Below are 68,803 nucleotides of genomic sequence, written 5' to 3' on the forward strand. Positions count from 1 at the left end.
TTTAATAAGCAAAATACAACTGATGAAAAAACAATGCTGAATATGGACACTGAAGAAGCTATAAACACTAACAACTTCATACTAGTTTATCATGTTAGTGGCCATTTTGACTTAGTAGTTCACTGGATAACGCATTGACGTTTAAAATTTGAAAAAAATGTCTTGGATTCAGGTCTCAATATAAATATCAATGTTGAAATACTGGTACATTCAGCTAAAGAGTCTTAAACAAGATAAAACCTACGTTATAAATTCTACCGCTTCAGTTACAGACTAAATAAACCAAAGTCTTTATTTATTTTAATCATTCATAGAGTATTTTTTTATTCGTAAGCTTACGTAAAATCGTTTCTATATAATTTGAATTTCATTCAAATTATCATATTAGGCTTTTCTCATTAATTCATTTCATGTATAAGCCTTAATTCGAGTTCTTCTTATAAGAATAAATTGTCACAGTGATAATGACAATAATTTCATATGTCTTTTTAAAAAAAGCCTTAACCTTTTTATAAGATTTGTTCGTATCTTTAATAGACATTTAAAATGAAAGTAATGTATTATTGATTGACATTGTGAATCGATTGATGTTAGACTACCATTGAAAACCTGGAATCACTAAACGGTCAGCCCGTCCTAGTATGAAACTCCTCAACAGTGCGAATTCACGATCTCATATACAGAATTCAAATCCAGGACCTTCGGTATCACGCACAAACGCTTAACCTGTAGACCATCGGACCGGCAAGCAACGGTAAATAATGTCTAACTTGAATCAATCCTAGATACTGAACAATCATCTTGTGCTCATTAATGACTAGCTTCGAGAGGTAATTCTTGGATTTCTAATGCAAAACCATGATTAGTAGAGCTAATCCGTGTCAGATTTGAAACAGTTACCCACCGAAAATGATGGAATATGATCGCACAATTTCATGGATTGATTAAAGTTAAACTGATAATTAATTAATTCATTCATATATACAGTAAATTCAATAAACAAGTATATCTTCTTTAAAAAAAATAATAAATAAACTTACCATTTATATCATTTGAGCCAGACGATAGTCTTTGTTCATCATCTATCTGTTTATCATTAATCAGTTTATCATAATTAATAAATTTAGGAATAGTCAAATTCGATACAGATTGATTCATTGAAAGATGTTTAAAATGATTGTTTCTATAATGATCACTTTTCAATAATAATTTATCCGGTGTTAATACATCATATTTTGTATACTGTTCCAGTTTATTCTCAATATTATTGTTTTCATGAGAGTTTTTATTTGGTCTAAAAGAATTGGATGGAAACAATGAATAAGGATCTGATTTATTATTACTATTACAATTACTATTATTATTATCACTATTATTAATTGTATTGTAACTATCATATTGTTTCATTGTTTCAATATCAAATTGATGTGATAATTCTGGCCAGGTTGTCATCGAATTATTATACGCCATTAAATGATTTGAATTCAATTTCTAGGAGAAAAAAAATAATTACAATGAATGAAAACATTATTTTTTGTCCAAAACAAAACAAACACAATTTTATTGATGAAGTTAATAGAACTAAAAGTTCCATACTCAATCACCCCCCCCAATAAAGTCATGAATGTGTAATGTTGAAGAGTTCCATATAAAGAAGAAATAGTTGATTAGTGTAACCTAGTTTTTAATGATTGTTCATACAAGATTAACCTTTATTCATCGTTACATAATTTCATATCAGTAAAATGATGACGGTTATTTTGAAATATTTATTAGTCTCGTGATATCGAAGATCTATAATTTGATTATTGAATGTTTTAAAAATCTAATTATCACGTATTATAATAATCATTGGTAAGAATGATAACAGCCGAGTGGTGATATATTCAAACACACTAACAACCTTCATATTTATCCGAATGTTTTTTTATAGATTGACACGTTTTCCGGGTACAGGTTCAAGCTACACTCTAAGTATGAGGGTTAATGATACTATACGGTTACTTAAAACCAAACAATAAGAGTAGGACTCGAACATGCAACTTAATGGATAAAGTTTGAACATTCTAACCAATGAACCAATGCTCTACTTCATACATTATTGAAAATACTTGTATACAATGTTTCTCAAAAAAAATATGAATTCTCATAGAAGACTACTTTAAACTAGAACTAGTCTCTATAGATCTTCCACTTGAATAACATACCAGACTTTACTTTTGTTTTGAAATTTTTTTCACATCGTTTTTTAAAAAAAATGCTCGACAACTAGATAGTAACTATAAAATGATTTCATTGATATTGAATATTTAATTACTTAACGATTCAATTCAAAGACCGTATTAGGATTAATTCTTTTTTGTACTATCAAAATTTAATTTCCAATTAAACTTTCAACTTCAATTTGATTCTCTTTTTTTCATTTCATTTGGATTGTTTTAACTTAATAATTGAATTCATTAGTCTATCAAAGCTAGACCACTGAGGAGTCCCATACTAGGACGAAACAACCGTCAAATGCTTCTAGGTTTCCCATAATGCTCAAGCTTTAGTCGACTCATAAATTCAACTATTAAAATAGATATTATGTAAAATAAACAAACTAGTTTGATTTACTTCTTAAAAACAAAATATCAATACCCTTTAAGTGTTAAAAACATCATTGTCATGTTATTTACCTGTTATTATCTGTTGATCGTAATTATATTAACCCTAATAAACTCAAAATAGAATTTTAAATTTCAACACAACTAGGTTTTATGTTATCTTACCTGTAAGGATAAACAAAGTTGATGACAATAAACAAGAGTTAATTCCTAAGAGAATCTAACAATCCATATTCTATTAAAGTTCAAAGGAGATGTCCTAAGGATTAGTTATTTGTGAATATTAGACAAAGTTTCATAGTTAACTTAATTCAGTTATGAGTTTAATTGTCCAATTATCGATTGCTAGTGTTATAACTGACTTATTATAATAGTTTAAATGAAGTGAATTTAAACTTTCAACTAAGCTTCGAATTTCGTGAGGTGGGATCGTGGATGCGCATTGCTGAGGAGTCCCACAATAGGATGAAACAGCCATCCAGTGCTTCCAGGTTTTCCATGGTGGTCTAGTTTCAATTGACTTATGATCTCAACTATTAAAGTTACTATAATATCCACAAAATCCCGTCTGATACTAAGTTTAAAAAGTCAAGTTGTCCAATGCTCAATATAATATAAATCCTCAAAATCGTCTATAATAAAAGTAAATTACAAACAACACCAGGTTACAATCACTAACTAAACCTAAAGTCTTACTATGTTTTTAGCTCTAGGTAAGAAAATTTACATTTTAAATGTGAAACATCGAAATTTGATGACAGAAATTACTCAAAACATATAAATGACTACAAAGCATAAACAATTCAAATTTTGTGATTTAAAAGTGAAACCAATTAATTTTATGGTTTCCAGTTAAACTATTGAGATAGGATGGCGGTTGGAAGTAGTCGACAGAAAACCCTTGACCTAGGTTTCGTGCTATTTGACATTCGTCAGTTAGGTGTACGTGTAATATTGAGGGGACTGATGCTCTCTGACGGATTCGATCCAGTGTCACCCAGCTTCACAGTCAGAGACGTTATCATCGTTATCTCCACCATCTCAAAACCATAACTTATGAGAAGCATTCCATTGGATTGTAATGAAATGATTTTATTTATTTGAGATATAGTTATTGTGACAGATGTTTCCAAACCCATACTAGTATTATTAATTGACTATATTATAGATTTGTAATATTGAAAGGTAAAGAATACGTTCAGTATTAGAGATACATAGTGTAATGAGTACATACAGCTATTTGTTATTTCATTCTTAAGTAAATAATAAGTAGTATAAGATAATTGAAAATTATAAATATCATTCCGAAGTAAATGAAATTATATGATTCATTGTATGAAACACATTGTAATAACCCAAGTTGAACCTAGTAAATAGTTAAATCTCTCATCTTATTTGGTAGAATAAATGAATCAACATTCTGAAGATTGCTATTATTATTATTGGCTTTATTCAATATTATATTTTTGATACAATATAGAATTCTCAGCACACAGTATTTCAACAAGTTCCATTTTCTTATTGCTTGATCGATCCTGATGATAAATATTGAATGATCTCCAATTAAATGTTAACAGTTTAGAAATAGACATCTGAATAATATTCATTCTTTTCAATCCATATTGCCAGCCACCACGATGTCTATTAATGTACTTTTTTTGTAATTTGTACGACAAAAGGTTGTAAATTTTTTTCATGAACGTACTTGAATATGTTATGCCATTAATAGACATAATAATGTATTAAAACAAACAATAAGATTTGTTGTAATATCTAGATGGTAGGAATAGGTAGTCCAGTTATTTAAGCAGACCACCAGACTAGCAATCATTCGTCTGCTGTCCTAGTTTTATTACAACTATAGTTATGGTGTATACATGAATCTAAAAGTCCATCAAGTAAGAGTGTTCTAAGAAGTTAGTTCAACTAATTCTAAATATCAGTCAGAAAATAATTATAATTCATATATAGTATCAATTTCTCAGTATCATCAAACAGAAAATAATTCAATAATCAGAGTATTGTAAACCGAGTTTTATGATTCAATTTATTTAAAATACTCTACAGAAATATTTGTCAAATATCTTCTACAGTGATATTACTGTTAAACCTCTTGAAATACAATAGTGTAAAACTGTTTTCTATTGGATTTACCCATATTCATTGTGAAAACCAATCTATTATCTAGATGAACTAACTGGAAGATAACCAACATCAATTAACCTGTACATATTTATTATACTGTTGAATATTATCTGTTTATTGTTTGATGTTGAACAATTTAGATTCTATCATAAAACGCTTAGAAAGTAAACAAAATACTTAAGTTAGGAAAGTTATATCATAGAAAAATGCTTTATTATATCAAATAAACTATCAAGATAAGAAGAGTTAAGAAATTACAAAAAATTACGTCACACTTCAATCCATAACATTATTAATGATACTAATTTCAACGATAATATTGTTTACCTTTAATGTAGAATTATTTCATAATTATTCAACTCAATCCTTCATTATCAGAATGAGGTTTTGTGGAGATTTTAGTAATTTAATAGTTGAATTCATTAGTTAACTAAAGCTAAACTATCATGGAAAACCTGGAAGCATTGGACAGCTGTTTCGTCTTATCATGAGACTCCTCAACAGTGCTGATACACAATAGGTCCTCAGTTCGAACCCCGTGAGCAGGATCGTGGGTGAGCACTGATGATGAGTCCTGTACTGGGACGAAATGTTCGTCTGGTGTTTTCAGATTTTCCATGGTAGTCTAGCTTTAGCTGACTTATGAATGTAACTATCAAATTCTTTATTTTATCTGTGCATCACTTCATTATTGATTAAAACTAAACAATTGAGAATAAGACAACACTAAAACACAGTAAACATTGCAATAATCTATATATAAAATATAATTTTTAACAAAAAAACAACTCGAAAATAACGAATGAATGGGTTTTTTTAAAGTTTTACTTACTAGGAATGTTATATCATAGAAATTTTTTATAGTCCTTATAGTAATGGTTAACAGTCAAAGAAAGAATATGAGATTTGAAATAATCCGTCCACTGAATTTCCAACTTCAATATCCTCTTATTGTCGTATGCTTTCTTTTATTAACTACGATTGTGGTCACAAAGTATAAATACAATTGTGAAAGACAATTAGATGAATATGGGTTTATGGTGTGAGATCTTATTTTAACAAAAAAAGAGTTAAAAGGGAGTTGTAAAATCTATACATACATATGTTTATATGTATATATATGTATATAAACATTGTACCAAAGGGAGTAGGAAGTAAATTTTAAAAAATGGCTGGAATCTGCAAATGAGAAAAATCTGTTCTCAGTTTTCTTTCTCTGAGTTTACTTTTTTTTATGAGGAGGGGGAGATGTTCCCAAATTTGTTGTTGTTCATCTACACATTTCGCTCACAATAATTGTTCCCTCAATATCTTTCTGCATTTGTTTATGCATAGAAGCACAATAAGAGTTGTGGTAGTATTAGTATTAAAAATAGAGATTGAAATTAACTTATGGAATTTGTTTACTAGTAGAAGAAACCATACTCAATCCTTGACTTAGTTTCTCTCCCTCTCATATTGTTTCAACAAACTTGTGTGTGTATGTGTGGTTACTTTAATTATTTCGCTTCATATACACATATGCACATTAATAACTGTTCACTCATTTACTCAATCTCATCCTTTCTTTCTCTCCGTCTGTTTGACTCTAGTTGTTGAATGTGTTCTCATTGATTCATTCTCTTTTCTCAATCATTGTCCAATTGATGATAAATCCCCCTTTAAACATTGAAATCTTTTCACTATTATTCAAAATCAAGGCGATACATATTGTGTGATTAACTTGTAAGTACATACATACAGAACTCTCGTATGTATGTAGACATAAACATGTAACTACTTGAATCTACGCAAATTACGCTTAAAGTAAACACATTCCAACTGTTATTTAAGATTCTGTTTCATTCATTACAGCATAATCATTACTATTTATGTAGAAGAGTAGAATTTGTATGTAAGTAGTAGAGATAGTAACAATAGCAATAATTTTAAGGGTGACATCTATTCATTTAAAATAAATATATGTCTAATGGGATTATCACCTATTAAATGTTGCCAACCAAACGATAGATAACAAGTAATTGATTAATTTCTCTTTATCTGCAAATTATAAAATAAACTCAATTCTATATTAATAATGGATAATGACATATAGTAAATATGTATATATCACTAATTAATGGATTGGTTAACTTATTTATTATATAAGTTTCTATGGTTAGTTCATTAGTGAACAAAATCGTTGGTAACTTGATTATAATTGTCATTTAATAATAATAATACTACGAAGAAGAAGACGAAGTAAAGGAGTAGAAGAAGAAGAAGACAGAAATCTTCTGTTACTTGTTGTTGAACACTAAGAGAGATAATTAGTAAAGAAAAACGACAGACAACATTTAATTACAAAAGATTATGACAAGACTTAAACAGATAGATACGTAGAAAATTTTTAATATAAAATTTCATTTCAAACTGTGTTGAGTTGCCATAATGTTCCTGTAATGGATAAATATAAGATATCATATGTGTATATTTTCCCCTTTTACATACACATATACTTTCGTTATATATTTGAGTACAGCATAGAAATATCTGATTACGTATGGAATTATATTTCATAGAGTTATCTATAGGGAATAACAATAAAAATAATAGTAATGGTAAGCGTAATTATGATACTTATAATGAAGATAATTTTGATGCTGGGGTATATTCTTAGGTAGAAAACCAAATGTGATTTCTTAATGAAATTGAATATACCAAAAAAAAGTTTTTTTTCTTTTTTTTTCCTTTAAATTTGATATCATTAAGTCATTTTTAGTTTTAATATAAAATGACATTTTTGATTAACCCATAAGTATAGGAATAGTAAACAGATAAGATAGAGGTAACATTTATGCTATGATGATCTAACTTCAATTGACTCATGATTTTAACCATTAAAATTACTAATAATATTTACAAAACCCCCTTCTGTTATTAAAAATTGCTTAGTTCATTGTAAGAATTGAAGGTTAAAGGATTTCCTTTCCTACGAAGAATAATTATTGTTAATAACTAACGTAATGTAAATAACCAATGGATTGGGTCTTAAGATGTTAAAAATGTACTTATTCACTGAACACTTTTAATTTTTAGGTCTTATTTCGAAAATTGAAAATATGAAGGATTATACAGTGAAATTAGTAGTTGAGAACATTTTCTGATTTGAAGCGATTCTCACCATAGTGAACTATTTTAAAGGTGTATACACAAAAAATCTATCCAAGTCATTTATTATGATGTCATAATAATAAGATGGTTGATTTGAAATTACATTTGAAATTAAACTTATTAAATCGTCTCATCAAATTAATGCTTGTCTATGAAGTTCTTTCTTCCTGTACTATGTCCTTATATGTAATCTTTTTTATATATGACCATCGCTAAATTAACCATTTCTATGAATTTGGTATTCATCTTGTTGTGCTAATGAGGTATGTCAACTTAGACCGATACACATATGTGTCTGGTCCTACGTTGTAGCTGACTGACTGAAATAAAAGTATTAAGTGTGCATTAAAAACCGAATTCTCAACTACTTACTTAACATTTATGTGTACATTGGTTAAACGATTGCAGGAGAGTACTGCAAAAACTCCGGGGAATAAAAAGTGAACAATTATTTATCGTTTTTTAAGTTTACGTCTCGTTTCTCGGTTATTTGCTTTTATATTCATTTGTTTTGACTAATTATTAAGAACAGGAAAATTACGAGTTTTTAAAATCTTATTGATATCACCAACCGACTCAAATTAGACATGAGTAAAAAAAATCAGGAAGCGCCGACACGTTTTGTTTTGTCCTTAGATGATATTATTCAGCAGTGGGCATATGTGATCTCATCACCAGGGGTGAAATCCAAGAACTCCGGTCTCGCGCATAAACAATTAGAGTTTAGATCATCAAGGCGGTATTGAATAGTGTATATATCTAACTTTGGTCTGTTCACGATATTACTGGACTACCTTTCATTGTCTTCGATAGGTAATTACCTCACAACCTACTCGAGTGAAATTCACTAACCACAACTTCGTATTATAATTCCAGAACTACCCATCGAAATTATTCACTAGCGAGCACATAATATTTACACGTAAAGAGGTTTGTAGAGATTGACCTAAGATTAAAGTTACACATAAGCACAACTAGGTTTCAACTCAGAAGTCTGGAGGTTGAACGTTCATGTGTTAGATCGAAAGTTCTGGGTTCAATCCCCGGTTGCGGGGTCGCGTATATGCAAAAAACTTTACCAAACATTTTTTGAGATTATTTAACAACATATATCTGTAGCCTAGCTGAAATTTGTATCTCTTGAGAAATTTATACCCTAATTATTGAATGATATATAAAACAGTTTACTTCTTGTCTATTAAGAGGAAATTCTCTAATCGTTCATGTGTGTGTTATTTAACCATTTACAAACAAGTTTCCATGCATGATTCCCTATGGAATAGATATAAATGTCAGAGAAGTAATCATTAGTGAAAGCACATATGTTTAATCATTATAAATAAAATCAATTAGACTGAACAGTTATGATGAACTGATAATAATCTACATCAAAATGAATAAAGTACCTAACTTATGTTCAAACCACATAATTTTATGTGTTGAGTTCTACTAATTATAGTGAGTGGTCCCAAAGTTTATAAAAAGAGGTTGTATAATTAGAATTACAATAAGCTTGGTTGAAAAGGACGCATTTTGGGATCACATACAGATACTATCCAGTATGTTAAAGGGTGGTTATTCAGTTCACAGATCTCTTATTATTTCAATTCTGAATACTTCCTTACAGAATTTTCACTTGTTAAGATGATATAAAACAATAGTATCGTACCATTGATCTGTTGACGCTAGAAAGAATAGCCGAAATGACGCAATCATAACTGTCTGTTTTAAACTAGAGCTGACGAATTTAAACAAGGACAAAACGCGTCCTTTGGCTTGCACTTCTAGCTTCAATTAATCTAGTTTAAATGTTATGTATATGACATAATTAAAAAAAGAATTGATTTTGTCAAAAAAGAACTTGTTAAAGGACTTCTGGTAGAATATTTTTTTCAGTACAGCAAAGTTCCAAACTTTGACTAACTGAGCTGATAAAAGAAATCCTTACATTATCTATTAGAAAAACTAAAAACTTGACTGTGCATTTGAAGAAGATGATGATATTTATTTACAAAATAATATTTAATAAGTTCTTAAAACTTTTTTTACTTACAGTTGATTTCATGAGTCCATTAAAGCTGGACCACCATGGAAAACCTAGAAGCACTGAACGGTCATTTCGTTCTAATATGGGACTCCTCAGCAATGCGCATCTACGATAAAATTACTAGAATCAACACAAAACCTACGTTTTACTTATAGTTAAAATTATAGAAATATTCTCTGTACAGTATTTTTTTAAACTAATGAAATGATCATTCAAAACGATCTACTTTTTTGGGCCTCTAATTGTAAATTGTTAGTCAACTTAAATAACTTATATATAAATTATACAATATAGATATTTTTTCAAGAAAAATTTAACATTATACCACCTCACCATGGTAACAAATCTATTATCGTTACTATTTGAAACTAGGTCAAATTAACATTACTGCTATTGCCTTTACTCCCTATAAAAGTGAGTTGAATACGAAACAAGGTCAATTAAGTAGGACGCGTGGTATTTTTATTTAATGTACATGTATATATATAACAAATGAAATTAGCCTGAGGATATCAGACAAGAAAACATTTCTCACTCATTATTTTTTACGGTTTAATTTTTCAATAAGTGTACAGTAAAGATGAAGTGTAAAACAATACAAAACAATCAGCGATAAATTATGGAAACAAAAAAAACAAAAAAAAGAAAGTGTAAAGAAAGTTGAAGGGGAAAATTTTTTGGTGGAATAAAAAAAGGACAACTAGATTCTTCTCTGTTAAGAGGAGTTGATTCGTCGTTGTTGTTTTGTCTTACGTTCTGTTTCTGTTTATTTATTTGTGAAATGGGATTTTTTTTAAAAAAAAAGAAGCAAATGATTGACTTTAACTTGGGACAGAAAAATTAACATTTTACAAACAAGTGAACATTGGAGAGAAAGTAACGCAATATGGTGAATGAAATACAATTTTACATTCATGCCTACTCATATTACCTCTGTCTTTTCTACTACAACTACTACTTCTTTTTCTTCATCTCCTCTTTGTTATCCTCTCTTCTTGTCTTTACTTCGTTTACCCATTTTGATTATGTATTGATACAAAGAGAGCTATACAGTAAAGAAAACTAAAACACAATGTATATGGTCAATTCTGTTATACCTTTGAACATTGAATAAATTAGCTTCAGGCTATAATGTTTTTTTATTCTTCAACTTAGCAGGTTTCAAAAATTGAAATACAATTACATCATAAGATAAATATAGAATTAACCGACATTTATTATTTATTGTAAGCTCACTATTATTACTATCACAACTACTACTATAACCACTAATCATACTACTGATGATACTACTACTTATTTCAAATCAAAATATCAGTTTTATAACTGACGGATCGAACCCCAGTGCTTTAAGGCTTTCAATGGTAGTCTAGCTAAGATCAGTTCATGATTTAAGCTGTGAAAATTTTACAGTTTCCACAAATCTCCTATACTTACAGTTATTTTGGAGTTAATAAATACCAGCATTTAACATAGTTCTATTTAGTAAGATAAAGCCAATTGCACATTTAGAACATTTCTTCCAATCCACTGACAATATTAAACCAAAAGATTAGAAATGAATGATCGTTTGTCAGTTTAACACATTACAGATTCGTGAAATTCGTCGATTTTTGACGAGAATACTTTGTACATACTAACTAAAATATGTAAGTTCTTACTTCAAGATTATATACTCCATTTTACGGACCAATTGTTAGGTTTCGACACTTTCAAAGCTTTATTTCAGTGTATATTTAAATCTGTCATTACCAACCATAAACACTGGAGATACATTCTAGAAGCTACATTCTAAGTTTCTAACATCTAAAAATATAATGTTATCTTTATTATTAATAATACTTTTTTACCACAGACCAAATGTGTCATGTTCACTACAAGTCCTAGTAGTCATGACTTTAATTCCATACGACACTGTGGATGTGTATAGCGAGAACAATCCCCAAAATGATATTAAAAAAACCCATTTGTTCTTCATTATATTTTCGATAATTCTCCAATTAATATCAATCTCTGATGAAATATAACTTCACAACCAATATAACTTTAAAAATGAATAAACAGAAATAATCTCTTTACTGAATAACATAGAATATGACTATATTATCTAATCAAAACATTTTCAACTATATTCTCTGTAGTTATTTACCATGTCTGATTATTAATACAAGTAAAAGTCAATCACATTGAAAAAAGAAAAAAATTCTTATCAATACTATACATTACATGTTTTTTCCTATCCATTCATCCATGTTTGTTGTCAAATGAACTTTATCGACAATAAATTGGAAAGTTCAATTTGATTTCATCGAGCATAATATAAGATTTGGATCATGAATCGATTAATGTAAGACCGCCATTGAAAACCTGGAAGTACTAAATGATTGTTTCGTCCTGGTATGGAACCCCTCAGGGATCTAGAGGTTAAGCGTTCGGGCGCGACGTCAAAGATCCTGGGTTCGAATCCTGCGTGCGAAATCATGGATGCGCAATACTGAGGGAGTCATATCGTAGTGAACGAGAACACAAGCTGGGGATAACCATTCACAGAATATCTTGATAAAATCTGAGGACCATACGGTAAATACTTCATTTGAAAAATATTCATCGATTGTCTCAGACTTTGTTTCTCCTTCGTTTTCATACCAATCACTCTCTGTTACCGTTCTTTTCTCTTCGCTTTTCTCAACCTTATGCCGCCAAGCATCCCACTTTCGATTAGTGATACATATTACTTATATCTGTCAACATCATTACCATGCACCATACACTATACTAGGACGAAACGGACATCCAGTGCTTCCAGGTTTTCAATGGTCGTCTAACATTGATCGATTCATGATTACAATAAAAACTCAACAATCTCCATAACCCTATACTCATAATATATAACTTTTGGACAAAAACCAGTGGAGCTAATCCCTGTCGGGTAGAGATAGGTATCTGTCTCAGTACAACGTAAGATGGTTGCGCAATTTCGTAGATTGATTGAGGTTAGCCATTAACACCGCTGGATGCCAGCCAGCTCATTGGTCTAGAGGTTAGGCGTTCGCGCACAAGACTAAAAAAACTGAATTCGAATCCCGAGAGTGGGATCGTGGATGCACACTACTGAGGAGTCCTACAATGGGACGAAACAGCCCTCCAGTGCTCTAATGATGATTTAACATCAATCGGTTTATGACTGAAACAAATCATGCACATGAATATTAAATCTCATTTAAATAGTGAGAATAATTTTATTTCGTCTTTTCTGTTTTGATATTGCCAGTTTAGAAATTTTATGAATTTGATTTGTGAACTTAGTACAGATATTTTTTTGATTGAGATCATGAACTGATTGATGTTAGACCACCATTGTTAAATTTTAAGTGAAATAACAATGAAATTGATTGACAATTACTGAAAAAATAGTTGACAAATTAATAAAATTACTTTGCTTACACTTACAATGAAGATTAATTTAATTACCACCTGGTATTTGTCTGATTTTACATAAAGTCAATGTTTAACCTGTTGAGATCTGTGTATTCATAATTCTTTTGATATGCGACCAATTAGTTTAATAGGATATATTTGACTTTTTTTTAATAAAGTATAATTATCCTAAATGACTATTATTTTCAGAAATACCAAGCAATATATATGTGAAAACATGACTGTACTATTTTTAATAGTTGGATTCATGAATCAATTAAAGCTGGACCATCATGGAAAACCCGGAAGCGCTGGATGGCCACTTCGTCCTAGTGTGGGACTCCTCAACAGTGTACATCTACGATCCTGGTTCACGAAATTCGAACGACTGTCCAGTGATTCCAGGTTTTCCATGGTGGTCTAGTTTCAACTGACTCATGAATTCAACTATTAAATTTCTATAATGTCCACAAAACCCCTCTCTGACTGTACTATTTTTATCTAGTTTAAACATTGTTTACACCAAGAGCTAACTTCAGCCAGATAATAGTTGAATCCTAAGTAGCATTAAACTACTGTTTTGATATTGTTCAAAACTTTGATTGAGTTGTATAGACTAGCAAAAAAATAGTTTACATTTAAACCATGAATCAATCTAAGTAAGACCACCACTGAAAACCCAAAAATCACTGGATGGTAGTTTCTTCCTAGTGCGAGACTCCTTGGCAATGCACATCTACGACAGTGTAAACGGGAATCGAACCCAGGACCTTTGGTCAAGTGCACAGACACTTAATCACCAGACCATTGAGCTGGCATCCAATGATGTTGACGTTTAACCTTAATCAATCCACAGTATTTCACAATCGCTTTCCATTTTCTTTGATGAATAACTACCTTGTACTCGACACGGATTAGTTCGACTGATCACAGATTCTGACTAGAACTCCAGAAATTTCCCCTCAAAGCTAGTCAATAGTGAACTCATAATAATTTTCAGTATGGGATTGTAGTTGTAGTTTATTTTCATTCAAATCCTGAACCGATCAATGCTAAACCACCATTGAAAACATGGAAGCACTGGACACCAGTTTTACCTTAGTGTGAAACTTTTCAGAATTGGTCATCCAAAACTCCATACTGAAAGATAGTTTCATTTTTCATTTAGTTTAATATATCAACTAACATTTCATGTAATCAGTTTATACCGAAGTCTAAATAGTTAATTTATACAGACTATAATTATTTCTATTCATTACAAATTTTCTCCTACCTCTCTCTCTCTCTTGCTTTTTGAAACTTCCGTCTTGTAATACAAGAACATTTAACAATGTTGGTCATAAACAAAAGTATTAAAACAAGCGATGATAGTGTAAATGATCATTTTTATATACAAAATGAATTTTTATGTTGTTTAATAGTTTACTGATAAATTTAAAGGACATCTTTAACTTCACAGATTGAAATCATGAGTCAGTTAAAGCTGGACCATTATGGAAAACCTGGGAGCACTGGACGGCTGTTTCGTACTAGTGTGGGACTCAGCAGCAACACGCATCCACGACTCCGCCCCCGGCGAGATTCGAACCCAGGACATATCAGTCTCGCGCCAGGCGCTCAACCAACTAGACCACTGAGCCGGCATCCAACGGTGTTAATGTCTAACTTCAACCAATCCACGAAGTTGCGCCACCGTATACCATTGTCTTCAGTGGGCTGATATCTCACAACAGACCTGGTTGAACTATACTGGTAATGGCTTCTCACTAGAACTCCAGGAGTGTCTCTTGAAGTCAGTCACTAGTGAGCAGATGATTATTATGAGAAGGGGTTTGTGGAGATTTTAGAAATTCCACAGATTGAAATCATGAGTCAATTGAAGCTAGACCACCATGGAAAACCTGGCAGGTCCTGGGTTCGAATCTCACGGGGTGCGGGATCGTGGATGCGCACTGCTGATGAGTCCCATACTAGGACGAGACGGCCATCCAGTGCTTCCAGGTTTTCCACAATGGTCTAGCTTCAGTTGACTCATGATTTCAACCTGTGAAATTTCTAAAATCTCCGCAAACCCCTTCTGACATCTTTAACTGTTTTATTTTAACATTGTTGTTTAAATCTTCTATAACTTAGCATCAAATTAAACTTTACTTCAATGCAATAAATTGAGTAGGCTGTAGAAAAAAACACAAAGAATTCTCTATTTGACAATGATCATGATATGAGTTTGATGAAAGGTCATAATTTAAAACAAAATAGACTATGTTCTTTTTCATCATGATCATGATCATCATCTTCTTTTCTTTCTACTTCAATGATAATTCTATCCAGTTTTTTTCAGTTTCTGTCTCGTGTGGTTAAAAAGTTATTCGCTAGATAATAATAAACTTTTTTCAAAAAAAAATACACGCAAACTTCATCCAGTTGTCGTTATATTAGTATAAATTGATTGTCATCGTTATTGTTGTTAGGTTTTTAGAAACACATGGATAAATATGATATAGATTCCCATGGATATTTACCGTAGTAACTAAAACATTAAAAAAATATTTTTTTTTTCAAATACGGGGTTCACTTGTGAAAATGATCTTTGATAATAATCTGTTGAAGTAGTAATATGTTTAAGATACTGATATTGATGTATATCCATGTATTTGGTTGGTATTCATAAATCTTAAAAGCGGAAAATTGTAAAATAAAGATAAACTAATGAAAATTGATAGACATATCTGACCTAACTTTGATTATAATTCTGAACAGATGTGTTGACCATATTTCTGATAAATAAACAGAGATCTAACCACTTATATATATAGTCCGATATAACTATTATTCTCTATAATCACTAATGCATATAACTTGAGGAAAGATGTCAAAAATATTAAGGATTAGTGATTAGATCAAATTTTATTTTGTCAACATTTGACAACTAAACGTAAACACAGTAAAAAACAAAGAAGCAAATTTTGAAACAATACTATAGAAACAAACATGTGTAACAAATACTATCATTATTATTATTACCATTGGTTAAACATCATTATTAATCTTCCCAATACATGATTCATTTACTGCTCATTCATCCCACCTTATTGTGTCTTACTAATAATTTTTCACACAATATAGTCTTTCACTAAACATTTGATTGCACTATTATTTCTCTCATCCTATTTGACCCATAATTATTCGGATCATGGATCTTAAAATTTCACTTTACATATATGCAGATTCAAGTTAACACTCTATATGAATCATATCAACATTAACAATTTTATTATATTTTGTTTAACAATCCTAAATTCACATGCTTTAACTTTAAACGATATAATTTGCCGTAATTTATTTATTTATTTAAACACATAAACATTGATGCAAGGAGGCACCAAAGAGATGTGCACCACATAAATCATTTGATTTATGTGAGGACTGGGATACTGCTCGAGTGCCCAAACCGAAGCAAGTGGTTTTCTTAGAGGACTACACCCGGAGTCTTTGACCCAAAGGTCTGAACCACAAGGCAACGGAGCAACATAAGGAAATGCAATTCCATGCTAGCCGGTAACCAACAATAGGTTCAAACGCCATTTGTTTTCTTAGGATCCTGAAGTCCATGTACACCATTGGTTTGGAATCAGAGTATTCCAACTCCCCAATGTAGATCCTCCATATCTACCCTAAACCTGGACATTTTTCGGATTTTTATTTGGATATATAATTGTAGAACCTCAAGAGAATTTATCGAAAAGAATATTCTTTGTTCATCTATCAATCTGTTAAATACTAAAGTACCTGATGGCTGTTTGCAATTTATAAAATGATGAAGGATGAAGATTTATAAGTGTCCAAGAAAAAAAGGTTGGTATTTTTGTTTATGGACTTTTAATCATTTACCTTCCAAATACATTAATATTCATTATTAACTAGCTTTTATGTTGATGTAAGAATAAATGTTAATGAAATGATGATTACATGACCAGTGTAAATAAAATATTCTTAGTATCCTACCGTGTCGTTGAAAGTAAAGAGATTTTCTCGTTTAGTTATTTAGAGCGCATGAGATGGTGGGGGAAGTCGTAGTGATCTAATACGAGTATTGATTAACTCGCCTAGACTATCTGGTACCAATGTCTGACTGACCAATGACATATTAAATGTGAGAAAACAGTGGATAATAACACTGAATGACTATTGGTCTGAAGTGCAGTTTCTCGCGCTCTCTTGCTGGATAGACAGAATAGCGAACAATTCAGCGAGCAAATGACTTCTAATTGTACAGTTGGAATTTATGAATCCGTTATACAATTATATAGAGCGAAATTCTAACCACCCATCAATAGGATTAAAAAATCATAATATGGGCCCCAATATATGCTCCAAAAGTGGAAGATGATTGAGTGATAGGTCCGTAATAAATTAGCAATAATTTGAGAAAGGTAAAACACACAACAACAATTTCTGTGACCAACAAAGGCCTACAAATAAGCGGAATACAAAAATATAGAGTAATAAACATGAACTCAGGTAATGTAAAACAATTTATTGTACTACGTAAAACCACACACTATTGATGAACCACACGGTTTGCCCATCTTCCTTGAGTTGTCGCTCACAAACCCCATAATTCCTTCATTCCTGTTTTTATTTTGATTATTTTCTGTTTTCCTTTATCTTCTCTTTATTTTCCCCTGCTTTCCATTAGAATTTCACTCCAATTCCTCATACATACTACTTATATTAGTCCGTATAAGTAGTAAACACCACAATAGTAGTTTAAGTATTTAATGATAACTTCAGAAAGAAAAGTTCCAAGACACTCCTCTTGCTTTATATTTATCCCTAAACAACACTTACAAAATGCTAGCACTTTATCATTTTTTTTATATGTAATGAAATTTAAAGATTACTTTAAATCATTTTGTTATAAGACAAAATTTTGATTATTCTCAATTCATTCTAATCGCTTACAATTATCATCCCAATAAACACTTTGAAGTTTATTTTAATAGATACCTACAAATTCCGTTTTTGTCATGCATTAACTGAACTTCAAATAAAATCAGTCATTAATTTCCCAAAAAGCTCAATTTCAAATTCCACTTTAGCATGAATTAATTTTGTAACATTTTTACGTTTTTCAGAGATCCATATGTTATCCATCAGAAGTTTTTCAACGAAGAATTGTAACTGATGTATGATCTTATTCACTGTCTAAGTGATTCCAATATCAAAATTTAATAATAATGTTCTATCTTAAAACGAACTGATCATCTTGAAAGTTTTTATTTTTTGAGCATTTAATTGAGGATCTTTAGGTCCATCTTTAAGTCATACCGTAATAACATTAGTAGTAATTGTGGAATACCGAAAAATAATGATGAACATCATCGGTAGAGTATTCATTCAGAAATATAGACAAGAAATAACGTTTTTAGAATAACACTAATGAGACAGAGTTAGATCATATAGAAATGCATACAGTACATTGTTTTATCTACTAACAAACATTATTTAGTAAGTAAAGCTGAACTACTTACAAGTAGTCAAATTTTATTTTTTTATTTTTACATGTATAACGAATTCATGTTTTTCTTGATTGTGTGAAAAACAAGGTGGCGAACCATGGTTGATATAACGACCACTGACATGTTCGATAACATGCATTTGCTATTTCCGCGAGTTACTGTTTTCACCAAAAGTTAAAGATAGTTATTTTATTAATGGATTCATCTACGGTTGTTTGGGGGTTATTTTCATCATTTTGTTGCGACAAATTTTTCCGTCAAAGTCAGAAAAAGTAGCACACACTTGAAAAAAATGACACTGCACTTTTTTGGTGCAAAATTTCATGAATAATATTTTCTACCCTTAGATAGAAAGATTTGATAACTGAGGTCACACTCATAGTAATATCCATTGTAAAGTAAGCTATAAGGTAAAGATAAGTGTTGTTTACACCACAGTAATTGTTAACATATATCCTCTGAACATTTATTCACTTGCTTGATTGATTAGTATTAGTATTCCTTATGAAATCAACATATATGGAAGTGATTTCATGCGATGATATTGGACAAATATTTAGAAATTTCATCAGGTCAAATTACAGTTCAATGTCACTGGGATGGAGGATTTCTTACTGGTGACTAGTGTTCATTTAATTACACATGTCACGATATGAATAGCTAAGAAAGTGGCTACTTACTAAGGAATAAGTAGTTAACTAGTCAAAACTATTTTTTAACGGTAGGTAACATGGGAACAGTTTAAGTAGTATGACATGTATTACAGCAATGCAGCGGCCAGGAACTTTTAATTCTTCTTAAGTGGACGTCCTGTTGATTTATGAATGGTGCATTTAAGGTCATTTCCTGTGCTATTAACTATAATCATTTACAACTAAAGAAAGTAAAATGGAAACAGATAGCACGGAACAACAAAGCAATAATTATATTAAATATACAATTAATTATATAATTAAATTAAAATTAAAAATATCAGTCAGGTCTACCAATAATGCATGTGTCATGTGACTCAGTGATATACTTTTCATGTTGGATATTAGTCAAATTAGTTTGAGTTGCCAGGGACGGTGTTGACGTAAAGTAACAGCAGGTAGGTGGTTTTACCTAGTGAATTTAGCATCAATTATGGCTAAAAATTTAAAGTTCCTATAATCTCACTTGTGGAATAAGATAAAATTACAAGTGCTAGAACATTTAATACATATTCAATGGAGCAGTATGCATCAATGCAGCGAACAAAGGATGAGAATGTTTTTATCTTACAAATAGATTGTGGTAGATTATTCCAGAGTCTGGAAAATTTACAGGTAAAGTAATTAATACAGAGAGATGATTTAGAATGGGTTTGTTTCACTGGTGACAAGGAGTTACGAATGTCATGATTAGAAGTTTCTGCATATTGAATTACTTGACTGGATGTAAATGATAGTTTATCAAGTATTTTGAAGAAAAAGATAAGATCTAGTTCGAGTCTCCTCTTCCATAAAGAGACGAGCCCAAGTTTATTACATCTGGGATTATAACTCAGGGTACAATTAGTTCCAAGAATTCGAAGTGCGAATCGTCTCTGTACTGATTGCAACCCTAATTTATCCTTTATGCATACACTACTAAGAATAGACGTGCAGTATTCTAGGAGTGGTCGAACACAAACTTTGTGCATCAAGGTAAGTGATTCATTGTCATAAAGGTCTCGAGTTATGTAACCTATAAGACGTTGAGACTTGGAGGTCTGTTCCAATACCTGTTCTTTGAACGACAAATTGTAAGAGTATCTAAATCCTAATGTGTATACTATTATTAGTAAGGTTCGAAATATTGCTTTGTTAGTACTGAAAAGTGAGATTTTGATGGGTAATCGTAGGTATATGTGCATTCCGTATGTGATTTCCCTGATATACTCATACCTTGATGGGTTTTTATAGAACAGATGGACAAAACGTGTCTCTTAGATCCCACTGCTAGCCATAATCAATCTATTCAATAAAATTTGTGACAATATGGTTTACATTGGTGTATTCCACATAGAATGCACATATATCACCATGGTCAAACAAAAATTCAACCCTTGATGTTAACAACAGGATAATTCAAACCATACTAACAATGGTGATCAAATAACTTTCAAGTCATACTGTTATAACTTGTCAATTGAATCCTGATTGTCTTGGCTCTTTCAATGCTACTTGTTATACTTGGTCATCGCTGATTGTTATGTCGGAAACGATTATCACTTATAATTTAAACGATAGATCTCTGCAATTCCTACCACGAGAAAGTAAGAACACAAAGACTGGTATAATCGATGATTTATTAACCCCCAAAACACGACCACGATCACCCTAATCAAAAATACACTCATTTATATATTGATTCGTATACCCATTTCTCATTAATAATTAGGATGAAATCACATATATGAAAAATACTTACAGTTATAACAAATTACATACTGAGTATAGTTCATGTTAATTTAATACAAGAATAACGTATGTTATACACAGAATAAAAGATCACAATGGAAAAGGGAAACAAATACTACATTGAGTAACCATCACATTGAATTAAGACGGAACTAATGTTGAACAAAGCTTATAATGAGCAAACCGATCAAATTTCAACTTTTCTTCCCTTTATATCACATACATATTTAGAAATAATATAATTTACCTGATTAAAACTGACAGAGATCAACTACTCAGTATATTGATACATATGGACTGTATTATTGGATTTAGATGCTATAAACTAACTGAATTCAGATAAACCAAACGACTACTTATAACTGATATGACATTGTTTCAAATGGTAACAGAGTTATCGAATTACTTTCATGATTTACAGTAGTATATTTAAAATAACCAACAGTGTCATTGAATAAGAAAAAGAGAATTCAGCGAAGAAAATTTTCTTTTCGACGAAATCATTTCTATCCTTCTATAGACATACATTTTCCATATAACTATATATACGAATGTACAGCTTAAGTAAATGATTTCGTCCAAAAGAAAATTTTCTTCGCTGAATTCTCTTTTTCTTATTCAGTAGTATATTTATAGAATTGTTAATTCTTTTTAAATACTGATAAAAATTTCCATTCAAGCAATAAAGTTTATAGATTAAAGATAATAATTATTATCAGAAGGGGTTTTGTGGAGATTGTAGTAATTTCAACAGTTGAGATCATGAGTCAATTGAAGCTAAATCACCATGGAAAACCTGGAAGCACTGGACGGCCGTTTCGTCCTATTGTGGGACTTCTCATTAGTGTGCATCCATGATCCCTCCTCGTGGCATTCGAACCCAGGACCTATCGGTTATTATTTGATAATGTCCCTGTATCATTCATCTGTTTAGATAATATGAACTTTGCACATCATCTGTAACAAATATAATCATTCTACATTTTATTTCATATGTTGTTTTAGTATAATTAATTTATTCTATTTATGTTATTGATGAATCATTTATCAACTACAGTTAAATAAGATGGAAAATTATTGAATTTAAGATACTTTATATCAATAGATCATAACAAATAGTGATTTCTGATTAATCACATCACAATCAATGTTGATATTTTAAAGAGGAGTTTTGACACCATCTGATGTCATCCAGAGAAACATTGTAAAGTAATAAGAACTAAGAAAGTTTCTTTATCTTAACCTAATACCCCTCAGCAAATTTTGATAAAAAACACATACAGTATATAATTTTAAATGTTATAATATGTTTTAAAGAATCACAATCAAGGTTGGGTAAGACGATACCAGTTAGTGGTAGGAATTACTGTTAAGTTATCCAAATTGTTTATAAAAACCCACTTAAGAAAACTTGAATATTGTAAATTCTTGTATGTCAATTTCAATAGCCCTCATGAAATTGTACTCCTAATTCTAAAGTTATTGACAATTTATACACTAGTCTAGTTTTAATGAAGTGTTCCCAATTTGTACAATATTGTATGTCAAATCACTTTTCGTATATATATTACTTACACCTGTTACTCCTTGTGAAGGAGTATAGGCTGCCCACCTTCTAGTTAGCGTCTTCTTAGCAAGGTTGTTTTCTATAGTATGGGATTGCCGACCCTACGTCCAACCCTCATCCTTTACTCGGGCTTGGGACCGGCAGTAACCCTAGAAGAGTTACAGGCGGAGTTACATATATATATCACCTCAGGACTCATAAACAACAGAAGAAACTGATCAGTTACATTCCTGGACGTCAACACCAGGGAGATAGCAAAAATTTATAACCATTAGAGAATATACAGACTCAACCGATTAGTTTTTAATTCGCGGAAGTTTAAAGCAGTAAGTATTGGGTTCAAATCTAACTGTGATCATCAATATGAGAATACACGAGCATCTAACTGACGAGTTCTATGTGAGATGAAATCAGACTCTTTTATTTCACTACAAGACACAATCCAGATATACTCACAACTTTTAACCAAAGTATTACAATGAAGGTGTTTTCTCATAACCTGCATATTCCATTGCTGACAAATCAATTTCTAGTTTGTAATATTAACGACATGAAATTACAAATCTTTATAAAAAGTGTATCATAATTCATAAAGATTACTCAAATGATTTTGTATTATGGTTTATAAACCTTTTTTCTTTCAAATTGACTCATGTTATGATCAACAGAAATAAAGTTGTTCATGTGAATTGTTTAAACTCAAACTAAACACTTAACTTTTAAACCTAATATTTGATTATTCAATAATTTACTATAAGAAGGGGTTTTATGGAGATTTTAGTAATTTTATAGTTGAATTCATGAGTCAGTTGAAGCCAGACTACCATGGAAAACCTAGAAACACTGGACGGTCGTTTCGTTCTAGTATGAAACTGCTCAGCAGTGCGCATCCACGATCCCGCCCCGCGGGATTCGAAATCAGGTCCTACCGGCCTTGCGAGCGAACGCTTAATCCCTAGACCACTGACCTGCCATCTAACGGTGTCAATGTTTAACTCCAACTAATCCACGAAATTGAATCACTGTTCACCATTGTCTTCAGTGAGTTACTATCTCACAACATACCTGGTTGAACTCTACTGGTCACGTCAATAGAACTCCAGGAAATGCCTTTTGAAGTCAGTCACTAGTGAGCATACGATGATTATTATCAAAAGGGGTTTTGTGGAAATTTTAGTAAGTTTATATTTGAATGCGTCATGTTGTGAGTCTTTTGTAAGATAGTAACTCACTGAAGACAATGGTGGACGGTGGTACAATTTCGTCGATTAGTTGATGTTAGACATGAACACGATTGGATGCTGGCCCAGTGGTTTAGAGATTAAGTGTTCTCGCGCACGACTAAAAATCCTGGTCCCTTTGGTGCAGGATCGTAGATACACACTCCTGATGAGTCCCATACTAAAACGAAACGACCGTCCAGTGCTTCCAGGTTTTTCATGATGGTTTGGCTTCAATTGACTCATAAATTCAACTACAAAATCAATAATTTACCATCAATAATAACAAAATTTTAGAACATATTTTTTTCTTTCACAATATGAAGTCATTTGAAGAGCTTGTCGTTTTCTTTCTGAAAAAGAAAAACTAACAATCTGACATTTAAATTATTAAGCCTTCGTATTTTCTTCTTTTTTATGTGTGTATGTGTGTGTGTGGCTTCTTCTTCGTTATTTGTTTATTTTTTTCCTCTCTCTCTCTTCTAATCATTGTATTTTCACTGTATACATTTAGATAATAATAATAATAATAATAATTAAGTAAGTAGGTTGATTGCCATTTTGATATTTTACTAAATGAGATCAATTCAAGTAGTTATGTATTCTTCCTAAACTTTTCTATTGTAGTTTCTAAGTACATGAACAGAAATATAATATTGAATCATTTTCTTGTGAAAAAACAAATAAACAAACAATTAACTATTTTCTGTATTATGCAACATAAAACTAAATTGATAATTACTGTATCTCATTCAGTGTTATTACTGAAAAGTACTAAACCTTAATCCTCGATCTTTTTCATAAAATTACATGGAAACCAAACTGAATTTCAATAAGTTACAAATTAGTGTGTGTATGTGTGCAGAAGTGTGTGTACGTGTGTGTGTGTGCATGTATTTGGTACAGTATTTGAAGTTGTATTATATGTGAACATGAAGAGTTGATGATTATACTAGTCAAAAATGAAAGTTAAATAATCTATGTTAAAAACAAAAACTCCATTATCTCTACTGAATTATAAATTTAACAATGACCTTTAGACAAAAATTTTCATTCACACATTAGATACTTACTTACTTACTTGCCTTAATTCTCTTTTCTCTCTCTTTATCTTTTATCCTTTTCTAGGGTATAAAAATATTTCATACCATTTATAAAGGTAGTCTTGATAGATGTTTCGTTTTTCTTTTCTTTAATCGAATAGATAGTAGATTTTCTAAATGTACCAGGTAATGTTATTATTCATTTGAAGAAAAAATTATAATAATCTCTATGTTTATTCATAGGATATTCTTATTCTTAATATTTAGTCAGTGATTATCTATCGCTATATTAACAATAAATTTTCATTATTTTTATTTGATTACTAAATATATAACAATTTCAATGGTTGAGATCACGAGTCAATTGAAGTTAGATCACTATGGAAAACCTGGAAGAACTGAATGGTCGTTTTGTCGTATTGTGAGACTCCTCAGTGGTTTAGTCGTTAAGCGCTCGCGCGCGAGACTAATAGGTACTGGCTTCGAATCTCGTGAGGCGGGATCATGGATGCGCATTACTGTATGTCGTTTATTGTACAATTATATAACAGTATGATTAAACTAACTTCACATATAGCTCTTCTAGGGTTACTGCCTGTCCAAAGACCGGGTAAAGAAAAATGGTTGGGTATGAGGGCAGTAACCCGATCTCGTATCAAGCAAACTTGCGAGAAAAAAACCGCTGACCAGAATAAACAATTTAAACTATTTAAACTCTTCACTGGGAGTTAAAGGTTCTTCATTTAGAAGAATTATGATGCCTTATGGTGAAACCTGAGATTCATCGGAAGTCAATATGGTCGATACCTCTTCTAACAATCACAGCAACAATTAATATAGGTACATACAATGTTAGGACTATGTGAATGATCGGGAGAACTAATCAAATAGCTACGGAAATGAGAAGATATAACTTGATGGTGCTCGGAATAAGTAGACGGCCTATGCTCCTCCGTGAAGGGTAACAGGCTAAGTAAATAATTATTAAGCTAAAATTGAAATATACCAAACTCTATGTACATTTATATGAATTAAAAACATTATTTATTTCCTTTATAATATAACAGAATGTGATGTAACTTATTCACTTATGATAATCATAACAACTTCTGTGTTCGTATTTTAAATTCCATTCATATTTATTATTAACATTAATATTTGACCACTGTGTTACGTAATATACACTTCAACATACAATGAATTAGTAGATTACAGCTTTTATTAAATACATGAATAAAACAAATCTATCTTATTTAATTATGATAATGATTCAAACAATCAGTCATTTGTAAATGTTATATGTAGTTTGAAACTTATGGAGGATTTTCTGAGAGAGAAAAAAAAAGAGAACAACAACAAAAACAACATAAAAGTCCATTTAACAATAAGATAAAAAATATAATAATCAATTTATCTAAAAAAGTAAATAAATGTAGGCGTTAAACAGATTAATTTTATAGTTGGAATAAAATGATCTAATCTCGATTACTATATGATACATTCTTAGTCATTCAGATTGATTATTAATTTAGAATAAAGAATTTTTGACGATAATTAAACAAACACTAAAGTTTTCAGAAGGGGTTTTTGTGGAGATTGTAATAATTTCAATAGATCAGAGGCAGGTGTATCGAGTTGACGAGTCCCAGATTGGACGAAACTCGCATCCTGGATTCCACTGTTAACTACCATCCATCTATGTTTATAATAACCAATTTCGTTTTAAATATATTTAAATGGAAACTTTAGTAATTTCAATAGTTGAGATCGTGAGTCAATTGAAGCTAGACTACCATGGAAAACTTGAAAGCACTGGACTGATAGGTCTTGGGTTCGAATCCCGCGAGGATGCGCACTTCTGAGAAGTTCCACAATAGAATGTAATGGCCGTCCAATGCTTCCAGGTTTTTTTTTTATGGTGGTCTACCTTCAACTGACTCATGATTTCAACTATTGAAATTACTAAAGTTTCCATTTAAATATATTTAAAACGAAATTAGTTATTATAAACGTAGATGGACGGTGGTTAACAGTGAAATCGAGGATGTGAGTTTCGTCCTATTTGGGACTCGTCAGCTTGATACACCTTCCTCCAATCTATCTCTGCTTATAACGCTTGCGATTTAAGGCGATGTCGATGTAATCCGCACAGGATGCATATATACCAATAAGAGACTGATCGATTGCAGTCCTAAACATCAATTAGAAGATTCGAAAAAATAATTGAAAAATGAAAATTGATTGTATCGAAACCGAATCATTACGATTCAGAAATAAATCGGTTATTTTGTTTTGTTTTTAATAGCATGGATTATCTATGTAAATAAAATGTGAGTTTGTGTAGAACGGGATGGAAAATGATATTAAGTAATATTTGGTATGATACTGCATCAGTTTATGGAGTAATTAACTGCTATTAAAATTACTATGGAAATAGTAAAGATTATTTAATTAGAACTTGCGGTAGAGTAGGATCTTACGATTGGAGATTCTGACTGAAATTAGTTAAAACCGATCTGGATAACAAAGAGAATCATCTTTCATTCTCCTCTAAATTATACACATTATTATATTGAGTTTATTTATATAACTAAGGCCATTGGTTTTCGTCCTGGTATGTCATTAAATATTTATTTCTTATTGAGATGTGCAAGAACTTGAAGTTATTCATCACTATATGTTGCTTTCTTTCCAACAGTTTTTGACTATAATAAGTACACTGGTCTATTTCCTTCGAACAAACGTTGTTTTGTCGAAATTTGTCTTTGACTGTAACTCCTCTGGTGTAAGCGCTATTTAAACATAACATCCATTTATGAAGCATTTTATACATCATATTAATATTTATTTCAGTTCTATTTCAGAGCTGTATATTTTCAGGACGTGGTCATCATTCTCATAATCAGAACATGTACTGAAACGTGTAATTGACGTTGGTTACTATTCAAACAATGCTAGAAAAATCATATTACTGAACCAACTTGAAAATATTTGGATTATCACATCGTTGATATTTTTTGAATGAAATTTGATCAGTCTAGGTTGGCATACAGGCATTTTGCACGGACTGTCTCGATATAGCCATATGGTACAAGTTGACTAAACCAGATGGAATGTGGCTAGCAGTGGGACATAGGACATACGTTTTGCCCTACTAACCAAGTTTCATCAAAACTATCAACGACGGGATAATCCAAACTATTTCAAATCAAATTAAATTTCATACCCGTTGTACAAGTGAGTGGCCATCTGAACTCAGTAGCCAAATAGACAATATGATGGCATTTGAAGCGAATGGTACTGGCTTGTGTCCCAGAGTGAATAACTGTGGTATACAAGTACATTTAGTTAACTAATCTCAAATGGGACTCAAAAAATATCCTAGATTCCACTGCTAGCCACATTTTATCTAGTCTATATCAATTACAATGTTGATTCTGAATTTTAGTGATTATTTGAAATGTACTATCTAACAGTAAAAAATTAGAGATGCTGGAAAAGATTCGTAGTTCAGGTGAATGATTTTGATGGAGTTTTCTTCTCTGAGCCGGATAATTTGGTTGTGGAGCTTTCATTGATCTTTCGAATGATATCATCAGCACAAACTTCAGGTAGAAGTGAAGTGTTCGAATATGACCAAACCATCCAACTCAGAGAACAAAACTCCATCAAAGAAAAAATTTAGGTTTACATAAAATTTGAACTAACAACTCATAAGTTATGAGTCATATATTTGATTGAATAAGCTACATCATTCAGTTGGTAATCCATTTGTACTTTGATTTAATTCACAAGAAATAATCATATCAAATCACTGATTGACCATAAAATAAACAAATTCATTAAATTAATTCTTTAGACATGCTCAACGGTTTATTGTAATCTCATTGAAACTTTCTAGTCTATAGATTGAATCCTAGAATAATTTCGAATACTTATATGATAGGAAAAGTTAAAATTCGTTTGATCTACTCATTATGAGTTGTGTTAAACATTATTTCCATGTTAGTTCAATATGATGATTATTCAATGTAGTATTTGTTTCTGTTTTCCAGTGTGATCTTTTATTCTTGTTGTGCCCGGAAAAACAAAAGCGCTGATCACTTATACTCAGAACGAGGGACCTTGGCAATTCCCACGATGCGAAAGTAAGAACACAAGACTACTATAAGTGCAGATTTATTAGCCTAAACACTATGACAACGACGAATCGAATATAGTCTAAAATACACTCATTTATATATTGATTGTACACCCATTTTGATTAGTAATTAGGATTACATCACATACTCAGTTATAACAAATCACTTACTGAGCATAGTTCATGTCAATGGAATACAAGAATATCGTATATTATACAGAAGAAAATATTATACTGGGAAAACAAATCAAATACTACACTGAATGATCCTCACGTTGAATCAAAACGGACGTAATGTTGAATAAAACTCATAATGAGTCAATCAATCGAAAATTGACTTTTCTTTCCATCACAACGTAATTATACAATAAAAATATACGTTTAGTATTGGTCCATAAAAGGATCCCAAAATGATCATTCATTATGCTTTTCGGGTCCTAACAATTCTGTGTATGACATACGTTATTCTTGTATTAAATTAACATGAACTATACTCAGTATGTAATTTGTTATAACTCTAAGTACTTTTGATAAATGTAATTTTATCCTAATTATTAATGAAAAATGGATGTACGAATCAATATATAAATGAGTGTATTTTTGATTAGGGTGATCGTGGTCGTGTTTTGGGGGTTAATAAATCATCGATTATACCAGTCTTTGTGTTCTTACTTTCTCGTGGTAGGAATTGCAGAGATCTATCGTTTAAATTATAAGTGATAATCGTTTACGACATAACAATCAGCAATGAGCAGACATAACAAGTAGCGTTCAATCGACCAGATATATCAAATACTTTATCAATAATTTAATTCACTAGTCAGTGATTTTGGAATAGGTATAATTATGATAGTTATATGTTTTTCATCTTCAGTTATTTAATAGATAATTAAAGTCTTACAAATGCATTGCACATAGATATCTTATAAAGTTAAAAGAGACTTATTATCAGTACAAGATGTTCAGCATTAGTCAATATACTTACATGCTTACTTACTCCTGTTACTCCTCGTGAAGGAGCATAGGCCACTCACCAGCATTCTCCATCCAAACCTGTCCTGGGCAATCCTTTCTAGCTCCGTCCAGTTGTTATTCATCCTTTTCATATCTGCTTTTATTTCCCGACGTAATGTGTTCTTTGGCCTTCCTCTTTTTCGCTTCCCTTCAGGATTCCAAGTTAGGGCTTGCCTCGTGATGCAGTTTGACGATTTGCGTAATGTATGTCCTATCCATTTCCATCGTCTTTTCCTAATTTCTTCTTCAGCTGGAAGTTGGTTTGTTCTCTCCCACAGAATGCTATTGCTGATGGTATCCGGCCAATGGATGTTGAGTATCTTGCATAGACAACTATTTATAAATACTTGTACCTTCTTGATGGTGTTTGTTGTAGTTCTCCAAGTTTCAGCTCCGAATAGTAGAACTGCCTTGACGTTCGTATTGAAGATTCTCACTTTGATATTGGTTGAAAGTTGTTTTGAGTTCCATATGTTCTTCAATTGTAGGAATGCGGCCCTTGCTTTGCCGATCCTCGCCTTTACGTCCGAATAGTCAATATATATAGCCTAAATTGAAAGATTTTGTTATCTGTTATAGGTAAAATTAAAAAAACCATTTATTGGCACTGATAGTGTTTATTTATGCCTAAAAACTTGCATAGAACGTTTTTACAAGATAGTATATTGCATAGAATAACAATCGATCAACTATTTATGAACTGTTTAATCCCTTAAAATCTATTAATTCCTTAAACGGTTTTTATTTGTATCTACACTTTGATTAGATTTTTGGTAATAGCTATTACTGGAAACGATAAGATCGGAAAGTAAATATAGACAGTTAATAAGAATGGAATAGGAGGAGAAACTTTTTCTATATTTCACTGGTGATTAATATCAAGTATATGTAATTCATGAATAAGTGTCAGGATCTTCTGATCAAGCCATTAAAACAATATTTAATTCTATGAACATTGGTCAAATTTCTAAGGTAAATATTGAATCTTCCGGTTAGTCCATTGATAAGTTCATTAATTAACTGCTTAAAAGAAAAATACATTTATTTTACAGGATTTCCCAAAATAAGTGACACTGTTGATTTACATATACAATTAACATGTCCTTTGTAAGTGATATAAGTAAAAATATACTCAACGTTATCAGGTGAACTAAGTGTGTCGAATGTCGGAATAATGGTCATCTTTATATTCGTGTAGTTAATGAATTTGTCACATTGTGATGTTATTTTTATTTTAAAAAAAAACCAGATTATGCTGTGAATTTTGCTATGGCTGTAATTTTTATTCACTGTCAGACTGAGTTACACTGGATACGTGCATTACATGATGGAATGATGTTCCAAGTCATAGAAAGTTTAATAGAAGTCGTAATACTATTGAAGTAGACTACTAGTGAATAATATTACTAGAGAAATGTTTGAGGCTGAGTTTGATTCTTGTTGTTGTGCTGTAAACTATGTTTTGATGCCTAAATGACTGTAGTCTTCAGTCTCGAAACAATATCTTTGTTGTCTGTTAGGTAAATCTTATTGGTCTATAGTTTGTGTTTTGGGGGTTTTTAGGCTGAATTATCTATGGTCAGATATTTTAAGCAACATGTTTGTTTAAATAAAACAATAACTACGACCACTCTCTAGTTCAGTAAACTTGGTTGTTGTATAATTCAGTTTAGTCAATATAATAATAGTGCTTGAAAGAAGTGATGAAGCACATAAGTTTACTAACTAGAGTTGCTTGATTTTTCATTTCCATTAATGAGCTTAAGTGCCGAAATCAGCATGAGATTCTGTAATCTTAAAAAGAGGAGCGTTTTACATCTTAATTAAGTGCGACTGTGAAACAACATTAAAAATATGTTTATCTACTAGCAATGCTATCTTATCAAACAGCAAATCTTCTTGTATATTTTCCCGTAAAACCAGCCACAAATATGTTAGAATAAATAAATGTAAGCAAACAAATAAAAGCTTTACAATACAGTATTAAGCACATACCATGCTTTGCGCATGTTGTAATAGCTGACCTAATCTTTAACTAATATTCGTGAGGATGTTAATAAATCACAGTTGTGTAAATTCTTCTTTGCTTAAAAATATATAATTTGTTTATTTACTTGTTTCACACACATATGTACGATTTCCTGTTTTGTGATATGACAACGGTGATAGAAACTTGCTGAGATATTGCACATTGATAATTCCATAATTTTGACTAAAGCCATTATTGTTTGTGTATTTGGAATGGGACAGGAGTGAGTCCTCACAGATCTCCTTGGACACTGTTTTGTCATCAGAATTATATGACTTACTTACTTACGCCTGTTACTCCTCGTGAAGGAACATAGGCCGCTCACCAGCACTCGCCATCCAACCCTGTCCTGGGCAATCCTTTCCAGCTCCTTCCAGTTTCTATTCATCCTTTCCATATCTGCTTTTATTTCTCGACGTAATGTGTGACTATGGAACTATTTACAGGAGGCCATACTAACATCACCTCCTCCAATATTTCTAAAAAGCGGGCTGAACGTTAATTTTAGTCTCACAACCACTTCCACTATTTATAAGTTACTTGTTTAATCCTTTAGTTTAAAAAAATGACATTATCACTGTGAGAGTTGTAAATAGAAACCTGGTGTATATGTATGTTTGATATTCCATTATTAATGAAACTATTCCTGAATAAATTTGTATATTTAATGCCATCTTGATTTATCAAGTTAGTCATCATAAGAAATCCGTGAAATGTGAGCCTCTTAGCATCTACTTCTCATGCAACAAGTGACACTTAAAAGTACTACAGTACACACTTTTGTTGTTTTCGTGAAGAACTTACGAGCCCGGGTCCGTGTATACATTACCAAAGGAAACAGATCTTTGCGCCTTTAGCCTTCTTACAACCTATTTTAGCCCTCATGGCATGTAACGGTAGTCGATGGATGGGCACGAGTAATGCATCTCCTAACCATATCTGCGTCTAACCTTATAGTTGCTTACCCGAGTGCCCTATGATATGTGAGCAATGCCTCTAATACGCTGATGGAATACTATTAACATAAGGACACTACATGGTTTAGTACACCGGTCTACGCGCTCACTTGGCTTCTTAGTTAACATACCACTATGGTCCCGTTAAACATGTCACGACCCCGTCATCGCCTTCGTAGTAAATAAGTATGTATTTACTAAATATAACATAACGCTTTTATCATTAAAAGTAGGAGGTATAAGTTAAAAAACTGGAGTAAAATGGTAATATATAGTAAATGCACATGGCACGATTTATCTTCGTCGATTACCTAAAAAAAGAATAGAGATATCAACTCAGCAGGTCCATTCATTGAAATTTTAATGTCAATTTCAAAAGAAAATTGGATTTACTATATGAAAAATAGTTATAGTGTTATGGGGAATGTTATCGAAATCGACAATGCTCTAGGATATACGAACCACTGAGAATGCAAGAACGTAATCCAAAAATAATTCGAATAGGAAAGCTGAAATCTGTAAGCTGTTAAATATCACAATAAACGTTTAATTCACGACAGACAGACTTCCGGAATAAGGACGATGTTTAAAGTAGTTGATCCACTATTTCATTAATGAACTGATGAACTTTTATATATTAAAGTAGGTGCCTATTGCGTATCGCTTCATCGACTAGACTGATGGCCATTCTTATTGAGTCCTCAGCGGTCGTTGATTTCAAAAGTGCCATAACTGTGTTAATTCTAGTACGAGAAAAGCGAATCAGTCTATTTCTTTTCGTACAGTCTGGAGACAGGAAATCCAGAAAATGTTGACCCATATCTCCACCGGTACCCCAAGTCCATCGCCAGCAGTGCTTCAAAACCAGATCAACTACTTCATTAGATGAAGATGAATATAACGTACCTGTAAACTTGGGCACTTGTAAATGAGTGAAAGCCATGCATTTGCATGGAATTCGGCAAATTTGGAATACACAGCATGTGCAATTGTCATCTTTTATATCCAACGTAGGACAGTGACTAACAACCACAATGAACATTAATGATGACACGCTGTTTTCAATATACATCATGCCCTTTCTTCTATAGTCTCTAAGGTTTATAAACCTGGCGTACGTAGTCAACCTGTCTAAGAGAGGCGTTAAACCTTCCGGCGAAAAAAACCTACGTTTGTGACTACAATGCAAGCTAGACTTAAATGACTTTCTTTTGCTTATTTGTGTTTGCCTTCTGCATGTTTTTCACGTACATTTGCACAGAGCATCTTTATGATATAACCGGAGTTTCGGTTGTTTAAGCGAATTTTCAACACTGTTGTTTGTATTGTGACGTAAAGTAACAATGTCACGACTGAATGATGCAACCCAATTGCGTTTCCGCTTCATCCGGTTTCTGTTTAAGTAAATGCTAATACGTCTACTACGCACATTAATTATGCGTTGAATCTGATTAAATTTTGTCACTGACTGTTCACGGACAAGTTAGCATAAGTACTGCTTTAATATAGAATGAAAGGTCTTCTTACACATAGTTCTATACACATGAAATTAACAGAAAACTATGTGGGTTGTACGGTGAGTTATTTCCACCGCAGATATAACGGATTTTGCGTAATCCATTACAAACGTTTCTGTACTACTAGTGTTCATCATGATTAGTCTGAATTGATCCATGATCCATATCACATGTTTCTTCTTTTCTTCCTTTATCCAGGCCGGGGTTCGGCGCCCACAGTTATCTGTAACAACTAAATGAAACAGTTTATAAATAATGACATTCGATAAACAGAACACATTCACTTACTTTCCTCTGTTAGTGTTGTATGTTGGATCGATGCAAATTACTTCAAGAAAACACTTATAGATTTCAGTTTGCTCATAAGTACTGAATGCTGTTCTCGGAACTTGGTTGGCATCCCCCACCACAGCATACAAACACATTTTCACCAGTACGTAAGGTTGAAAACACATAGCTGAAACTTCCAATACCTAACAAACTACAGAACTATAGGAAAAACATACGTTTGATAACTTTACTTTTTTAATTGTTGACATAGTGAAGGATAATCGTCTTTCCAAAATTATTTTCGACATATTTAATAATCTGCTCAGAACCACTGCCAGTTGTTATCATTGGTATAACAACTTGCAATGAATCATTAGTTAATCTCCTGAAGCACTCATCATTTGTCAGATACTGTCTATCGCAAGGATAGTTGTGGATAATCTTAGATGAAGCCATTATGTACCGGTTGAAAACACCACAAGCGAAACATGGCTTGGCAACCGGTAAATTCTGATCTATAAAGAAAAGAACATAATAGCAGTTATTTACCCTTTCACTTTCTGACCATTGCCCTTTGACTTCATTTTATGGCCAAAACAACAAACATACACAAAACACTGATAGCGGATTTCCGGCTTTTCATAGTTCACTTTGCTTTCACACTCAGTGTAATGAGTCCAAGTGATCTAATAATGCTATATATTCAATAACAAACCCTAGATAATAGATCTATAGCACCTCTGACTTGGTCTCAGTTTGTCAGGTTCCTGGCTCACATAATCCTTTCGAATAGATCACTAGTATCCACAACAACTGAACACTCAGTATTAGTTTGACTCGTTGATGGTAGAGGGTTATTCATAATACTAAATAGAATAACAATCCAGAGATCGTTTTCTATTATAGTTATCGATAACATCATAAATGACACTTAGGACAGAGCATGAGGACAGTTAGAAAATCCCAGACGGCAACGACATTTATTTTAGCTAAAAAAAATACTCACTTGGGTGCCTGATATCTACAAAATGGATTGACATTTTATCATATAAAGCACGTAAGCACGCCTGAAAGAATGCACTGATTCGAGTAGAAGTTGTAAAAACTGATAAAACAAAACTGATTCGAAAAAATGAACGCCAACACTTAGAATATCACATAAATTGCGGGATTTCAGTACACTGGTGAATTAAATTCTGCAGCGATACCAAAAAGCCTGCCGAAAAACACCGAACGAGACTAGCAGACCACTATTGCTCACGAAGATGGCGGGAATTATAATTCCCGATTCATCCTGATTGGTTACTAAGTAGACTACCGAAATTGTAAACCGGAGTTGAGTTTATTTTCATCCAAGTGATATTTAGCACAGATCATCTGGTTTACTTCAGTTGAGGTTAAGCTATGAAGAATACTAGCCATAAAAATACTTCAAGTGGTTAGGCAAAGATAAATACAGAAATACATACAAACAAGAAATAACTAGTAACTCCTAGTCAGTCAAAGTCTGATAAAATTCTATTTAATGATAAAAGCAAATTTTAATAATATTCACGTTTAAATTGTTTAACCATTTCAAAGTAAAGTATCAGTGAATAAATCTCATTTCAATCAATCCTAGTAGTATAAGTGAATTGGAGAAAATTGAGACAATTTACGAAGTTAAAGTTGTGTTTCATAATTAAATGATTTATGAAGTAATTTTCAGTTAAGAGATCATTGAAATCAGCTAGAATTAGATTACTCAACAGTTATTACTTTGAAGTAAGTAGGTAATAGAATGTAATTTAATAAATTAAAAACTAGCGATAGCTAATAAACGTAATTGTGAAGTTTTAAAAACATTTAAAAGAAGGACTAACCGCTTGATATAAAAATTTTCAGTATGGGGTTGTGAATATTGTTGGATTGAGTTAAAATTATAAACCGATATGATTTCGACAACTATCGGGAAATTAGAAGCACCAGAGTACTGTTTTGTTCTAGCATGAGACTCCGCACCAATGTTCATCGTCGACTTTGCACGCGGAAATCGAATCCAGAACCTTCGATCTTGGAAGTGAACGTCTAGTCTCTAGACTACTGAGCTGGTGTCTAATGGTGTTAATATCTAACCTCAATAAATCTTCAGTATTGGGTAATCATCTTCCATTGTCCTTAATGGATAACTGGTCGACACCCTACACGAATTAGCTCCAGTTGTTACAGATTCCTACTAAAACTCCAAGACTTTCCTCTAAAAGTTAGTTACTAGTGAGCGCATGACAAGCGTTCATGTGCAAGACATAGGGTTTTGGGTTCGGTCTCAGCGTGTGGGGTCGTGGATACATATTTCTGAGAAGTTCAATACTCGGACAAAAAGGCTATCCAGTGCTTCCAGGTTTTCAATTGTTATCTAACCTAGGTAGACTCATGATTTCATTAATATTAAATCCTTCAAATCATTATCAAAATGAAACCGAAATAATTGACACTAGTAATCACTTTATAAGAACTTTTACCATTATTATAAAAAATCATTCAGTAATTCTAGGAAGTTTATAAACTAAGTTTCATCTAACATTATCAATGTCAACTAAGCATGAAAATATAACCAGAATTCATGAAAAAGATCTATCGTATCACTGAAGAATAATAATAAAGACAGTTCAAAAACGAAAATCTTCTTTTTGACAATTTCATTTACTTCAAGTTTTCTAGTATTGTTCAATACTATTCTCTATTATTATTATTAGTATTATTATTATTATAAAAGCAATTATACGGCTAAATTGAATGAAATTATTCAAGAACACAGATCGATATCTATTCCAATGGGTACAAATAACTTTGGAATTTTGAAAGCTTCTAAAAAAATACAAAAATAAATCTAATATAAAATATTCAGTGTGATATTAAGTTTAAATAGCCAAATACAATGGTTTCATTTTCAATATGTTCAACAAAGTTTTTAGTAATAACAAATATATTTTTTGTTATATTTCAATGGGTAGAAAGAATTTGCATTTCTGACGTTTCGTGACTTAATGTAGGCGGCTTCTTCAGAGTGGATATTTATTCTCTCTCTCTCTCTCTCTACATATATATATATATATTAGCGGTAATGACTATTTCCTCCTCATCCGATCCAATAAATAGTTATTATACCCTTCCCTCTACTTATAGTCTTAACTTGTTTAACTAGTTAAAACAGAATACTGTGAATCACCTTTTATTTTGATTAATATAGGCAAATCCCGAATAAGGTCAGAAGGTCATATTAGTAAAATGGAATGTTTCGACCCTCTTCATTTATTTAGTATCTAAATCAGTAGCATAAGAAAATACCTTGCCGAATAAAAAATCTTTAAATTAGTAAGATTTGTCGATTAGATGCCACAAAGTGCATTACCATATAGATTGGTAACCTTACTATAACTTGATCGATAGAATTCAATCAGCATTAAGGAATAAACAACATGATACCGATTATCAATAAATTATCGATTAGTGTATAAGGATTTTGATCATTTAAAGGAGCATTTACGACATAGATTAATTGTAATGTCTTTGGCAGTAACGATATGTTACACAAGTTAAAACCTGTAGAGAACGTCAGTTTTCTTAGTACTGTACAAATACCTTCTTGTTGGTTGTTTACTAAAAGTAGACTTAGATTAAGTGCTTTCATGTAGATACCTTAAAATACGTACCATGTACGTTTACGATATGACATCAGTGAACAGCCAATATGCAATTTAGCTTTTAGACTGATTTTGGGTAGTGAGTAAAAACCAACTTTGCAGAAATCATAAATAGAAGCAATCCATTCAAACAATCCTTAAATTCTTAAAATAAACAAACTGAAGCATTATATATATATATAATTATAATGTCTAAACTTTGATCTATAGAAGAGTAGTGGATAAGCAGTTCTGAAGAAACCCATACTAGGATGAAACAGCCGTCCCCAGTTTTTAATAATATTTCAACTGCAATCAATCAGCGAACAAAAACAATTCACAAATTAAAGTGATCTCCACAAAACCCCTTCAAATATACAAACATATTTCTATTTAAACTCACTTGGTATTGTTTTACTAAAATCATCCAGATATGTCTTATCGATTGGACGCTACTCGTTATATCTAGTCATCGCTGATTGTTATATCGTAAACGATTATCACTTATAATTTAAACGATAGATCTCTGCAATTCCTACCACGAGGAAGTAAGAACACAAAGACTGGTATAATCGATGATTTATTAACCCCCAAAACACGACCACGATCACCCTAATCAAAAATACACTCATTTATATATTGATTCGTATACCCATTTCTCATTAATAATTAGGATGAAATCACATATATGAAAAATACTTACAGTTATAACAAATTACATACTGAGTATAGTTCATGTTAATTTAATACAAGAATAACATTGGAAAAGGGAAACAAATACTACATTGAGTAACCATCACATTGAATTAAGACGGAACTAATGTTGAACAAAGCTTATAATGAGTACACCGATCAAATTTTAACTTTTCTTCCCATCATATCACTTCCCATTAATGTTTAGCACTGCAGTTAATCAGTCTCTTATTGACATATGTACATTCTATGCATATCACCTCGATATTGCCTTTAATCACTGCTAACTACTATTCATCTTTGCTTATATTTCCTATTAAATTTTCTCATCAAAAGTCATAAATGAATATAAATTCCAAACATCCATTCATAGTTTGTACAAATATAATTCACATACTTATTTGATTGGTTAGTTAATAAACTACACTGATTGGTTAAAAATATTTACAGTTTAATTTTTATTTATTTATTTATTTATTGTCTAATCATTTGCCATATTGTTTAATCTTATAACAAAATTCACTAGCAACTATATTATATTTACATATTGTGTTCTATGAATACTCCATTATAGTACATCTGATTTCAAAAGTCAATAATAAATAAAAAATAAAAAAAAGTCATTTTATTCTACTTATCAATAAAGTTCATCAACATTTACTTTCTTTTTCTTGTACATTCCATTTTTAATGTTGTTTTAATAAGACAAAACAAAACCAAAACACAAATTTCTATTCATTAAATCAAATGTTTCTGAAAGAAGTTTTATTGAATTGTTTCATGAATAACTTTAAACAAATTCATCAATATTCAATGTTTCTATATCTATATCTATTTGTAATTATTATTCAATTTCATATCTCTAATATAAATGGACAAAATATATTAAAATATGAACCAAATATTAAATGGAAAACTAATAAACAATTAATAAATAATAATAATAATCATGAATATTATGCAACAGAAATTGTGAAAAAATCAAAAATGGTACCATTATCAATTGAACAAAATGTTCTAGAAAATTCTAAAACATTTGATTGGTTTAAAAATAGATCAATGAAAAAAATATATAAAACAAATCATCATCATAATAATAATAAAGAAATAGGGAATATAAATATCACGGTAAGTCACAATGGTTTATCAATAGAGAACATATTATTATTTTATTATTATTATTATTATCATCAGCTTTATTTAATGTTGTATTTTTGGTACAATATAGAATTCTCAGCGCAAAGTATTTCAACAAGTTTCCGTTTCTTTCTTCTTGGTCGGTCCTGGCGATAAATATTGAGTGATCGCCAGTTAGATGTTAGCAGTTCAATAAATGAACATCTGAATAATGTACATTCTTTTCGTTGTATATTGCCAGCAACCACATTGTCCCTTATTGTGTTTTTTGTAACTTTGACAACGAAAGGTTGTACACTTTTCAGAAACGCAGCAGAATAGGTTATGCGATTAATAAACATAATGATATATTAAAACAAACAAAAATAGATAACTTGTTGAAATATCTAGATGACAGGAACAGGTAGCCTAGATGCTCAAGCATAAGAATATGCTTTATCAGTGAAACTATAATTTATGAATGAATCAGTGATATTTAAGATAGTAGATCTTAGAATTTTGGCACGAAATTTATTCATTTATTTGGTTAAATATTATTACAACATTATAGATTATGTTAGTTCGTGATGAAATCATTGAGTCTGATTTCTAATTCTAATTTTCAACTATAAATCTGAATCTTAATTTCTTACATAATCTATGACCTTTATTGAACCCGAGATGGACGTTTTCAAGGTCATTCTAGCGGTGTTCAAAAGTCATCCATAAATTATAATCTCATTGTCTTATCTTTTTTTTTGGTTTGGTTGCTTAAACTGAAGGGATTTTAACTTATGACCAATAAATCATCATTTAATGTGAAGTTATTTTTTAATCGCAAACCGAAATTAGGATACTTCTCCGAATAAATGATACGTTAAAACGAATAGTCATATGATTCTACTCAGAGTCTGTTAACAGTGTCAAACATATATATAGACAGAATATTTTTATTCAGGAACATTTATTAGCACATAACTACAAAGTGCTTATTAGTTATTTCCAAACAAGGTAGTGTGGTATGTGCTACTGATGTCGACAGATATAAGTAGTATGTAAATAAAAGAGAACGAGAACAAAGAATAATTGGTATGAAAACGAAAAATTAATGAAGTCTCGGACGATGCCCTGTAATTCTGTATTCAAATACATTATATTGTCCTCACTTTTGTTCCCATTCACTTCAGTAGGATATGATACAAATACGTGTTGCTTTACTTTGATACAGTTGATATTTAAACGGTTCGACCTAGAATTTATTCAAATTACCTCTATTTCGTAATGTGTAGTATATCGGAGTGATTAACAAATGTATTAAGCACTTTAGATTTACTGTTGTTTCAATCGATCTACTATTTATACATACAGAATAATAGTAGAATATTAGTCTTATTCTAAATTAAGTTTTTTTTCAAAAAAATTCATTTCATGTTCTTTTGAACACTTAACTGACTGATATTTTGTAATTTGACTTACTTTTTTTTGTAAACAACTGAATGTAATTGTAGAAATTAAGTCACATGTAACGTATATTTTTGTATATTTCTTTAATAAAACAGACATAGATATTGACAGATTGCAATCCTGAATATTAATAACGAGAAAATACAAACCATTGATAATAAATTAGCTTTAGTTGTTAAGCCACTTTAGTAACCGACAGTAAACATTTCAAGAATACATCAAAGCACTAAATTTGGAGAACATTTAATGGTTATCTGTTACGATGAAACAAAAATCACTATCAAACTCTAATTGAACTTTGAAAATGTGTGATATTATTCACTTATGTAGGATTATGAATTATTGTATTTACTACTATATAAACTATTTAATATGATAATCTTTACAAAGTGATCAACTCAATAATAATTGTAGGTCCATTTGTAATTAGTTTCAAGAGACATTAACGGAATTTTTGTGGAATTGAATGATTTAGAATTAAACATTGGTGATATTGAATAATGTTTACTCCATGGGACCAATTAGCTGAAAGCATGTAATTTAACCTTAAATTTTCATATGGTAGTTGAATGGAAATTGTACTCAGCTCAAGACCCAGAATGAAGCCGAGGTTTAGCATTTCTGAAGAGTCTGAAGACATAATAAAGCGTTGTACAAAGACTTCTGATTTTCTTTATCTCTCTAGTTGATATTAGTATGTAATTAAAATTACTTTGATTTTTGAATAATTGTATCCCGTTCCTCACAATATCTCGATGATCATGACATTCATATGTGAAGCATGTAGTCTTACTTCCAAATAAATAATTAACTAGGTGGTTCACAAAGCCCAGTGTATTTGCTATGTCACTGCTAATGTGAATACTGAATCTTTATTTTGAGCATAAACTAGAGAGTATATGAATGGTTGTTACACAATAACTTCTGTGTCTATAATAACATCTACCAAGATGACTAAGTGTATAGTGCAGTTGAGGACAGTTAAAAATCTCCCTAAATAACCGTAAAAGCAAATGAATCTAAAGTTATTTTATGTTGAAAATAACTAAGGGATGTGATTAGAGAATAATATCCAGATTTATTGATGCCCTGGTAACGGATCCATTTAATCCTTCCCCATGTATTTAGAAACAGTTTCTTTTTACATTAACCCCACCTTGATAATATTGATTTTCATCTTAATCTTCAGGGTAATATGATAACACTATTTTCCCCCTTATTACTACTATTGCCTGTCTTACATTTCTCATCGATTTAATTTTTCTATCTTTTCAGAATTATATTTTGGACATGTTAAATATACAATCGAACTATTTAAAATGTTACAGACATGCACTAAATTAATGGTTATTAAATGAGTTCAGAAACCTATCTGAACTAATAATTGATTTTAGTTATCCTTTTCTCCTGTCAAGTACTTATGCTGTACAAATTTATATTCAGTGTAATGCAGTGTAAAAATATTAATCTGGAACTGCTTGATCATTATTTATCACGTCCAATTATTATTGCCTTTCTAGGATTACTTCCATTGCATCATTGAGATCAGGTACTTTCATTTAACACGTAAATAAGCTGTTCTTTGGGTATGGTTTATTTAGTACATGGAAGGTTACTCAATTAAAATGACAATCCATAAGAATTAAGCAAGTAATGTGAAGTATAGCCTAGTATCATCAATTAAATAACAGCGAATTAGATGTATTAAGAGTACCAATCAATATCAACTCCTCTAAAAGTAATAGAATTACGAAATTTTAAGAATAAATTATTTAAAAAGCAAGAAGTCGTAGTAAGTGAATAATCGTGTTTTATGTATCATGTAATAACATTAAATAAGCCCTAGTTTAATTCGTTTACTTTGCATGTTTAAATCAGTTATGCTTAGGACTGGAATCGATCAGTCTTTTTGGCACATGTACATTTTGTGTGTATTGTAATTTAACTCTGGGATGCATATATATTTGGATGTCGAGTCCCAAATCGGATGAAATATACTTCCTGGATTCCACTGCAAGCTATCATCCATCTCTTCTTATAAAGCCCTAGCTTGTTTGATTTACTAAATAGTCATAGTTATTAAACAAATCGTTTATTATGAATTTGTCATCAATTCTCCAAGTATAGCTTAACATTTAATCAGTAACAGAATTTCTTCAAAAAATATGGCACATAAATTAATTGCTGATAACACAACCTTTTTGTTTTTGATTGAGATCATGAACCGATTGATGTTAGACCCACAATAGGACGAAGCGGCCGTCCAGTGCTTACAGGTTTCCGAAGGTGATGGTCTAACACCAATCGGTTCATGATCTCAATCAAAAACTTAATAATCTCCACAACCCCTATACTAGTAACTACCTTTTTGTGTTGGGCGGTATTTTAGTAGTATGCAGTCTTCTTCTTTCATGAAAAGTATCATTTGAGTTATATGACTTTAATGAAAATTCATGACTACTAGGTTGAAATAACTTGTCAATAAACTAATAACCTATCATAACTGTAAATGATGAAGTAGGCTATGTTAGGTGTCAAATAGTATCGTTCAGATTGACTTTACAATGATGACTTCCATATTGGGAATTAGAAATTTCTAGTTTCGATAATGTAATTAGAAGACGAAGATTATCAGAACTATGTGATATATTAGCGCAATACATTTCGAACAATCTGATCACACATATACTTGTTAAGAGCATTTATATATAAAAATAAAAGGTCAACTAGACTGGAAACGGGGTAAGAGGAGATAAGGATAATGATAAGATAATTAAAATAACCCATAGTGTCATTGAATAAGAAAAAGAGAAATCAGCGAAGAAAATTTTCTTTTCGACGAAATCATTTACTTAAGCTGTATATTTTCCATATAACTATATATACGAATGTACAGCTTAAATAAATGATTTCGTCGAAAAGAAAATTTTCTTCGCTGATTTCTCTTTTTCTTATATAACGTTAAGAGTAATAATAATAATAATGTGAACACAATTCGTAACCTAATCACTCTGGATAATAAGTCAATATTACCAGGGTAGGTTTAAGATAAGAACAAACTGGTTTTGAACACACAAAGGGGGTTTGAATTTTCGTATGACTAAGGCTTCAACAAACCTTAGTATACGCCCTTTTACACTTTTATACAACACTACAAAAGTTGAGTTTAGATCAATCTTGTGACCTGTTTCAATTATATGTTTAGCAATAGAGGATGATGGATGTTTATCCTCCGCTCTTATTGGGTCACCTGATTGTATTTGTTTCTGCAGCCATTTGGGTACCCTAATGTTGAGATCACGATTGTTCCTCCCTATGTATGTGTGACCACACACACATTTAAATTGGTAAACACAGTGGGATGTGACACAATCGTTTTCATGTCTTTTAGGTTTTGAATGAAGCATGCACCTTGTTCTTTCTTTGATGATGACCTTTGCTGCGCAATACGTTTTATTGATGACTGATTTAAGTCTTTGTTTCAATAAAAGGCCATTTGAATCACCTCTGAACGGTAAGGTGATGTAGACAGGCTTTTTCTCTACCGTGTATATAAGTGATCAGATTGTTCGAAATATATTGCGCTGATATATCACATAGTTCTGATAATCTTCGTCTTCTAATTACATTATCGAAATTTATCAACTGGACTAATTGTTTTAAATTTCTAGTTTGTTTAATTTCCTGTTAAAGCAGATTTTTTTAAATTCGATTATTTGTTCATTTAAAATGAAGTACAAGTCATGTGATTGTATGATGTTACTTTGTTTTGAATTTAGCATACAATAAAGCTTGAACGGAATAACAATAATAATGTTATTAATCGTAAATTAGACCATCAGAATTCAGAACAAAGATTACGGAGTGTAAGTTATCGGAATAGAAGTGTTTCGGACGTGCACAATAATACTGATACTACAAATGATCCACTTATATTTATCAATGTCAGTAAACTACTTGAACGAGAAAAACGTCATGTTCCTTCAGTGGCACATTACATTCTTTCGCCGTTAGTAGCGAATCGAAAGAAAGATCCTTATAATTATGTCTCATTGACATCGTCATCATCTTCAACATCATCCTTACCATTAACTTATGGTTCACAGAATTCACGAAAAGAAAAGTCAACTAAATTTGGAACATCAGTAAGACCTAGAAAGCTGACAAGTCAATCATTTATCGCATACAATGTTGAAAATGATATTTTTAACTTTGTATTTCAATTTGTACGATATAATCGAACTTCAGTAGATTTGATTACGGTAAGTTAATCACTTTTCTATTTTAATGTCTTCATTTTTAAGCGCTTTTGTTATCATATAAAGCCTGGATGATTCGAACATATACACCATGAATAAAATTGAAACACTTGCCTAGTTTTTAGTTTTATAATCTCAACTTTAACTGGAGTGGTGGATCAGCGATCTGTGCGTTTGACTGTCAGTTACTAATTAATAGGTTTGTGCCATGAACCACATAGATCTGTCTGAGTAACAACTAGTGTCATCATCACACACACCTATTGTTTACTTCGCAGTCAATTATACTGGTCTAAAGATAAAACAAATAAAAGTAATCTAGTACACTTTTTCACGAATTACATTTTTAACCAGTATTAGTTTCTACTAATCCTAAATTCTTACCAAATAACACATATTTGCTCATTACCGATGCTTTAGTCATCATAACTCTGGAGAACAATACTTCAGAGATGAAATTATTATTCACTAGTTAACATCATAGGTGAAGCCACCAAGAAGCTGATCACTAGAGAATAAATGGTCATTATTCCATCAGTTTATTTTGTGAATTCATCAGTCATCAATTCAAATGTATAAGATTGAACCGCTAATTATGTAGTTTATAAAGATAATGAACTGTCTGACTCAGATATCCACAAACCAGTACAAAAAGAAGTATCTTAACATTAGAGAAGAAAAATGTTACTTCTACTTTGTTTTATATTTTTCTAAAATATTCGGATATAATTCAGTATACGTAGTTGGTCTTTGTAGATTACAAAATGTATAAACAATATGTCTATAGACGCCTTTGATTAGTTTCTATCCTTTAGAGATATATTATAAAAGACAATATGATAATTTTGTCTCCAATTTATTATTCTACCTATTCAGATAAAATAAAAGATAATCTAGGCAAGGGAGGAAATATAAAGAATTTTTTTAGAACAGTGAATATAATTTAGAAAAATGTTATTGATCATTCAATAGACTGATTGGTTAGGTAATTGGATAAAAAATTGATTAGAGAATGAATTCACTACTAGAAGAAACATACAAAGCAAAAGTGTATCCAACCTTCTAAATGGGATAATAAATTAAGATTTATGTTAATGATAATAATAATAAGAAGAAGAAGGAGAAGAAGAAGAAGAAGATAAATAACAAAAACATAAGTTATGTAGTTGGAACTTTTGTATTTATTTTGTCTGATAGACAAAACTAGGCAAATTATTTGAAATTATAACTGAACGAAGAAAATAAACAGGATCATACTTTATTAGATTGAATAATATACAATAAATTATAGTTGAAATTTTTTTTAAAAACACTCCCCCAGATACTAGATTCAGTGTTATGGTGGTAGTAGTTAGTATACATTAATGAAATGTCTGGACATAAGAGAAATATGTTAGCAACAGATGTCAGTTTATGATAATGAGAATCTAATTTACAAAATAAAAGATATTCGTTTTAAAGATGAGTAATATGCATATACTTACTTGTTATGTATGATATGTTAAAGCTAATAAGATATCAAACAAATTTCATATTATAATTTGTATTTTTCATCAAGTGAATTTATTACATTATAACCTCTTCATTAATCAAGTTATATCATTACAAATAAAAGTATTATTTCACAAGAAATTTAGTTGTCAGTCAGTAACAACGTAGAATTGCGTACGTACGTACACCAGTTCAAGTTGCCATACCACATTAACACAGAGATACAATTGTTGATTCGAATCCCGTAGTAGTAGAGGTGGTAAAAAGATAGGCGGTAATCGGAAAGATTAGGGTTTGAAGATGTTTGGAATGAGAAAAAAGGGAACATGAAGAATTCAGAAGATTAGAATTTGGGAGAAAACAAAGAGTGGATGCACCTGCACCATTGCAAACGATTTTAAGCCATGTCATTCAAGATCTCGCGGATCCCAACCAGATAGTCTACACCTATCAAAATATCTCAGTTCACTTTTCAGTGAATTCAATAATTTATGCTATGATTTGGTCTTGCTGCCCCTAACCTTCTTCCAACCTACTCCTACACCATAAAATGTAGTTGTAAAATGTTGAGAAGTAATTGATGTCACTGTTAATATTTGTTTCATTTCTACTGACTGATTGAGGAAGATATTAAATTTGAGATTTAATCATGATAATAGTGATGCATGTATATCGATTCGTGGTAATAACTACATCTGTAAAGATAGGCTGACGTAATTGAGGGAAATAGAGACAGCCTTATCAAGAGATCTATGAATTTAAATGAACTGTATAATATTGCTAGTGATTAGAAAACCAATCTATCTTTTACAAATAACAAACCTTTCCTGACTACTTAATTAAGTGTTTATTATTTTCGACAAGTAATAAACAAATCATATTGTTTAGTTGTTCTGTCATTTTTTCATGTAAGCAATTGTTTCATTTATCTTGATGTAGTGAATCGACTAGTTTTTTTGTTGTTGTTGTTGCTGGCACCATAGCTTTGTTCAGAGTTTCAAACTAGAACGAAAGAACTTGATTCTATCAGTGGTCTGATATTGGTTTAAAATTCAGTTAATAGAAATCAAAATCATCACTATTGTACAGATCGGTATACTTGACCTTAAACTACTCAATTCTTGTGAGGTCTATCCAAACACAGGTAGACAGAATAGAGTATATGAGAAAAAGTGTTTTAAACCATTTAACTACTAGGCAAACGCTTTGTTAAATTTAGTCTGATATTCAATTGATTTGTATGGAAACAATTATTCACCATAGAAAATCTAATCGGTAACACTAACTGTTCTCTTCACTTGTTTATTTTGATAGATTATTTTAAAATATGGAGGAACATTATTAAGAAAAAACAAAACTAACTTCATTAAATGAATGAATACTATTTCATGGTATTGTAATCACTGTAAACAATTACAGATAATAAGGGTTGGAAACAATAAAGACTAGTACACATTAGTTAGTTAAGTTGAAACAAATAAGGAAATTGTAATGATAAGAAATGAATAACATAAATTCAGATTAAAGTTGATGTAAATTAACAAGAAGAAAGTTCATAATGCTGTAGTGCCAGTTGCTATGTTAAGCCCACACAACTTATTCTCGCTTTCGGACAGACTAATTTATTCATTCTTCTTGAATCAAATTTTGACCTTGTTGATTATTCGCTTATCAACCTTGACTTTTTATGTAAGCGTATATGTATGTGTGTTTCAAATCTCATTCATCACATGTCTGTAACTTATTACCATCCGACTATAAATATCGATTAATACTTGATTAAAAGGAGTTGGCTCACACGCCTTCTCCACCGTGCGTCATTTCGCTTCGTTCTATTCTCTTCGCTTTATTCTCTACGTCTCTCTGATTGTCTGTTCCGATCAACGATTATACAAAATATACGTATTCAAAATCCATTCTCGAATTTGACTTATTTAATTCCGTTATTCATTAACGCGATTTAAGATGATGATTGTATACGAGGATAGTCAGGATGTATATTTTGAAAACAATCATTCATACGATCTAAATGGAGTCAGATCTCGGGTCATAAAAATCTTTTGAAATAGAACATTAATCAGAATACACTAAAATGATCATTCAGTTTTGGTGAGGAGTATTATCATTCTGCTATTAAATAACTTAGCAACAAATTTAAGTAGGTTCAATATTCAATAACTACTAGAAATCACTTATTATTTCATAATTTATTCACTACTCAAACAAAAAGAATCTTTATTATTATTTTTTTATTATAAAAAAGGCATTCAATTTGATACGTGAATGGGAACGTTTCAAATTAGTACAACAAGTACAAATTCAAAGAGAGCAAAAATTAAAAATGTTACGTCATAAACAAGAGCATAGACGTCTTGATGAATATCATCGTTATCTACGGCATTTTTCAACGATGCTTACCAATGAAAAAGCGAAACAATTTAAAAAAGCACAAAATTTTTATGACTTCAAAAAAATTATCATCGGTACTAAAGGTGTTAAAACAGATTTGAAATATAATGAAAAAACGATTAATTCACGTTTAGATTCACAATCATTAACAGAACGACAAAAAATTCATGAATCATTATCATCTTCAAATTTAAATGATATACAGTTTTCTGGTGAAATTGGTGGAGGAATATTTGCGGATAGTTTACGACTACGAAAGATAAGCAATCGTGAAGGTCGTGCAATTGTACCTGACAGTAGTAATAATAATAAACAAAGTCCATTGAAAATAAATTCAGCAACAGAATTTTCACATATCTTGAGTAAAACTAATGAACAATTATCAAAAGATCTACAATCCGATGAAGTGAAAATCGATTCTGGGGGATATCCCAATGAAGAGTCATGTAAGTCATGTCTTGATGATAATAATAATAATGGTGATAGTTCCATTTATATCCTTTTATGATCTCTATGGTTCAATAGTTTTGACTTATATGGTTACTGATGTAAAATCTATTGTATGCAATAACAGTTAAGTGATTAGGGATATCATAGCCTATTTTTAACTAGGGATTTCTTTTATATATCAAGAAGTCTGAGACAAATGCTATAATTTTAAGGAATGTAGTATTTAAGCATCGAGGTTTAAATTTGAGTTACCTAGGATTCGATGTCGCTACCTCTTAGTAGTCATATTTCCTACAATTACGTTAGATTATCTAAGTGAGTCTCAGAAAATTCTGTCGATCTCATCCAGGTTACACATATACCTTAGTGATAAATTCCACCAAACGAGATTTTTGCTTATAGCTCCCTACCGTTTAAATATGAAAGTTGTATACAATAATTTCCAGTTACTTAATATAGTGAAGACACCATGAAAACATTACCTAAGCAAGAAATAAAGTAATGTATCACATTGCTTTATTGTTTGCAACACAGTATCAATGTATTTCAAGAGTTATCCTAAGAAACAATTCATATTATTATCAGAAGGGGTTTTGTGGAGATTTTAGAAATTTCACTGACTGAAATCATCACTCCTCAGCAGTGCTGAGGAGTCCCATACTAGGACGAAACGACAGTGGTTTTCCATAGTGGTCTAGCTTCAACTGACTCATGATTTCAATCAGTGAAATTCATATTATATTGTTTCATTACGCGAAGTTTGATCAACTATTGCTGATTTTATATAAACAATTGAATGAAATATGATAGCTTTATGATAGCTATACAAATACGTCGAATAGTTTTCTAAATCAGAGGTAAACTAATCTCTGATAAAAAGTATATTTTCATTTTTCTATACCATTGAATGTATCATTGATTAGTGATAACGTAAGTAGAGAAAAATGCATTTCTGACGTCAAACAAGCTATGATCTAAGTAATAAAAGTGTTTTAAATGCTAAATTTTATGACTGACTCTGTCTAGTTCCTATGTTTTGTATGCTTTTTTGATTTCTACAACGGATTACCTGGGTTATACACGTTACAGTACTTGTTCCGTTGGGTTTAACCATGTTCAATTCCAAAACTAGTCACCAGTTCAATCAAATATTCAAATATTTTTAAATAACCAATAGTTTATTTTCAGAAGGGGTTTGTGGAGATTTTAGAAATTTCACAGATTGAAATCGTGAGTCAACTGAAGCTAGACCACCATGGAAAACCCGGAAGCACTGGACGGCCGTTTCGTCATAGTATGGGACTCCCCAGCAGTACGCACCCACGATCCCGCATCCCGCGAGATTCGAACCCAGGATCCCTTTTGATAATAATCATCTCCTTACTAGTGACTGACTTCAAGAGTTACTGCTGGAGTTCTAGTGAGAAGCCATTACCAGTGGAGTTCAACCAGGTCTGTTGTGAGATATCAGCCCACTGAAGACAATGGTATACGGTGGCGCAACTTCGTGGATTGGTTGAAGTTAGACATTAACACCGTTGGATGCCGGCTCAGTGGTCTAGTTGGTTGAGCGCATGGCGCAAGACCGGTAGGCCCTGAGTTCGAGTCCCGCGAGGCCAGGTCGTGGGCGCGCACTGGTGGGGAGTCCCATGCTAGGACGAAGTGGCCGTCCAGTGCCTCAGGGTTTTCCATGGTGGTCTAGCTTCAATTGACTCATAAATCAATCTGTGAAATAGTTTATTTGTTTAAAGAAACAACCTATTAAATTACATTATTTAATGGTAAACTACATAAGTAGTGAATTATTTACCATGAATATCTTTGATTCTTGTGTTCACTATTACAATGGTATGTTCTTTGCCAATGCTCTGAACCAAATAATGGCATTAGTTTTTTTTTTTAAAACATGCATAAAAAGCCTTAATAAGGTAATCTAGTTAGAATGATTTAAACAGCACTATGGTATTGTACGATTAAACCTTTGAGTGTTTTAGGATCTGGTAGACAGCTCCAAAAAACCTTGAATTGTATTTTCAAATTAAATTCTAATCAATTACACAGTTGTAAGTAAAACGATTTCATGAAGTTCTCATCTATGTCATTTCCATCAAATAGAGATATGAATCTCATTATCAAATGAGGCTTTCTATGGTAGAATCTCCTAGTTTAAAAATTCAATTAAAAAGATACGAATGACCTAAATTCTTCCTGTATAAAATATGATTAATTATCGAGTCATCTGGAGTAGAATTATAGAGTTTAGGTTTTACTTTCATTTAACTTTTCATCAAGAAGATCATCTTTGCATTTTAAGTAACTTCAAATATTACATCTTTATGATGAATAAAGCAGTTAGATGTGTTGCACAAACTTCTAATTCTATAACGTTCATACAAAAATATTAACATTGACCAGTTTATCTTACTGTTTTCCTGGTTGAATTCTTGTTAAAAATTTGAAACATGACAAAATAAATCAAAATCATATTTGAAATGTTCCAAGTTATTAAAATTTCAAGTAATTTCAACATTTTGTTAAGCAAATTGGATTGAGCTTCTGTCAAACTGTTCGTTCAATTTTCAACGACTATTTATAGAAATGTAGACATGGCAACTGAAAACTGTTAACAATTACTAAGATCGATCTGATCACTTGGAATAACAAATCTAAGATCATTTTTCATAAGAATAAATTATTCCTGTCAATAATAATAATAATAATAATAATAATAATAATAATAATAATACAATAATAGTTAAAATTCAACTATATATTTATTCTGCAGATTCAGAAGATGAATTAAGACGAGCTTTTGAAAATTATCAAGAATTCAAAATGATATCTTGCCAACCACAGAATCGAACATTATGTACAGAAGCACTTCTTCGTCTTAATCATGATTACCAGCAACAACACCAAGAACCAAATCATGACCATCATCATCATCATACAGCTCTTATTATACCACGTGGTATACACATTCAAAGATGTGGTCAACAAGAAATTTCACGTTGTAATCATTATACAAACTCATTTTCAAATTATGATGAAGAATATGATTATGAGCGATCAGAATTCACACCGCTTTCATCATCTTCATCTAACAGTCATGTAAATTATGATGACCAATATTTAGATATATTAAATGATCGAAATCAGTATACATCTTGTAATTGTGAAACACTTGAAGAAGAATGTTTACCTATAAAGGTTTCATTAAAAACATTTGCAGTTGCTGTGATGCAAGTAAGAACAGCGATTAATCCTCATATTTTTTGTTTCATTCTTATCTACCAAACTGATACTTCAAAACCTTAACTTATTAGTTTTCAAAATATATAATCATACTACTTATGAGTAAGGTTAAGCCAATAAAGAAATTACTAGGTTTGAAGTAAACACAAACTATGGATCAGTCACAAATAGGACAGGACGTGTGTCCTGGACTCCATTGCTAGCCACCATTTATCTTTGACCATAATGCTTGTGACTTTAGTTAATATTGAGACAATCCATACAGAATGTACATGCCCTAAAAGTGACTGATCAATTACAGTCCTAAACATAAATCGGGATATTCAAACGACCAGTAAAAATAAATCACCATTACTAATTTTTAATGAGTAATCTCGTCTCACTGTTATAATTACTGATAAATTGTACCCTTTTCTTTGCATAGTAAAACACTTGTACATAAATATGTATTTCTGAAGTGGTTAAACAGTCCTCACTTTGGATCTCTATAGTTTTCAGCATCTATCAAGAAATGAAAACAATGAAATTTACTAGTAGACTTCTAATTTAAAAAAAGCAGTCACTTCAAATTCGTCAAGAAATGAATGTTTCAGGGCCCGAATCAGCCGGGTATTTACTAGTTTACTAGATGCCAGTTATTGAATAAAATAAGGGATGTATTTATGGTATGTGATTGTCTTTCAATGATGTCTATTTTTATATACTACAGACCTATCATTTATAATCCATATTATAACGTTTCGGTAACTCTGAACGGCGAGTATTTCTGTTATATATATTTTCGGGAGAATTTCTGACCATATCATCAATAACTAAGCAATCTCTTCATTCGAGCTCCTGTAAGACGTGAATTAGAATCCAGGATTTTTTCCACGATTGCATATTCATTTAGCTGGTAACGACTAACACAAATTAGCAGTTTTCAATATACTGATTTAGTTCTTGTTATATTGGAGTGTTAATGATTGATTGACTTCAAATAAAAACTTTTTAGTTCAATGTCTTCCTCTTAAAAAAAAACAATTTTAGATTGTACCGTTTGGAAATTTCACTCATTCAACCGAACTGATTGCATTAACAAATCATTTACAGTGTGGATGTCAACCACGGTTAGTTTCATTATATAAAATAAATTCATTCAACAAAAATTAAACATGTACATTAATTTGTCTAATAAATATTAGAATTGAGTTTATACCAATTTGATTTTATTAAATTAAGAATATGCCAGTCTAATCCATTACAAAATGCTCCCATTTATGAAAAGTCCTATCCTATATTCATTTCCTTTGTTAAAAATATCCATGAAAGTTCTAGCAAGTCATACTTTTCATTTGTCTTCATGTTTACCACGTAAGTGTCTCTATATTGTGTCAGTACCACCCGTATACAAGCATTAAGTATTTTAGAAACAAGAGGAAATCACAAAGGGCTAAGTTTGTTGAGTATGTAGGGTGATCTACATTGATGAATGAGTCATACGTAGATATTCCCTGTTCAATTTACAAGAGGACAACCATGACTCAGCAACCGTTCACTGCACAAGCTTCGTTTCACTCACTCCTATAATCCCTCAAGCACTTCACGCAGAGGATGATATTCACGAAGAAATTCGTAATTGACATCGTAACTGTCAAAATGACTAGTGACAAGAAAAACATGAGTACTTCAGAGTACCAATAAAATGTTTACGCAAACTACAGCTTCCATCGGTTGACAGCTAGAAAAAGGATAGCTACTAAACCCAGACTGACTCAGAATAATCGAGGTTTACGTATTATGTTATTCGCCGTATTTCCATAAGTAGTAGTTTAGTTCACGTGTTTACTGGAAAACTGATATATATGATTTAATGTGACTAATTTTTGAATTCATTAATCAAGCACTTTATGAATAGGGATTTTATATGAAATCTATTAAAACTACTAATTTGCTGAATATTCTTAGGTTGAGTTATCTGTAAATCTATTTAATGGTTAAGGGTAAGAAATGGTACTAATCACTAGATCTAATTATATTTGATTCATTAAGAGGTAGATTTCCACATAAATCTCCAGGATTCGTTTTATGACAAGTCACAAGTGTACAATTATTAGAATTTACAAACTAAACTTTCCCTTTACTAATCAACAATTACAACTGACTTATTTAGTGAAAGAAAAATATGTTCACTATTTCATATTCATCAGTTAAGATGTAAAAGAATACGTAAACCAATGATTTGTGTTATTTTTCATTATTATATTTCAATTTAATAGCTAAGATCATGAGTCGATTGAAGTTAGACCACCATGGAAAACCTGGAAGCACTGCACGGCCAGTTCGTCATATTGTGGGACACCTCAACAGTGCGCATCCACGATTCCGTCTCACGGGATTCGAACCCAGGACCTATTTTAACTATAATTCCACTATATAACAAAATACTGATAAATATAATGTTGTGTTGAAGTGTTGTCTATGTTCAAGATAGCCTTGAAATACTTTTAATTATTTACTGAATCTACTGTTTGTTTGATACAAACTTTTTTCATTTATAAACTTGAATAAGAAGAAGGAACAAATATTGTAACACAATAATATGAATCCAATTATCCTCTGGATTCTCCACGGCTACTTACAACCTAAAAACCATCGTATTGATCATTAAAAATAAACAAATGTGCATCCTTTATATCGGAAACATTTAGAATAAATTGAGTCAACATGTGGACAACAATGTAAATTCCTGTGTATTATTATTCCTGAATATTATTCTATTTCCAAATAATTGACTCAATTTGTTCTAGACGTCTCCAACATAAAGTATTTATACTTGTTTATTTTTAATGATCGATACGATGGGTTTTCGGTTGTAAGCAGTTGTGGAGAATCCATAGAATATTTTTGCTCATTCGATGTTATTGTGAAAGTTTTATTGTTCGTCAACTAGAAGTAAACATCAATGATAACGTACAGAATGGCAAATAGTAACTTCATAATTAAATCTTTTAATTCGGATAATCTAACAACATCAAATGAATTCATTTTTGAATTACTGTTGTGTTCGTATGAACTAATGATTCCTTTGTACGTGTTGACTGCTTGATTCTGAATTCCGAATACAATACGTTCGTTCGTGCCCATCTAATACTTCTTGGTTAAATTGCATTATTTCTGGGATTCTTAATTTGTACTATAATTCAAATGCTTATAATCATCACAATTACATAATATATCTATCATTTCAAAGTGTTTATTGATATCGACAAAGAAATTTTCGATTATGTGTTAATATTACTTTTAAGGTTAAGATCAACTGTTTAGAACTATGTTTAGAATAAAACAGTACTAATGAACTTAAATTATGATCCTGTTTGTCAGATAAACTGAGCAGACTGAAATAAAAGGAAATTATAATGATTAGAATTACTCAAATTATTGTACCAACTAGGAATTCCTGAAATAGTGTCATCTACTGTATGTAGAACTAGACGTACACAAATGAATGTATTGTACTTAGAATTCGTAATCAACAGACATTCCACTACGAAAGAATCATTAATTTGTACAAATACCATAGAATTATAACAAATTTGAAAAGAGGAAGGCATCCTCATTTTGGAATCAGTTTATATCCAACTTTGATTTTACTTACTAATATTCAGTTGCATAGTTTATCATGTTATTAAAAAGATTAATTGGTGTTTACTAACAAAATCACATTTTGTTTATATTAAATCTTGATATGTGTAACTTCGTAATACAACTGTATGTTAAAAGAGATGTGTAAAACTAATAAATGCAGAATGTCTATTTCTGTTAGGTTATTATGAAAACAATAATGATGGTTTCATCTATGTTTTTAGTTATTTGGCGTTTAAACATGCCTATTAGGTATAGCTTGTAGCGTGGCGTCAAGTCGAGATTAACTATGAACACCGCTACAAAGAATCGCGTGCCAAATGAATCAGAAGGCGAAGGTTGAACGTAACCAATGAAATCCATAAAATCCCCGAGAAGCCAAATATCAGAAGGCAGTTAATGGACCAAGTCGATATATATTTGCTGGCGAACTCGTGGTATCGAAAGGATACCGAGATCGTGTCAGGATACAAGCTTGGTTACAGAACGTAACCAAATTCGCGCGAAGTCATAATCAAAGTGTAAGAATAAGAATGGAAGCACAATATAGCTGTCATTAGCACAGTCAAACAAAAGCACATTAAAACAAACACTAGTAGAGTTGGTCATAATAATAATTGTTTTTATTAAACCAGTCGTGTTCTCGTGATAAATGTGAGTCACTACAAGCTAATGAGTGGGAAGATAACAGTTATTCATATTGATTTTCCAAGTTAACAGTCTTTGATTTAAAAAGCAGACTAAGAGTTTAGGAAACCTTGCTCCATGGACACATGAATTTGTAAACCAAATGGAACTCTTATCAATAAGCGCTTCGGTGCCAGATTATTTCTTCTATTACAATCAGAAAATATTAACTATTCAGAAATGTGATGAAAGATTATTAGTTCAATATTAAGATCAAGCTAAACATTCTATTGACAGTCTATTTTTTTTATATGATATAATGGACAGTACATCTACTTTATCAACTTCATTAACTTCCAAATATTTTTTTAATTTTTCTCATATGCCCTACAATTGGATTATAATAAAAAATGTAGCTGCAGTAATCGACTATGTATTGCTCCACTGAAATTTATTATGCACACATTTTCAGATTGTGCATGTATATGTCAACCGAATGATAAACGATGTTTTGAATTGTTGGAAGGGAAACGTCAATTCACAACTGAAGAGTAAGTATTCTTTTGCAGTAAATTGTTTTTAGTCATCAATGAGTTTGAACGTATCAATTAAAGTGAACTCTCCTTATTATTGTTCTATAGCCTATTATGTCATGTATTTAAAGATGGGATGTGGCTCGAATAGCTTAGTGGTAATAATTGTAAATCAATTTCTTTAAGACTGTAGGTATTCCTTGTTTGTGAGAATCAACTATCATGAAAACTAGACCGATCTCATCGTACCAATTTCCTCTGATCATCTTTAATTAAAACAAAGAACACTCCCAAACTGGTGATAAAATTACAGATTGGTCTGTAAAATTTAATCAGAGCTATAGATCTGACAAACGTGATATTGACTACAATTTTGGATTTATTTAATGTATTGGTAGAAATCATATGGCTAACTGTCCGGTTTAGGAAGTAGTAGCATTTCTTCAACATTTTATGTACAAATTGACGATTAGTTGTGAGTTATATATATTTGAGCATATGTATGCTTCCATAAATGCTAAACAAACTGATTAAACTCTGTAGAACTTGACAAAGAATCGAATGACGTGGGTGTTTTTGTCAATGATGTTTAACCATTGAATAGCAAACAAGGTCACCTTAGAATATGACTTGGTTTGACGATAGTCTTGTGATGCTACTTACAATTTTAATATGGAGCCTGTAAAATAATAACAATAATGATAATAAAGGTGTCTAATTTCTTTAAACAGAAACATAGTTACATAACTTTTTAGAAAAAATACATCAAGTTTATGCTGTTCATGTGCTGTGATATTCACTATTTTCTTTGTTTTACAGAATTCCATTACCACTGAATGGTTCTTACATCTTACCACCTTGTCGTTATGGTGTAATGGATGATTTACACTTATATCATAGACATTGCCCCGGACCAACTAGAAATACGCTTCCAATCAAATAATATGACGACATAAAATGAAACTAATGGGAAAATTATTTCTCTCACCTACCACTAGCCAGGTGTCAAATAGTTTAACAATTATATATGGTTTTTAGTAAATAAGCCACGGAAATGGAGTATAACTAGGCAAAATCGTGCAATCTATCATATTCTTTTTCAGTTGTCTTGTGTATTTTCATTGATCTTACAGTTACCACTCTGATTTATACATGCATACATACAAATTAGACATCAATACAAACATACGATATCCGTCATTGTCTCTATTGTAAATCGAAAACTTTGCTTAACCATAAAAATCTCAATCACTTTTTAAATGTATATAGTATCAATTATCTATATTCTATTGAATGAATTTCTGATAACTAAATTTATTTCTAGTATACTCTCGTTGGGACTATCCGCAATAATGTTTGATATTAAAGATAAAGAGTTATTTATACTGTCTTATCTGTGTAATTGTTACAAAACTCATGATATGAGAATGAAGTTGTAGAATGTGACTAGTTCAATGGGTCGTCTTGACAATACTAGGTTCATTATATTTTATTACTTAGTATCAATTAGATATTTGGGACTGAAGTCAACGAAATCTACTCATTCACTAAGTTATATAATAAACCGGAAACATTAAACATGTGGATTAAATAGTATCTGTCCCAGTCACTAAATTACATAAGTTTATTGACAGTCTAATGATGGATGAAGAGAACTACAATGACGTAGATATCGAAGCGCATATTTTGGGGACTCTTTATCATCACTATGAGTTAATATACTTCCCATAAAAACTCTTCGTGAGATGATATAATTAATAATGTTGCAGCACAATAGTTATAATTAAGTATATTTTTATGAGTAGATGAACGAGGCTTAGAAACAACAAAGTTATGTGAGTAATCTCAATAATCATAGAAATATAACATAAATCACTTGTAATAAAGTATAGTTTTTCGACCGAGTCTGGTACATACCTAAAATTGCTGTAATCCCATCAAGTTTACATGTGTATCTTTCTGGCATGAAGCTACTATATAACAGAAAATATTTCAAAGTTTTCATTATCATTTTCACCTCAGTAACATGTTAGTTCAGCCTTTAAATTTATTCTTCTCTAGATGAGCCAAAATGAGACTGAGATGTTTCATCTAACAATGAACCACAAAACAGCGTTTAATTGTTCATCTCAATATGATTGATTAATTGTTCTTCTTACTTACTGAAAGCTTGATTTGTGTGTTCGACTATCAGCCATACTTTTTGTGACTAAAGACTGATGAAATTATCTGGTTTTCTAAAGCGAAATAGATGAGATCGAGTTTCAATTTGAAACTTGAGAATCGAATATAGAGCCCTTCATTTGATGCCTGACTGCTCCATCACATTTGCATTATAGGTAGTGAAAGCAACCATAAAGTGTTAATTAAAGTACCTACAATATTTGATATGAGAAAAGACACCTGTATATCAAATAAACATGTAGGTGTGCACTTAACCTCTAAAGAATCGAGAAAGGTAGATTCGCATAAAACTTGGAGATCCTAATGGACTTCTCAAATACCATGTTAAATTATTCTTTTCAGTCAACTCAATGAAAGAGGTTAATCATGTATATACAACCATCATAATTTATCTACAATTCATCGAGTCAAAATAGGTAAAAATATTTGTACTTTCTCAACCACAAAGTCAAATATGTAACCCAAAGAAATTAATCCGAACCAAAACAGTTATTGAAGTATGGGTTTATCAAGTTTAATGACCGAAATGACATTGGATAACTCATTGTATAGTCAAATCTGTAAACGAATAATATACAGATTACTATGGTGAAGACAATCAGGACTTTCGGAACTCACCATACCATGTATATAACATTTCTCTGTCATTTTACTTAGTGGTGTGGCGACACAATTTGTCATTACTTATCAGTTCCTTTAAATCTCAGAGTAAAGTAACTTCCTTGTGATAAACCGATATCGCGGCACTTATCACATTTTGACTTTGATGAAGTTTTATGCGCTTCCCGTCAAATTAACGTTCTTTGTTGCCTTGGTAGATTGATGTGGGTGGTGACTAACCATTCCGTTTTATTCCCAGCCTATGTTCATGTGGAAACCCTATTTATCAACGTACACACGAACACAGACTAGCAATTAAGCGACATGATATATTACTTTATGGGCAGTAAATAATACTGAACACTAACAAAGTAGTATTTTTCATTCTCAACATTGCTCAGACACCGAAGATTAATAATCGAACAGAGAGTTGTTAGTACAATCTCGAGGTCAATTATAGTCAACATGGATTTCTTGGTGGATTGAGTAGGGTTGACACATCAAACATGCTGGCTGTGCTGCGCTTGTGTTATTCTTCGTCCTGCTTGTCTGACTTCACATGCTGTTTTGTTAAAACTTAAGCAGGATAACCTGGACACCAGATTATGGTGGACCAGGCAGTGGAGTTGTTGGATTGACTGGCATAAATTCGATTTTTGTCAAATTCTATTGCTTTGCTTGCGTCAGCGGACATAAACATTACGATAAAAAGAAACAGCAATATGAAGAAGTCACTATGTACTGTAGTCTAGTGGGTTCATTTAGATTCAGAGTTGTATAAGCTGGCTAATCTGTTTAAGTTATTCACATATTGAGTCAGACTGGTGTGTTGACTGCAACAGGAGCATATGAACATTCACTTATTGACTCTGAAGATCAGATTTATTTGAGTGAATCTTATATCCATATAGTCAGCTACAACAAGGTTAATATTTCATACTTTCGAAACATATAACTGCGTTATGTTTCTCTTCAGTTTAAAAATGCTACATTTGAATGGATAGGACTTAATTACCTAACCCAAGCAATCAATAAAGGGGAAATAAAGGCGAACAAAGTAGAAATAACGGGGATGAAAGGGTAAATAGGGAGGAAATGTCGCTTTTCCGCCTTCACGTCGGTTGTTCAGGCGAAACGTCGATTTTTCCCCCTTACGTCGTGTATTTGGGGAGAATTTGTCGACAATTATACGTAACGTGGGGTGTTTGAATATGCCGCATCCCGTACTTATGTTCTCATAAACGTCGACAAAATAAAGCACTGTATAACAAAAAAGCTATTATCATAAACAAAAGTAACAATATACGGAGACAGTGATTTGACTGAAACGCATGTACACTGACTTAGTTTTTTGTTTGGCTAAAGTGTTCCGACATGCTTGGTAGCCATCACAAATAACTTACGTGATACAAGTGAGTGACGAGCTCTGTTTTTCATGTTCATTATAACTAATTACCTTGTTAGTCCTCTACGATGAGTTCAATTAAAGTCACTGAGAGAGCTCGTAGACGTAGGACAACTGTTAACTTGTCAAACGTCCTTGGCTGTCATAGATCGACTTATAACAGACGGTGGAATGAAATGCGAATAGCTTCCATGAAAAAAAACATAACTTGGTTTCATTTAGTCAGTTTGCTAATGAAAGCGTGATCAAAAGTAACTGACTTTAACAGTGGTGTATGTTGAATTGCGAGTAGTCAAGGGAGAAAGCAATTGAAATGAGAATCATTCAACCGTTACACCATCCACTAGCTACAGCAATGAAAGGCTTCTAGGTAATGATGGCATGTATATGGAGTGAATACGTCAATATACTTCTTATAGGATGTAATGACGTTAATTTATGCTCTCAAAAGTCCATAAATCGTAAAGAGCAGATCAACAATGTATTGATGAAATTACTTACAGAAGCTTTCTCAGCATCAGCGATGCTGATCGAATTCTGAATAATTTGACGGACGTGGTTCCGGAATTACCAAGGAGTATCAGAAGTGTTCTAAGGTCGTGCCCAAGTGTCCAACCAAAGTTCATCAGCAATGGGGTTTACTAACACCTCGGAATGAAAATCAATCTGCTAAGATATGTTGAACTTTGGTTGTGTACTTTTGATTTTGATACTCTAGTTGTGTATATTAATGTAGATGAACTTCCTATGTCTATGAGCTCTAATCAACATTTATGCCCTGTATTAGGACGGATCGTTGCCCCAAGGTTTAGTGACGTGTTGATGATAGGGATCTATGGAGGGAATACCTAGCCAGCAGAATTTAACGAAATTTCTGCGGACACCATTTCTGAAACAAAAGAAATGACTGGCGTGAGTCTGCTTAGTGTCAAGTTCAATAAATACGTAGCTATTAAGTTGTCTGCATCTACTCGTTCTGATGTTAGATACACGGTTAATCACAATGGAAATGCGGGTTGCGACAGGCGTATTGTAGTTGGTAGACGGCTTGAGGGAAAGATTCTGATTTCAACTTTCCCATTAGATCCCGTGCACATGGTGTACTTATGTGTCACAAGAAAGCTAGCCAATCTATGAATAGAATTGGCGCACAAAAGAATATTAGGCATGAACTCATGTGTAATTAGGGATATAAATAATTTAATATCTAGTTGTGTGGCAAGTACTCCCTCCGACTTTCAGCGTAAATGCCTCACACTAGACTTCGCATCCGTATGGAAAGCTTTGTAGCGTAGATTGTTTCTTCTATATTTAGGCCCCGTAATTCTGCAAAAATCCTTGCCGCAACTTTTATATCTTAAGTTCAGGCGTTTAGCGTTATCGGTTTATTTGCCTGCACATCTCAAATTACATATAGCATTATAGGATCCATCAGAATGAATTTAAGCTACTTTCTTAAAGAATGCGAATGGTGTTATGGATTTGAAAGCTTAGTTTATAATGTGCACTTGTTACGGCGTCTTCCTGACGATGTTAGTGCACATGGATCTTTAGATAGTTTTCCAGCATTTCCATTCGAGTCTTATATAAGACAAATAAAATAATCTGTTCATAGCGGGTATGCTGTTGCAAAGCAAGCAGCTCAGCGTTATGCGGTGAAAATGTCCTTCTGTGACAGGCTTGAAGTGAGCACTTTAACTAATACTGTAGTGAACAGAACACGGGTGGGGACAATCGAATGTATTTAGCACAAGATTACAGAGTCACTCAGTAAAATAGAAAGACCATACAGTAAATCGTTAATTTCAAAATATCAATTCATCATATCAAACCGGAATGTTCCAGTTGCAAACATCAATCCATTGTCTCACATCTCATTGTTCATGCGTTTTCTTACAAATTGAATTGTGTTCCCGCTCTTCCTTTCTTGATCTTCTCCCATCTCCTGCTGCCAGACATTGCGTTTTTAACTCGCGTCATATACTACTTAAATCAATATAAGTAGCACGCACCGCAATACTACCCCAATAGCCACTAAGAAGGACTCAAACAAGTAATTATGTATAAGAATAGTAAAATAACTTCATTTAAGCCGGATAATGTTGTAGTAGTAAGCGGAACGCCTGATTTAGTCACTGATATAGGGGAGAATGGACTACGAAGGTTTAGATCTTTCACTGGCCCATGCATTTACTTCGAAGATCGTTTCCCTTCCAGTAATATAGGAATATTTATGTGCCCAGTAGTTAGCCATGAACACACATGGGTATCAGTTAAGGACATTGACTGTAAGTGTATAGCCATTAATTGTATCCATTATTTAGTTTTTGTTCCGTTGTTACATACTTTTATGTGGATGTATTTTGTTTCATTTGTGCTGAAGTCATGATCATAAACCATTTTATTACCTCTTATGTTATGTTTAGCCCACTAACAAACAATACGTCATTGTAGACCTACAAAGCAAGAAGCAACTCATGATAGCAGCCAAAGAACTTTGCCTTTATCCAACGGAGCTTGTCGATATCCACCTGCAAAACTGTGACCGAATAGATGGCAATTGGTCAGTTCTGAAATGTAAAGTCATCCATGAATTCCGTGAGTAACAAACATAGAAACCATCATTTAATATAAATGATCCGCAGTCTGCGAACGACATGTTAGGTTCCTTCAAAAAACTGGATCTTTACCGTGAAAACAGTTCAAGGGGTGAAAACACCTTGCCACTGAACACTGAGAAGCCCAGTAGTTCAGTACAATAATCTTACTAACATTTCATAGAGGTGCATTAAAGCGTAAAGAAGGGTTTCTTTAAAATTCAGTAAACATGGATGTAGCCTAGATGCAGGCTGGAAATAGCCAAGTACAATATCCAAAATTTCACTTGAGTGAAATGTTATTGTATTACATTTACTACCTTGTATGTAGATCACTTGTTGAAGCCTTATCACATTGCATCCGCAAATATGTAAATGAACTGTTGATATAGAAACACCATGAGTTTTGCCTTTCAGTATGCTGAGTGATGGCTTACTTACAAGCTAGCTTGCACTCCACTCCTCTGATTCTGTCTGCTTTGATCTCTTAGTGCATTCGAAATTAGAAGTATTTGAATTATTGTATTAACTAGAAATTCCCATAATAGTGCAATTTACTTTAGGTAGAATTAGATTAACACAAACGAACGTATCATGTTTGAAATTCAAAATCAGGTAGTCATCAAGAACAAAGGGATCATTAGTTTGTAGTGACCTACTTTTATCAAGATAACGCGATTGGTGTAATGGGAACAATTATCATTGTAACCAATTATACCAGTGATTGTTTTAGCGTACTTGTTTGATTAACTGTACAAAAATACATACATTCTTCCATTGCTTGTGATCTTGCACGAACTTACGTTCGCTCAGTAGTTCCACTTGTACACCTTTGGTACGATCTCGGTGTCCTTTTGATTAAATGGCACGTAGTCTTCTTGTAGTGGTGTTCATAGTCAATCGCGACTCGACTCCACGCTACAATTGGTGAACCCAAAAGTACGAACACTCCTCAACGTCTGATCAAATCTTCCAAAGAAGCCAATTGCGGTGAGTCTATTACTTATCTATCCACGTCTGTTGCACATCTTCATATCGATATTTTTCAATATATAATATTCTGGCAACAACTTGTGATGACGGATAACGATATGAACAGTATTATTATAATAGACTGCGATGTACGCGTACCGAATCTTAAGCACTTTTTATTCGCGTGACGATAAATTCAACGCTTTATTCGAGAAATACCCCAAATTAAATAAACCACTCAGGGAGATTCCATCGGCAACCAATCGTGTGGTGCACCACACAGTCACCCGCAGTCCCCTAGTCACGGCAAAACCTCGGCGACTGGCATCGGACTAACTAGCTTCCGCTAAATATGCGTTTGACAATTTACTAGCTACTGGTATTATTCGTCCTTCTCACGGTCCCTGGGCCTCACCTCTTCACATGGTGCGCAAAAGGGATGGGGTTAGTTGAAGACCATGCGGCGACTATCAAGCATTAAACGTAGTTACACGCTTTGATAGCTACCCCATCCCTCACATACACATCACGGCATCGCTCAAGGGCACGATCCCAGCCGCTCGTGAAAATATCGAGAAAACTGCTATCACGAGTTCTCTCGGTCCGTTTGAGTTCCTACAAATGCCATTTGGATTACGGAATGCTGCTCAAACTTTCCAAATGTTTATCGGTAACATAGAACGAGACCTAGATTTTGTTCACGTCTATATTGATGATCTGCCTATCTCATCATCAAACGTACATGAACAACGTCAACATCTTGCACTATTATTCCAACGCCTTTCGGATAACGGAATAGTAGTCAACCCGGAAAAGTGCGAATCGGGCAAACCAGAAATAATGTTCTTGGGTCACATCATTAGGCAAGAGGGTATTTTACCTTGCGAGGACAAAGTGCGTGCAATAAGGGAGTACAACGTGCCGTCCTCACTCAAGGAACTGAAGGCAATTCTCAGTTGGGTTAACTTCTACCGACGCTTCATCCCACAAGCGGCAGAACGGTTACGAATATTAACCGATTTACTTCGCGGCAATCCACACAAACTAGAATTGAACGATGCCGCACGTACTGCATTTTCAGGAATCCAAACGGCTCTGGTTCAAGTCACACTCCTCGCTCATCCAGACACATCAGCCACGCTTAGTATAGCATCGGATTTTGCCATAGGAGCCGTTATGCAACAGAACATCTCCGGTAGTTGGTAACCTCTCGAATTTTTCTCACGACGCCTTACTCCCACGAAGACGAGATATAGCGCTTTTGGTCGAGAAGTACTGGCAGCCTACTGCGCCATCAAACATTTTAGGCACGCAGTAGAAGGTCATGATTTCATTTTATTCACCAACCATAAGCCTTCAACGTATGCTCTGCATACCAAGTCTGACCGCTACACACCACGAGAGTGCAGATATTTCGATCACATCTCCCAGTTCACGACAGACCTTCGTCACATCAAAAGCGAGTCTATCTATCCATCTATTTTTCAGAAACTAATGGATACCATTCTATCGGGTATCCTGGGGCTAACAAATTATCGCGGTGATATCTTAATTGTATCCACATTGTCAGAACAGCTTCGAGAACGCACGACAGCTGTACTACATCGTGACAGCGATAACGGATTCCGATTACACCTAGAAAAATGGCAGCTTTTCTTGAAGTCAGTTAAATACATTTGACTCATCTTTGATGCCGCAGGTCGCAGACCATATCCTGAAAACATGAGAGCGATAAAACCGTTGCCTACTCCCACTAATACCTCTGAGCTACGATCATTCCTGGTATTAATTAGCTACTACTCAGCTTTTGTTCCGTTGATGCATGACATACGCGTCCCGCCAAATCATCTTCTGAATAAGAATACCAACTGGAACTGAACAAAATAATGTGGAGCTGCATTTCGCAAGCTGGAAACAATCGTAAGCTCTGAACTATTACTGGCATACTACGATCCGTCCATGCCTATCATTGTCGCTGCAGAAGCTTCAGCTTTTGAACTCGGTGCTGTCATCTGACATCAGTTCCCGGACGCAAGAGAGAAAGGTGTTATCCACGCATCTCGCACATTAACTTCAGCGGAAATAAAGTACAGTCAAATGGAGAAAGAGGCTCTCGCCCTTGTGTTTGCAGTACGCCGTTTCCACAAGTTCTTGTACGGTCGAAGATTTACTCTTTTCACTGATCACAAGCCTCTCCTCACAATTTCTGTTTAGAAATCTGGTGTTTCAGCCCATTCTGCAAACCGTCTCCAGCGATGAGCTTTAATACTTTTGGTTTATGATTTTGACATTCAGTATCGGCGCACTCAACAGTTTGGTCAGGCTGACGCCTTGTCACGACTTCTCAGCGAACGCCATACGGCCGGCAAAGACGCAGTTATTGCCTCCCTAA

At 32.1% G+C, this 68,803-nt stretch overlaps 3 protein-coding genes across 3 annotated transcripts in view; 1 reads left to right on the plus strand and 2 right to left on the minus strand.

Moving 5' to 3' along the window:
- ZFP62_1 (Zinc finger protein 62) overlaps positions 1-2,536 on the minus strand; it is a gene marked incomplete at both ends in the record, with an annotated part of 10,412 nt that extends 7,876 nt beyond the window's left edge. Inside the window, 2 exons of the mRNA XM_035734270.1 lie at positions 1,041-1,491; positions 2,480-2,536. Of these exons, the coding sequence (XP_035589010.1) occupies positions 1,041-1,491; positions 2,480-2,536 (508 nt within the window). The remainder of the gene's footprint in view (positions 1-1,040; positions 1,492-2,479) is intronic.
- Positions 2,537-20,019: 17,483 nt separating this feature from the next.
- On the minus strand, positions 20,020-21,725 carry MS3_00006778 (uncharacterized protein; the record flags this gene model as incomplete). The annotated part of the gene is made up of 2 exons (XM_012942800.2): positions 20,020-20,634; positions 21,720-21,725. 2 exons carry the CDS (start codon positions 21,723-21,725, stop codon positions 20,020-20,022), a joined length of 621 nt encoding a protein of 206 aa, XP_012798254.2.
- A 13,448-nt stretch (positions 21,726-35,173) lies between these two features.
- Positions 35,174-60,029, plus strand: MS3_00006780 (uncharacterized protein; the record flags this gene model as incomplete). The annotated part of the gene is made up of 9 exons (XM_035734271.2): positions 35,174-35,237; positions 36,779-36,834; positions 40,131-40,553; positions 45,785-46,267; positions 50,019-50,610; positions 53,400-53,860; positions 54,899-54,978; positions 58,537-58,671; positions 59,473-60,029. The coding sequence occupies 9 exons, from the start codon at positions 35,174-35,176 to the stop codon at positions 59,594-59,596; spliced, it is 2,418 nt and encodes an 805-aa protein (XP_035589011.1). The 3' UTR covers positions 59,597-60,029.
- Positions 60,030-68,803: the final 8,774 nt, after the last annotated feature.

The sequence above is a fragment of the Schistosoma haematobium genome, chromosome 2, assembly GCF_000699445.3.
Source record: "Schistosoma haematobium chromosome 2, whole genome shotgun sequence".
Classification (NCBI taxonomy): Eukaryota; Metazoa; Platyhelminthes; class Trematoda; order Strigeidida; family Schistosomatidae; genus Schistosoma; species Schistosoma haematobium.